A 72089-nucleotide genomic window follows, 5' to 3' on the forward strand; every position below is an offset into this window, starting at 1 on the left:
CATCAAAAGGATAAACTAGAGCTAGTTTTCCAGAGGTCTTGTTCCTAATAAATAAGTTTCTCAACGACCTTAAATCCTATTTGCAGATTGGACTGTGCATAAAGTGTAGAACTACAACATCAAGGATCATATTCAGAGCCCATACAGTCAAACACATACTGATTTGCTGAGTATGGTAACACAATAAGATAGTGAAATTAAGAGATTCTAAAATTATGACTTGCTAATAATTCTTTTTTTCTATTTTGGATAACAAATACAAGATACGCAAATGAGAGAATTTTGCATCCTTCATTTGTTTAATTTTTTTGGGAAATAATATCAAAAGATAGAGCTCAGCAAAAACTAGTTATTTGCAATGTTATAATGTCTCAGATCCAATCACAATATTAGACTTGCTTGTACGGGAAAATTAACTAGTGCAGGTTTTATACTAAACGAAGATCAGCTATAATATGTTTGAAGATCAACATTACCTGATGATGCATGCAGGTGATAGTGCAATTTTAAGAATTGGGATGCTTCTTTATCTTTCTTGTGGCATAAAACTCAAACTGATGTACTAGAATCTACCACGTGCCTGTTCCCATGCTTCTATGATTCGACTTCTCTCGGAATGAGTTCACTTGCAGTCATCAACATCTGGATCACAGAACGACCCATCCAAAAGTACCCAAACATAGATATCATCATTACTAATGTTTAGAACAAAAAGTGAGATTACTAGTTTAAGCATCATTCTCTTCTTTTGTTTTCTCCTCGAAAATGTTAACCAACTACAGTTTAGGCATCATTCTCACTAAAATCTTTGAAGCATAGTCCAGGAGTACTAGTCATTGGAGACCTCCACCAAACACATGCTACTTACAAGAAGGAATATATATGTGCCTGTAATTAATTTTATACTTTCTACTTTTAGTAATTACAAAAAATAAATTACACAACAAATGAGCTAAACATTACTTCAGAGAAAATTAAAAGGAGCCAACATAATTGATTTAATTAGGATAATCATATTACAAACTGTCAAGTAAACTGAACAAATCTCCATACCAGTGGTTCAAAATCATGGGGGATAAGAATGTTGTTGGGCCGCATGTCACGATGGACAATACAGCAAACTCTGCATTCTTCGTGCAGATATCTCAGTCCTTGAGCAGCTCCAACTGCAATCTTTTGATGTACAGACCACTGTAATGGATCTCGTTTGCATCCTGTGGCACAAATTATTCCAAGTGTTCAAGTTTATAGTTAGTCACAACAAAAGAAGCATATCAAGAAAGCCAGATAATCGTTTTTGCTTATGTTCCCAAATATTTTCAAATCAAAGTTGAAGATTTGAACTTTAAAAGGAAAATAGTTTGCAAGTATCCTCATCATGACATTATGCATCAATGTACTTCATACATCTTCTATCTAACCTTATATTTCAGTCCAAACAAAAGCATTTTTTTGTTCAGTTTGGAAACTTTTGTCATTTGTGATGGTCGAAGCATAATTTTGTGTACTATGTAACATTTATGAAAAAACAGAATCTCTGAATAGATTAATGTACTGGTGTTTTACAGTGTTAGAATTACCATAGAGATGACAATCGAGTGACCCATGGCATATATATTCATAAACTAGTAACCTTCGTCCATCCTCAATACAAAATCCAATTAGCATGACAACGTTTCGGTGCTGAGCACAGATGAGAACTTCTACTTCCAAACAGAATTCTTGATTCCCCTGAGTACTTGCTAATTTGTATTGCTTGACAGCAACTGTCTGGCCATTTGGAAGAACTCCTCTGTGAACAGACCCAAAACCTCCTTCAGCCAAGAAATTAGCTTTGAAAAATCCTCTGGTATCAAATAACATGCTTTGTGATTATCTAGACTGAGCACATTAGTTCAATTTATTTTTGTTTAAAAAACAGAAAGGCTGATTGAGATATTCAGGTTGGTTGCTTCTTACAGCAAACATGAGAAAAACTAAATAGCTTCCGAAAATATATTACCTTAACTTCGATCAATATTTAGTAGTTTCATTGAGTTATAGTAATTTAAAAGCTACCACAATGCTGATGCGGATGAATAAAGGTCAAGGACTTAAATTTGATAAATAAAGGATTAACTGCTTCTCAACTCTCGATGTTAACAGTCCAAACATCATCAAATATGTTTACAGTAATTATCCAATGAATTGATAAAACCAATAAATGGTACTAGAACTCTGTGAAAGAAGAACCACAAGCAGTGTGATGCAGTCACCAGGCTGAACAACATGAGTTAAAGCCCACACAAGAGCGTTTTTAGGTACTTCCTTGGCCGCCTTGACTGCTACAATAACCTTTTCCATAGCAGCATCCAAACCCTTCTCATGCTTTCCCAGCTTCAATTCCCTAGACATTCCTCCCAGAAAACAGAACACAAGTGCTTCCAGACTTTAACTTCAACGGGATTATTAACCTCAGAAAATGCACAAGAGGGTCCCTCATCCAGAAGTACTCAAACATAGCCAACCTATACCAGGACTTTACCATATCAATAGATCAGAGCTTGGGCCTTAAATGAATAGCCTCACAAGGAGAAAACATACCAATGATGCCTTACAAATGCTTGCCACCACAAGATCTCTAAGTATGTCATCCAAATAACCTCTGGTAGCAACAAATAACTCATCAACTGATTCTCTATACTCGAGTACAGTTTCTGAAGCCTCTGGATTCTCTTCACCTATATAATGTACGTATAACAGTAAGAAATTGTTAACAGAAATAATCCGAATTAAAATAGGGACTTAGATAGCAAATGCTGAAAAAGTCTGAAATTAAAATCAAAAAATTGGGAATTGCACGCAACAAGTGAAGAATGACCCTAATTAAAACCCCTAAAATTAAAAATCCATCAAGTTAAAAAAAAAAATCAAAAACCCTTTCTAAACAATTTTAAAGAGCTAAAACGTAAAACAAACAAGTTCATCTAACTACTACACAAAACACACACCGCCGGAGGACTGACTTCTAAATAAGTGTAAACTGATTTACAATCTTTCAAGCCATCATTCCGAGCTTCTTTCCGTCCTTGAGCTTCTTCTCTGTCGGAGGACTGACTTCTTTTTGGCCGACATCTTCTTTCCTGCTTTGGGAGCCAATACACAAATCTAGGGATTCGAGAGGGATTCGAGATGTGTATATACAGAAGTTAGTGTTTCTTTGGATCGATGAGCTGACATCATTTACAACCATTGGATTCAGTATCTTTTTGTTGGATTTTGATTTTGTTAATAAAAAACTTATTTATTAATTTCTTTTTAATATTTTTAGAAATTCTTACTTATATGTAATAATTTTTACATTTCGTATGTGATTTTATTAATGTTTAGTGTCCTTTCATTGATTTTCATTTATTTATATAATTATTAATTTTAAAAAAAATTGACACTTCATTCAGAATAATAGTGGAGGTGTTAGTCTATGTCGAGTGTTTTGACTATTATACAACCCCACAAAATAAATATATATAATTCTAAAAATGATGGGATACCCTAAAACGAATAGTTTTAAACATCAGTATGGTTGGATCGTCGAGATTTTATTTTAAAAGAATCGATACTTCATTCGGGACAGTAGCACATATAGGGCTTAGCCTATTCCGAGTGCTTTCACTGCTATGCAACCCCGCAAAAAAAATTATAAAATCCTAATACTGATGGTACACCCCTAAAATCGATAGTTCCTTACATCCGTACAGATGGATCGTCAAAATTTTATTTTAAAAGTATCGATACTTCATTCGGGACAGTAGCGCAAATAGGCCTTGGTCAATCATCACTACTTTGAGTGATATAAAATCTCGCAAAATAAATATAAAAAAACCTAATAATGATGGTACATGCCTAAAATCGATTGTTTTTAACATCCATACGGACGGATCATCGAAATTTTATTTCAAAAGTATTGATACTTCATTCGGGACAGTAGCGCAAATAGGCCTTGGTCTATTATCACTGCTTTGACTGATATAAAATCTCGCAAAATAAATATAAAAAAACCTAATAATAATGGTACACTCCTAAAATCGATTATTTTTAACATCCGTACGGACGGATCGTCGAAATTTTATTTCAAAAGTATCGATACTTCATTCGGGACAGTAGCGTAAATAAGCCTTAGTCTATTATCACTACTTTGACTGATATAAAATCTCACAAAATAAATATTAAAAAACCTAATAATGATGGTACACGCCTAAAATTGATTGTTTTTAACATCCATATGGACGGATCGTTGAAATTTCATTTCAAAAGTATCAATACTTCATTCGGGATAGTAGCGCAAATAGGCCTTGGTCTATTATCACTACTTTGACTGATATAAAATCTTGCAAAATAAATATTAAAAAACCTAATAATGATGGTACAAGCCTAAAATCGATTATTTTTAACATTCGTACGGATGGATCATCGAAATTTTATTTTAAATGTATCGAAACTTCATTCGGGACAGTAGCGCAAATAGTCCTTGGTCTATTATCACTCCTTTGACTGATATAAAATCTCGCAAAATAAATATAAAAAAGCTAATAATGATGGTACACGCCTAAAATCGATTTTTTTAACATCCGTATAGACAGATCGTTGAAATTTTATTTTAAAAGTATCGATACTTCACTCGGGACAATAGCGCAAATAGGCGTTTGGTCTATTATCATTGCTTTGACTGATATAAAATCTGGCAAAATAAATGTAAAAAACCTAATAATGATGGTACACCCCTAAAATCGATTATTTTTAACATCCGTACGGACGGAACGTCGAAATTTTATTTTAAAAGTATCGATACTTCACTCGGGACAGTAGCGCAAACAAGGCTTGGTTTATTTTGACTGCTTTGACTGATATAAAATCTTGTAAAATAAATATAAAAAATTTATAATAATGATGGTACACACCTAAAATCGATTGTTTTTAAAATCTTTATGGACGGATCGTTGAAATTTTATTTTAAAAAAAATTAAAGGAGTTAAAAGAGCCTTTACTTTAAGTAGAAATGAATTATTTCTATAAGGTTATATTTAAATAATATGGAATAAAACACATTGTGTTCCTTGGTGTAGTGTTTTGCACTACACTTTCTGAAGTGGGAGGTCTTGGGTTAAAATCCTGGGTAGGGGACCACTGCCACGTCAGCAGGGCCCAAATTGGGGAACACCTTCCATGTTAGCAGGGCCCCACTTCCACGCCAGCATGGGGGGGCAAGTATGACCCACCTGCCACGTCTGCAGGGACCCCCTGCCATGTCAGCAGTGTGGGGCCTACATGGGGCACCTGCCACGTCAGCGTAGGTCCACCTGCCACGTCAGCAGGGAGGGACGCACATGGGGTGACTCACCTGCCACATCAGTAGGGACCACATCCCACGTCAGCAGTGTGGGGACCCAGCTCTACCACATCAGCATTTATTTATTTATTTTTTAAGAAAAATTGAATATTTTTATTAATATATGTATTGGCAACACTTTACGAGATTTATGCTAACATAATTAAAACATGTTGCAGTATGGTACATTATTATATAGCTAGTGCAATATTATCTACGATAACATCACATAATTATGTGGTAGAAGGCTGTTTATGGCGTAGTGGTGATTAATGTTTTTTGTGTAATATAATCTCTTTAACCATACATATTATAGATTAAATTCGAGGCATGTATTTAGTCATCCTCTTCAACATTTAATCCCGGTTTACTTGATCCATGAGTAGACTATCAAGACAAATCATTATTTGAGCATGGCCATGCTTTTTATAATCTCACTCAATCAAGAGGCTAATAATATCTAACCTAATTATAGGAGGGTTAAATACTTTATCTATCATTCATATTTCTCATACGACTCATGATATACCCGATGTCCACTTTTAGCATTACCTGATCAAAAGTAACTTTTAATGTAGTCAAAGTATATTAATCCTCGTATAAAAATATAATGATTTTATGTCAAAGGATCGTTACATCATTATCACTGTGAGTCTTTCTTATGACTTTATTAAACATGAAGAATCTCACTGTGGGTCTGTCCAGTACCATGTACTCTCACATGTACCTATGTATTGATTTTAGTATGCCCATACTTATAACCAATAAGATGTGATTATATTGTCAAACAACATACTAGTCTATCTATGTATTATTATTATCCTATATAATAATACTCGACTAGGGATCTTTAAGAATATGATATATCATATAATCTCAAGTTCAATTTATGTACTTAAACTATATAATGTGAATCATGATTCTAAGGACATTTATTATGCTAACAAAAATTTGCAGTACTTAAGGTCATAATAAATACATTTATTGAATGATCAACTGACATAAAGATTTAAAAGAATAATATATTGCCTTTAGGGCACCTACACTAACACCTTTCTGCTTTTAATTATGTTTGTATTTTGTAGCGAGTCTGGATGTGAAATTTAATATTAAAAATATACGAAATTAATTGATTTCATTTCAGACTATACAAATATGAAATAATAGTATGTGGCCATTTACATGTAGATTGGTATCTTAATCCATTTGTGGTTCGAGATATGATGGATGTTTGCATCTCTTCGGCTCATCATCAAAAATCAATTTCTTATTGTCCATATTCAATTGTAATTTAGAATAATATTTTAGCTCCTAATACGCTTGACCCCCAGGCCATAGCCTACTATTAGAAACAAAGAGTTATGAGGTAAGTGCAGTGCTAGGGAATTACAAGAGAAACCATAATGAATACTTCAAAATAGTTAACAATAATCGTCTAAAAAGGAAAGTTGCAGTGCTAGGGAATTACAAGAGAACCCATAATGAATACTTCAAAATAGTTTACCAATAATCGTCTAAAAAGGAAAGATAACTAGACAAGTGTTTGCTACCAAATTAATGATGTTTGTTACCAAATTAATTCTCCGACATAAACTATTAGGATTAAAGACATAAACCAGACAATAGGATTCTTAAAATCTTTTTATTTTACTTGTTCTACTCTTGGGGCTGATATAGATGTTCTAAACTATTTTTTGGATTGCACCCATGATGGCATTTCGTCTAGTTATATTATTCAGGCTTAGGGCGCGAGAGGTTCCGAGTTCAATTCTCTAAATTCCCCTTTCTCCTGACTATTTCAATTTGTTTTACATTGCCCACCTTATCACAAAATATTATAAGTGTATAAGTAGTTCTCCACATTCATATGGGATGTAAAAGACTTAAAATTACTTCATAAAAAATTTACTAATTGATGCAGTTAAATTTTGTGTCTTGAAGCTCATAAATATATGATTTAATAACATTCAAATCTTAATTTATTGAGAATTAAAAGATATTCAAGTTGTAATTAAACAACTTTGCAAACTTAGAAGACTATTTAATTTATTTCTAAAGAGATTAAAATAATTTTGTATTAAGCCAATTAACAATTAGTCATTTACCATTCCATCAGGGAAACTTGTATAGTCGAGTTTCAAAAAAGCCATATTTGTATAGTCCAGTTTCAAAAAAGCCCGTATGTCCTTTTGGTGAACCATCAACAAATTATGAGTATGCATATATCTTAATAATCTAAAAATTATTGTTTCACTTTAAAAATATATTATTGATAAATATACATATACATATATTACTAAATAATTTAAAAATAATTAAGCATACTAACTCACTTACCAACCTAGTAAAGGTGGATTCATCAAGTGGCTTTGTAAAGATTTCTGCAAGCTCCTTTTCACTTGGAACAAAATTAAGTTCCACAATACCATTCATCAAATGTTCCCTATTGAAGTGGTACTTGATGTCTATATGCTTTGTTCTTGAATGCTGTGCTGGATTTTCAGTGATGGAAATTGCACTTGTGTTATCACAGAAAATAAAAATTCTGTCCACTTATAGACCATAGTCCAACAGTTAGTTTTTCATCCATTGAATCTGTGCACAACAACTACCATCAGCAATATACTCAGCTTCAGCTGTAGAAGTAGAAATGGAATTTTGTTTTTACTGAACCAGGATACTAGCTTGTTTCCTAGAAATTGATAGTTCCTGTTGTACTTTTTCTATCTATTTTATAATCTGCATAATCTGTATATGAATAACCAATTAGATCAAAACCAGAATCTCTAGGGTACCAAATGCCAAGTTTTGGTGTGCCCTTGAGATATCTGAAAATTCTTTTAATAGCTACTAAGTGAGATTCTCTAGGATCACCCTGAAATCTAGCACAAAGACAAGTAGAAAAAATTATATCTGGCCTACTAGCTGTTAAGTACAGAAATGAGCCAACCAGGCCTCTATAGTTTGAAATATCCACAGACTTTTTAGTAATGTATAATTCAAGTTTAGTTGCAGGGGCCATGGGAGTTTTTACAGATGTGCAATCCATTAGATCATGCTTCTTTAAATGATCATGAATATATTTGGTTTGACTAATGAATATTCCATCACTAACTTGCTTAACTTGTAAACCAAGAAAGTAAGTTAGTTCTCCTATCATGCTCATTTTATACATACTTAGCATGAATTTGGAAAACTTTTTGCAAAGTTTTTCATCTGTAGAGCCAAATCTAATATCATCTACATAAATTTGAACAAGTATGCTAGAGCCATTTACATTTCTAAAGAATAAAGTTTTGTCAACAGTACTTCTTGTGAAGTAATTTTCTAAGAGAAACTTGGACAAAGTACAATACCAGGCTCTAGGTGCTTGCTTCAATCCATAAAGTGCTTTCAAAAGATAGTAGACATATTCTGGAAAATTTGGATCTTCAAAACCAGGAGGCTGACTGACATAGACTTCCTCCTTCAAATCTCCATTCAGAAAGGTACTTTTGACATCCATTTGATAGACTTTAATATTGGGATGGGCTGCATAGGCTAAGAATATTCTGATAGCTTCAAGTCTTGCAATAGTAGCAAAAGTTTCATCAAAATCTATTCCTTCTTGTTGAAAGTAACCCTTAGCAACCAATCTAGCTTTGTTCCTGACAACTATGCCATTTTTATCCATCTTGTTTCTGAATATCCACTTGGTGTCAATTGGATTCTTTCCTTTAGCCTTGGATACCAGCTTCCATACATTGTTTCTTTCAAATTGGTTTAGCTCTTCTTGCATAGATAAAACCAAATCAGGATCCAATAGAGCTTCTTCCACCTTCTTTGGTTCTTCCTTAGAGAGAAAGCTGTTATACAGACATTCTTCTGGAGTTGCTTTCCTTGTTTAAACTCTAGAAAATGCATCACCAATAATGAGCTCAAAAGGGTAATCTCTAGTCCATTTTCTCTATTGTTGTAGATTAGCTCTAGATAAAGAGGCCTCATTGTTGTCTTGATGATTAGTAGAGTTTTGATGATCAGAAACTCCCCCTGAGTTTATGGATCTTTGATTTGAAGATGAGGTTCTTTCTAACTGTGATCTTATTTGACTTCCAACTCCTGTAGAAGGATCGACGGATGATGCACTAGGTCTTTCGACGAATGTTGAATTATGTGCTTCAATAGTTGTAGATTTTTCTGCATTATCCTTGGATATAGGTTCTTGATCACTATATTCATCACTATCTTCATAAATCATCTTCACATTATCAAATTTGAGGCTCTCATGGAAATCTCCATCTTGCAGTCCTTCAATCTTTTTATCATCAAACACAATATTACTGATTTCATAACAACGTTGGTTCTTAGATTGTAGACTCTATATGCTTTTCCAACATCATATCCAATAAAGATTCCTTCATCTGCTTTTTTATCAAACTTTCCATGTTGATCAGTTTGATTCTTTAAGATATAACATTTACAACCTTAGACATGTAGAAAGTTTAATCTTGGCTTCCAATTCTTGAACAACTGGTAGGGAGTCATGCATTTGACTTGATTGACCAAAGAAATATTCTGAGTGTAGCATGTAGTATTTACAGCTTCAGCGCAAAAATATGTTGGTAACTTTGATTCTTCCAGCATTGTTCTTGTAGCTTCAATGAGAGATCTATTCTTTCTTCCCACCACTCCATTTTGTTGTGGAGTTCTGGGTGCAGAAAACTCATGCATGATCCTATTTTCTTCACAAAATACTCTCGGCACATAATTTTTAAACTCAGTTCCATTGTCACGCCTGATTCTTTTAACCTTGAAGTCAGGATGATTGTTAACTTGCCTTATGTGATTGGTGATGATTTCACTAGCCTCATCTTTTGACTTTAGAAAATATGTCCAAGAGAACTTTGAAAAATTATCCATAATTACTAGGCAATACCTCTTCTTTGAGATAGATAACACATTTACTTGTCCAATCAAGTCCATGTGAAGTAACTATAAAGGTTCTTCAATTGATGATTTAAGTTTTTTTCTAAATGATGCTTTAATCTGCTTTCCCTTTTGGCAGGCATCACACAATCCATCCTTTAAAAACTCCACCTGAGGAATACCTCTAACCAAATCTTTCTTGACTAGCTCATTCATGGTCTTGAAGTATAGCTGGGACAGCTTCTTTTGCTATAACTAACTTTCATCTTGACTTGCCTTGCTAAATAGATAAGTAACCTATTCTGCATTGGATGAGTTGAAATCAGCTAAGTACACATTTCCTTTTTTCACTCCAGTGAGAACCGCGTTGTTGCTTCTCTTATTAGTCATAACACAGGCTTTAGAACTGAAAGTGACTGAGTTGCCCATTTCACAAAGCTGGCTGATACTCAATAAATTGTGCTTGAGTCCATCCACTAGGGCAACCTCTTCTATTGTGACATTATCCTTTGAAATCAAGCCATATCCCACAGTATAACCCTTGTTGTCATCCCTAAAGGTGATACTTGGGACACCTCTTTCCTTGAACTCAGTGAGCACGGTAGAATCTCGTCATGTGCCTTGAGTAACCACTATCTAGATACCAAAGATTCTTTCTGTTTCCGTGCACACATCAAAATCAAATCAAGTTGATTTTGGTACCCAAGTTTCCTTGGGTCATGCCTTGTTAGCCTTTATCTTTGGTTTCTTAGGTTTGACCTCATTTTACTTCGGAATTCCAGATTCATCCTTAGTCATTTGAGTTGGACCTTTGACACCATTCATTGAAGCAGAATTACCAGGCACATTTGATTAACAAGAAAAGGCATATGTGTACAACTTCTGTGGAAAATTTGGCATTGGTGACTTGATCCACCTAAATTTTGTGGTTTTAAGCTGATAAATAAATGACTAAATATCATTCAAATCTTAATTTATTGAAAAAAATAAAAGATATTCAAGTTCAAATTAAATAACTTTGCGAACCCACTAGACTATTTAATTTATTTCTAAAGAGTTTAAAATAATATTGTCTTGAAGGCCCGCCAATTATCAATTAGTCATTTACACCCCCTATTAGGGACACTTTAATTCTCTAGTTTCAAAAAAGCCCATATTATTTTTGGTGATCCACCAACAATGATTGAAATTAATTATGAGTATGCATATATCTTAATAATCTAAATAATTGTTTCACTTTAAATATATATTTTATCGATAAAAATATATATACATATATTACTACTTATTTAATAGTTGTCCTCATCCTTTTTTAAAAAAAAACTGCCCCTTACTACTAAAATAATTATTTTTTAGGTATAATATCTCTTAGTATCCAAAATTGCATATTATTATTATTATTTGGTTACATTGTACATAACATCAAAAAAATACTTACATTGTACATAGTGCATTTTATTCAAATAATTTATTTTTAAATATATAACAACCTCTGATGAATTAAAATGCATAATATTAAATAAAAAATGTGTCTTTCATATTATTATGATAACAAAAAAGTCCAACTACATCATATTTAAATATATGTAAAAATTATATTTTATTTTTCCAGCTGTATACAAATATCACAAATTTGTCTTTTCTCGATGTTATCCAGGTGTAAACATATGTTACACATTATAATCAATAGTACAGTTGACCTTATTTCTTGACATGCGTGTATTCTAGTATGAATAGATGTTCAATCTATGGTCTTGATACATAAATTACAAATCAAAGAGTGTCATTTTTTTATGTATTCTTGTATAGAATAATATCATAAACTAAATGAGTATTTATCAAATTTATCTTTAGTGGATGTTATCCAACTGTAAACATACGTTACACATTATTGACCTTATTTTTTCACATCCCTGTATTCTACTATAACTACGTGAACAATCTATGTTCTTGATAGACAAATTACAAATCAAAGAGTGTCATTCTTTTTATATATTCTTGTATAGAATGATAGGAAGAAGAGATATCATATAATGTTAGTGTAAAAATATTTAAATTCTTAAAGAACAATGTGTTATAGTTTATCAAATCAATATAATATGAGGATGTTCATGGTACATCATTATATTGATTTTTTTTAAGATGATGATGTATCATGAACAGTCCTTAGATTATATAGATTTCCTTCATTTTTTAATAGTTGTATTCATAGAAATAAAATAGCATATTAATTCAAGAAAATTAGTCATACAATTTTCTTTTATATTATTGGTTAGTTATATTTAATCAAGATTTGTGAATGCAATGAGTTGTTTAGATAATTTCGAGACTTTGAGCTAATCTGATCCTTAACCATATGGGAGATGGGATTGCAAAGTCTTTCTGCCATAGTTTTTATTTTTGTGTTTATCAATTTTAATCATTTATGTTTAGATTTATCGGTGAATATAATAATGGGGTACTGGTGATATATCCTTGTATCAAAATTCAAATATTTAAATGATGATTTATCATAATTTAGTTTCTAATATAAATATTATCAATGGTAAAAAAATGATTAACTAATTTCGTTAATGTGGCTATTAAGTACTTTTGTTACCATCGATTTTTCATTTAATGAAGAGGTCTTTGGAAAATCATTCAATCTCATTGTCGCTTATAAGTTATCTGGCATGGCATCTAACAGCTCTAAGTCCATTCTCATCCGTTGATGCGTGTGTAATCGATTTCATAAATTTTTATTTTACATGTAATCGTGGACTACCAGATAAAAAGTTTTACTTATGATACTAAAAAATATAACTTGACGACATTCAAATGTGGTATATGAATCTTACCAACTACAATTCTAATGTGGTCAGGATGTAATATCACCACAAGTGACTCGTAAATGCTAGTTTATAATGACTACATACCAAATGAGAATTTTTGAAATCGATTATCCACGCGTCAACATATTAGAATGAATTGGAGTGTCTGATACTAAATAACACTGGCAGCTGCAGGAGATTGAAGTTTCTACTTCATGATGGTGATATGCCTCTATGTAAACCCGATAAATATAATGACTTGTAAATAGAAATTCATTTCAATTAAATTCATTTGGTGGTCCTCTCTTAAATAAGAAATTATTTTATCTCGCTGCCTTGACGAAACTCTTACCTTGAAATTGTGGAATTGTGTTTCTGTTTTAGCCCCTTTTAGGCACCAACCACCCTTAACAAATATTATGGTCACCATCATTCAGGGCAGTATAGTACTAACACTTCCGGGTGCCTGTCAATTGGACATGCTTTTCTTTTATTTGACTACCATCAACTTCAAATAACCCATTTTGTAATCCTTTGGGGAAGTTCGGAAAATATCTTCCAGTTACCTTAATTTAATTTGTAATCTCCTTACTGAAAACTTTAAATTCTTTTAAGCTAGCCTCATTCCTAAAGTATTTTTGCAGCTTATTGTCTGCGTAATCATGGAGCCTTTTTAAAGCCACCTCAGCCTCACCTTGTAGATGTTTTCGTATATGCTTCTGGTGGCATATAATATCCTAAAACATAAGTTCATTTTAACACTCCCCTTGATAATTTATTTTTGGGTATACTATCTCTTAATATCCAAAATTGCATAATATTTAAAAATATGTGTTTCATATTGTTATTGAGTTACATTGCATGTAACATATTAAAAACAGTTAGTTACATTGTACATTGTGCATTGTATTCAAATAATTTATTTTTAAATATATAAATACCTCACATAAATTAAAATTACATAATATTTAATAAAAAAATGTATCTTTCATATTATTGTCATAACAAAAAAGTCCAACAACATTATATTTAAATATATGTAAAAAATTGCATTTTATTTTTCCACCTGTATATTTCTACTATGAATACGTGCACAATCTATGGTTCTGATACACAAATTACAAATCAATGAGTGTCATTCTTTTTATGCATTCTTGTATAGAATAAAATCACAACTTAAATGAGTATTTATAAAAAAAAAATCCTGGATGTTATCCAGCTGTAAACATAAGTTACACTTTGGAATCAATAGTACATGTTATAGACCTTATTCTTTAAATCCCTGTATTCTACTATAAATATGTGCACAATCTATGTTCCTCATAGTCAAATTGCAAATCAAAGAATATCATTCTTTTTATGTATTCTTGTACATAATGATAGGAAGAAGAGCTCTCATATAATGATAGTGTAAATATTTAAATTTGTAAACAAAAATGTGTTATAGTTTATCAAATCAATATAATTTGAGGATGTTCATGGTACATCATTATATTTAAATTAATTTTTTACAGATGATGATGTATCATGAAAAGTCCTTAGATTATATAGATTTTATTTTTTAAGAGATGTATTCATAGAAATAGAAATGCATATTAATTCAAGAAAATTAGTGATACAATTTCCTTTTATATTATTCAGGAATGCAAGGGGTTGTTTAGATAATTTGGAGACTTGAGCTAATGTGATCCTTAACCATATGGGAGGTGGGATTGCAAAGTCTTTCCCCATAATTTTTATTTTTCTGTTTATCAATTTTAATCATGTATGTTTACATTCAGGGGTGAATATAATAGTGGGGTACTGGTGATACATCACTATATCAAAATTAAAATATTTAAGTGATTATCTATCGTACTTTAGTTTCTGACATAAATATGTATCAATGGTAGAAAAATGATTATCTAATTTCATTAATGTGGCTATTAAGTACTTTCATTACAATCGATTTTTCATTTGACGTGGAGGTCTTTCAAAAATCATCCAATCTCCTTGTTGCCTATATGCTATCTCATATGTGACACCCGTAAGTCCATTCTGATCGGATGATGCGTGCGTAACCCGTTTCATTAATTTTCATTTAACATGTAATCATGGACTACCAGATAATGAATTTTATTTATGATACTAAAAAATATAGTTTGATGACATTCAAATGTGGTATAGGATTCTTACAAACTACTCTTTGAATGTGGTCACGATATACTATAATATGACCACAACTGACTCATAAATGCTAGTTTATTATGACTACATGTCAAATGAGAATTTTTAAAATCGATTATCCACGTGTCAACATATATTATAATGAATTAGGGTGTTTGATACTAAATAATACTGGGAATTACAGGGGATTGGAGTTTCTACTTCATGATGGTGATATGCCTATAAGTAAACCCGATAAATATAATGACTTGTCATTAGAAATTTATTTCAAATAAATTCACTTGATGGTCCTCTCTTTGAAAAATGAATAATGATACGATGAATACATGATGTAACTCGAAATTATAAGGAATGCTAGGATTGATTTGCAAGTATGCATAAACTATATGGGTTCAGTCTTGCTCTAACCTTCAGTGTAATCCAATGAAGCGACCAAGACCAATTTATACTTATGGACCGTGTACAATTTTCTCTAAACAAGTTGGTTAAAACATCAAAGAAGTACATATTTGTGACTGAATGCATAAATTGTATAACATTATATTTAGAGATTCTTCACATTGTCTAACAGCCTCGTGTACGTTGCTTTCTGTTTTTGCCTATGTTCCTTTTGTTGGGTTCCGAGGCATAAAATGCAGCGGATAAACGTAAATAAAAGAAAAACAAATTGAAACCCAAGAACAGGATCCATGTATAATTATGGGCAGATTATGGAGATAACGAATCAAAGCTTTCAAGAGCTTAACTTTCATGAACTCGACGGAGATCCTAGCTATCACGCTTTGTGTCTACCTCTCAGAAAAACACCTCTATGGTATCCACATGAGCACCTCCAAGAACGTCTCATGAACTTGACTACGCAATGGATGTACTAGCCTCATTTTTGACGATCCGAATTGCCTCTGCCTCTCTTTGCTCCTAGGGTTTTCTCCAAAACATTACTGGCCTCTTTAACCTATCATTATCTATTTATAATGACTGATTAAAAGGCCCATAACAGCAAATCCCAACCCTAGTAGGTATAGGATTAAATAATAAAAATGAATTTCTATTATTTAATTAATAACTAAGTCATACTTAATTATTATGGGAAAAAACATTCCGTTTAATTCAAATTTATATTATCTCAATTAAGTCTTACTTAATTATAATAAAATTCAAATAATCATCATTTAATTTAAATCCATAATTTAAATAAACTATTCCATTAAGTGCTCTATTTGTGTGACCGTATAGGCTATTATTTAATTGGAAATAATTTTATTCTCTAATAAAATTATAAACAATGAGCAGTATCTAGTAATACATCGTTGTTACCCAATTAAACAATAATTAAATCGTGATGAGATAAAACCTTTCGTGATTAATATTTTTCATGTAATATAATCCCTATAACCATACATATTATAGATTAAACTCGAGGCATACATTTGGTCATCCTCTTCAACATTTAATCCAGGTTTACTTGATCCATGAGTAGACTATCAAGACAAATCATTATTTGAGCATGGCCATGCTTCTTGTAATCTCACTCAATCAAGAGGCCAATAATATCTCTCCTAATTATAGGAGGGTTAAATCATTTATCTATCATTCATATTTCTCATACGACTCATGATATACCCAATGTCCACTTTTATCATCACCAGATCAAAAGTAACTTTTAATGTAGTCAAAGTATATTAATCCTCGTATAGAAATATAATGATTTCAAGTCAAAGGATCGTTACACCATTATCACTGTGAGTCTTTCTTATGACTTTATTAAACATGAAAAATCTCATTGTGGGTATGTCCAGTACCATGTACTCTCACATGTACGTATGTATTGACTTTAGTATCCCCATACTTATAACCAATGAGATGTGGTTATCTTGTCAAATAACATACTAGTCTATCTATGTATTATTATTTTCCTATATAATAATACTCGACTAGGGACCTTTAAGAATATGATATATTATATAATCTCAAGTTCAAGTCATGTACTTAAACTATACAATGTGAATCATGATTCTAAGGACATTTATTATGCTAACAAAATATCGCAGTAATTAAGGTCATAATAAATACATTTATTGAATGATCAACTGACATAAAGATTTAAAAGAATAATGTATTGCCTCTAGGGCACCTACACTAACAATCTCCCACTTGCACTAGAGCCAATCACGCATATATCTAATACTAATGGAACTAGTGTGACCATCATTCTTCTGCTGTGACAAGTCTTTGGTCAGTGGGTCTGTCATTTTATCATTTGTGTGCACTTTATATATGTGTATATCACCCCTTTCATTAATCTCTCGAATAAGGAGAAATCTCCTGAGTATATGTTTGGCCCAGGAGTGTGATCTATGTTCTTTAGCCTGTGCAATGGCTCCATTATTATCGCAGTATAGATCAATGGGATCTGCAATCGATGGAACCACTACCAAATCAGAACTAAACTTTCGAATCCAAATGGCCTCTTTAGCTGCTTCACAAGCTGCAATATACTCAGCCTCCATTGTAGAATCATCTACTGTTTCTTGCTTGGAACTCTTCCAGCTAACAGCACCCCCATTTAGACAAAACACAAAACTAGAATGTGATACAGTATCATCTCTGTCTGTTTGGAAAGTTGCATCGGTGTAACATTTTACAACGAGTTTTTCTTCTCCTCCATACACCAAGAATGAATCTTTAGTTATTTTCAGGTACTTAAGAATATTCTTGACTACCGTCAAGTGACCTTCACCCGGATTAGACTGGTATATGCTCGTCATGCTCAAAGCATACGAGACATCTGGGCGAGTATATACCATTTCATACATTTTAGATCCAATTGCTGAAGCATTTGGAACTTTATTCATGTGGTCCTTCTCATCCAATAGTATCGGACACTGGTCCTTAGAGATCGTTATCCCTTGAGACATAGGGACATATTCCCTTTTTGCATTTTGCATTCCAAAATGATGCAAAACCTTATCAATGTATGTGCTCTGACTTAGACCGATCATCCTTCTAGATCTTTCTCTATAGATCCTCATTCCTAGAATGTAGGATGCCTCTCCAAAGTCTTTCATGGAGAAATTTCTCCCTAACCAAGTCTTAACAGTCTTTAGAGAAGGTATATCATTCCTCATCAGTAGTATATCATCAACATACAGTACTATAAATGCCACATAGCTCCCACTAACCTGCTTGTAAACACACGGTTCATCTTCGTTTTGAACAAAGCCACACTCTGTGACTATTTCATCAAAATGGATATTCCATCTCTAAGAGGATTGCTTCAATCCATAAATGGATCGACGCAATTTACATACCTTTTCAGCATTCCTTGGATCAACAAAACCCTCAGGTTGTGTCATGTACACATCCTCTTCAAGGGTTCCATTAAGGAAGGTTGTTTTGACATCCATTTGCCAGATTTAAAAGTCATGGAATGCTGCAATGGCAAGTAAAATCCTTATAGACTTGACCATAGCCACTGGTGAGAAAGTTTCAACATAGTCAATACCATGAATTTGTTTGAAACCTTGTGCAACCAGCCTAGCTTTATAGGTATGAACATTTCCCCATGCCTTTTTCTTCCTAAAAACCCATTTACACCCTATGGGTTTTACCCCTTCAGGTGGATCAATCAAAGTCCATACTTGGTTTTCGTACATGGAATCTATCTCGGATTTCATGGCTTTAAGCCATCTCTTAGAGTCCGGACTGTTCATAGCATCTTTGTATGTGAGAGGCTCATCTTCATCTATGAGCATCAAATCACCACACTGAGTCAAGAGAAATCCATATCTCTCTGGCTCATGGAAAATTCTACCAGATCTACGAACAACCTGTGTTTGTTGAGCATTATCATTATTCTGCTCTTGTTCCACTTTAGGTTCAATGCTATTTTGTGGTTCTTGATCTTCATCGAGATCTATAGTTCTCCTACTGTTTCTTTTGGAAACAAAATAATACACCTTTGTTTCATTAGGGTATCCCACAAAAATGCACTCTTCAGATTTAGGTCCAAGCTTGTCAGATTCTTGATGTTTCACAAACGCCTTACATCCCCAAACTTTCATAAAGTTCATGCCTGACCATTTCTCCTTTCATATCTCATATGGAGTATTTTGAACCTTCTTAGTAGGAACACGGTTAAGTGTGAAAGCCGTTGTTTCTAGAGCGGAACCCCAGAAACTTATTTGAAGATCTGCATGACTCATTATCGATCACACTATGTCCAACAAGGTGCAATTTCTCCTCTCTGAAACTCCATTCCATTCAGGTGTTCCTGGCGGAGTGAGTTGTGATACAATACCACACTATTTCAAATACTCTCTAAATTCAGTGCTTAAGTATTCACCCCCACGATTGGATCGTAAGATCTTAATACTTGCACCTCCACCAATTTGCTTCTCTACTTCACCCTTGTATTCTTTAAATTTTTCAAAAGAATTAGATTTGTTCTTCATGAGATATACATATCCATATCTACTGAAATCATCAGTAAATGTTATGAAGTAGTAGTAGCCTCCTCTAGCCATCACACACATTGGGCCACATACATCACTATATATTAGCTCCAGACGTTTAGTGGCCCTTCAACCCATACCAGTGAAAGGAGCTTTAGTTCTCTTACCAAGCAAACAAGATTCGCATTCTTGGAATGATTCGAAATCAAACTTATCCAAGTATCCATCCTTATGTAATTTGGATATGTGTTTCTCAGTTATGTGGCCTAGACGATAATGCCAGATGTATGTTTGATTTGAGTCATTCATTTTAAGTCATTTGTTTTCTATATTACAGACATGATTATCTAAATCAAGAATATATAAACCATTAAATAAACGCGCAACACTATAGGTTAAATCATTCAAAGCAAAAGAGCAATTGTTGTTCTTTATTGTAAATGAAAAACCTTTCTTGTCCAAATAGGAAACATAAATAATATTTCTGCGACTTGCAGGCACGTAAAAACAGTCTTCGAGTTCTAAAACAACCCAGAGGGCATAGATAAATGATAATTCCCTACAGCTAAAGCATCAAATTTTCTCCATTGCCTACTCTTAGGTCCACTTCTCCCTTAGCCAAAGTTCTACTTCTCTGCAAGCCCTGCACATTTATACAAATGTGAGAAGCACATCCAATATCCAATACCCAAGATGTAGAAATAGACAAATTGACTTCTATAACATAAATACCTGATCCAGAAATCTGAACTGCCTTCATTTTCTTCAGATCCTCCAAGTAAATTGGACAGTTTCTCTTCCAGTGACCAGCTTTCTTACAGTAGTTACATTCACCCTTGGCCACACCAGCTTTAGGCTTTAAAGCCTATTTGGGACCTGACTTTGGCTTGGGTGTAGAATCGGATCCAATCTTCTTCTTACCCTTCCACTTGCCCTTCCCTTTGGCCTTACCTTTATTGCCCACCATTAGTATGAGAGTAGGTTCAGCTGTCTTCAAGTTGGTCTCATATGTTCTCAACATATGCAACAATTTACTAGGTGTTTTGTCAAATTCATTCATATTATAGTTCACAACAAACTGAGTGAATTTGTTGTTCGAAGAATTCATGAATAGGTCAATACCAGTTTCCGGACCAATCACGAAACCCAAAGTTTAAAGGTACTCAATGTAACCAATCATCTTCAGAACATGTGGGCCAACTGGTTCACTTGCCTCTTGTTTGCAATTAAAAAGTGACTTACTCGTGTTGAACCTTTCTTGACGAGTTTGGCTTGCAAACATGTTTTGCAAGTGCTTATTGATAGTATATGCATCTATATGCACATGCTGTCTTTGAAGCTCAGCACTCATAGTTGTCAACATAAGACATGCAACATCATTTGCAGCATTCTCATCCCTTGTGCGTGCTGCTCGTTCATCAGCAGTAGCACCCTCGGGAAGGGGGCCTGGAGGAGGAATATCAATGACATGAAGCTTGCGCTCCTGCCTGAGGATAATCCTAAAATTGCTCTACCAGTCTAGGAAGTTGTTTCCTCATGTCAGCTTGTCCTTCTCAAGGACTGAATGTACAGATAGTTTGTTTGTGTTGTTTGCCGTTACTCAGTATCTACAATGATAAAAGTGCAAAATAAACATTAGATTGTCTGAGTTAAATTTTTATGTTCATATGATTATGATATATTCATAATATATCTCCCACTATTTTTTATCAAATTAATAGCCCTAACTATTAATTCAGAAAGTATATCCCATAAATCTTTCTAGTGAGCCAAGATCCATATTTCGTCATGTCCTAAGTCAACCACTGGTAGTCCTTAAAACATGATTATTTAGGTAGACAACAGTTGTCAATTATAATATATATAATTCTTGGATAGTTTGATGAACAACAATTGATCTTATCTATCTAATAGATTTTTAACCAAACTCTATGCTTCTAAGTTCATAATAGGTGAATATAACCGTTTATATTCACCTTATTATGATGACTCAGTTAAGTTAGACCCAATGATACAACGTTCGAATATAACCATTTATATTCGTCGCATTTCACTACGATAGATAGGAGTCCCCTGCCACTAACAGCCCTTCCCCTTATCGATCTAGGATTCAATGAGTGTTCATTCATTGGAAAGGATCTGATTAAAACTTAATATTTTTACTTAGGGATTTTTAATTTAGAACGATCATGATACCATTATAAAGAGATTCCCAATTTATCCTTGAATATCATACTTCAAATCAATATTCATCAATGGTTTGATTTCCAGGTCGTTGGAGAAGACACACCGGTCTCACTTAATAACCAACTTCCTTACGAGTAATCGTTGGTGATAAAATCTCCCCATATCAGAAATAAAGAAAATTCATATTTTATTCCGTCCTTCATAAACACGAGAATCTCATGATCGTTTGTTAATTTTAAATCTTGAGTCGTTACAGATTTTATCTTGTTTAAAGGCATGACATGGGTGATGTATCTAATACATACATGTATCATTAATCTAATTAAAACATGCATTTTCTACTTTACAAATACTATTTATACATCATATGAAAAGTGCGTAAAGTAAACGTGCAATAGTTATGGCCCAATCATATGTGATCTTTTCAGGCTAATGAAAAGATCAAGGTCAATCTATGGTCTAAAAAATAACTATTACATATGTCTTCTTTATTGCTTCCATTGTCTCCTTAGCCTCCATAGGATGCCTCCTTGTTCCCTTGTCCTTCTTGGATGTTACATTAAGAATTATACTAATGAACTTACAAAAGAACTCGAGTTAGATTCGAGATAAAACAACTATAAATAGAAAATGACATGCAAGTCGTATTTATTACAAACCAAAAGAATAAACCATTACAATTAAGGTCTTAAGACCATAACTATGCACCATGCTCAAGTAACCATTAAAGAACATGATAGATCATATAAAGATGATGTACTATTTATTACTTTTTCATGATCCAATCAAGAATAATAAATAAATAAAGCATATGTCATAAGCACAAATTAAAATGAAACCCTAAACTGCGAGCCCCCCGATGGAGGAAATTTTTGCAAAAGCAAGTATCAGAAACTAGCGAAACATGTATCAGAATACAATTCCAGAAGCATGTATCAATATACACATGACCCATATCCCAGTTACCAAAAACATGTATCAATATACATATTATAAGAGATCGCATACATATGAGTATGGCATATCTTAAACATACTAGTATCATCATATAGATCATTAACAGATTCATCATATCATTCATATAACATAACTATTATCATGGCAGACTCATCACACATGCATACTTGTAAAAATATAGTAAACACGTAACCAAATCAGCCCCTTATACATGTAGCTCTGATACCATTGTTGGGTTTCGAGGCATAAAACACAGCGGATAAACGTAAATAAAACAAAAAAAATTCAAAACCAAAGAATAGGATCCATGTATAATTGTGGGCAGATTATGGAGATAACGAATCATACCTTTCAAGAGCTTAACTTTCACGAACTCAACGGAGATCCTAGCTATCACGCTTTGTGTCTACCTCTCGGAGAAACACCTCTATGGTATCCACACGAGCACCTCCAAGAATGTCTCACGAACTTGACTATGGAATGGATGTACTAGCCTCCTTCTTGACAATCCGAATTGCCTCTACCTCTCTTTGCTGCTAGTGTTTTCTCCAAAACGTTACTGGCCTCTTTAACCTATCAATATCTATTTATAATGACTGATTAAAAGGTCCATAACAGCAAAGCCCAAGCCTAGTAGGTATATGATTAAATAATAAAAATGAATTTCTATTATTTAATTAATGACTAAGTCATACTTAATTATTATGGGCAAAACCATGCCCTCGAATTCGAATTTATATTGTGCCCGTTTGGGAAATCTTAAAATAAGTAACTTATGACTTAAAGTGAATAAGTGAGTAATAAGTGATAAGTTAATAAATACTTATCAGTTATATAAGTGTTTGAATAATTTAACTTATAAGCCAGAATTATTTTTATATTAATGAATTAAAATAAAAAATTTATATATATAATTATCTTAATTCTTATATTTTAAGTTATATTAACATTTAAAAAAATATATTCTAAAATAAAATTGATAAAAAAATGAAAAATCAAAAATAAGTTGTGAAAAAGTACGTCGTTACCAACATCCAACTTATCAGCTTATAAGTTGTAAATTCAACTTATAAGCTGGGTTGACAAACACTCGTCAATAAGCTGTTAGGGGCTTATAAACCTATAAGCCCACTTAACGGAATTGCCAAACGGACCCATTATCTCAATTAAGTCTTACTTAATTATAATAAAATTCAAATAATCATCAATTAATTTAAATCCATAATATAAATTAACTATTCCATTAAGTGCTCTATTATTTAATTGGCAATAATTTTATTCTCTAATAAAATTATAAACAATGAGCGGTATTTAGTAATACATCAATATTACCCAATTAAACAATAATTAAATTGTGATTAGATAAAACCTTTCATGCACTACACCAAAAGTGGCCTTCTGCATCATTCCACAAACGTTGCAACATGCCAAATAAAAGTTGCAACAGACCAAAAAATTTCAATGGCAACACTTTTGTGATGTTAGTATTTTTGGCGTTGCCTTAGGGTTCAAAGGCAACATTTTATTATCAAGGGCAAAACTAAAAATTATGTTGCAAAAAGCAATGACATGACAAAAAAAGGGGGCCAAAGTGACACGTGGACTGCCACGTGGACTAACACGTGGCACTTTGACCCGTGGCTTTTTGACGCGTGGCAGTTGTGGGCCCACTGACAGGTGGGGCCCACTGACATGTGGGTCCATCTTGACATGTGGCACTTTTGCAATACTTTTTAGTACCTATTTTCAACATTTTTAATACCTATTGCATCACAATAACAATGGTCAAATTTAGAAATATACTTTCTACATACATTAAAGCCCAGTTCTATATTAGAACTGTTTTCCCAATCAAAATCATTAGAAAGACAATACAATATCACCAGTATGATGAAATAAATCATTTAGACAATTTCTAATTACCAAAAGATTACATTTATAAATGTGATATTACTGGACAATTCCAAAGTACCAGAATTAATACATAACTTTGCTTTACAAAATCAACAACTACTTCAGCAGATAAAATGGCATGTCATTGGCCTGGTGTCATGGCCATTATTTGACCACTGTAATGAGGTAGTTCTTATAAAATTTGCCATCATGGGTGGTTTCAGACCAGAATCCTTTAACGGGCTCTCATCATCATAATCTGCACACAAAAAAACTCTAGTTAGTCAAGGGTATATCTTGTATACATACAAATCCTGTGTGTAGAAAAGAAAGGCCACCCCTTTTGTGTGGCGAGCGTGGGACTTGGATATTGATCAACGCATTCGATTCCCAATATAGAAAATATCAAGAATCCTAAACACAAAATTGGACACGAGTGCAGGGACAAACCGGCAAGGGTGACAGAGTAAATTAACTTGATAAAATCTTTCATTATTAAACAGTGTCTTTTTTCAATTAAAAAAAAGGATTACCAATAAAACTGTTTTACTTAATCATATAACTACTTTAAACACAACATCAAAAAGATAAAAAAAATTAAGAAAAACATCAAAAGGATAAACTAGAGCTAGTTTTCCAGAGGTCTTGTTCCTAATAAATAAGTTTCTCAACGACCTTAAATCCTATTTGCAGATTGGACTGTGCATAAAGTGTAGAACTGCAACATCAAGGATCATATTCAGAGCCCATACAGTCAAACACATACTGATTTGCTGAGTATGGTAACACAATAAGATAGTGAAATTAAGAGATTCTAAAATTACGACTTGCTAATAATTCTTTTTTTCTTTTTTGGATAACAAATACAAGATATGCAAATGAGAGAATTTTGCATTCTTCATTTGTTTAAATTTTTTGGGAAATAATATCAAAAGATAGAGCTCAGCAAAAACTAGTTATTTGCGATGTTATAATGTCTCAACTCCAATCACAATATTAGACTTGCTTGTACGGGAAAATTAACTAGTGCAGGTTTTATACTAAACAGAGATCAGCTATAATATGTTTGAAGATCAACATTACCTGATAATGCAGGCAGGTGATAGTACAATTTTAAGAATTGGGATGCTTCTTTATCTTTCTTGTGGCATAAAACTCTAACTGATGTACTAGCATCTACCACGTGCCTGTTCCCATGCTTCTGTGATTCGACTTCTCTCGGAATGAGTTCACTTGCAGTCATCAACATCTGGATCACAGAACGACCCATCCAGAAGTACCTAAACATAGATATCATCATTACTATTGTTTAGAACAAAAAGTGAGATTACTAGTTTAAGCATCATTCTCTTCTTTTTTTTTCTCCTCGAAAATGTTAACCAACTACAGTTTAGGCATCATTCTCACTAAAATCTTTGAAGCATAGTCCAGGAGTACTAGTCATTGGAGACCTCCACCAAACACATGCTACTTACAAGAAGGAATATCTATGTGCCTGTAATTAATTTTATACTTTCTACTTTTAGTAATTACAAAAAATAAACTACACAACAAATGAGCTAAACATTACTTCAGAGAAAATTAAAAGGAGCCAACATAATTGATTTAATTTGGATAATCATATTACAAACTGTCAAGTAAACTGAACAAATCTCCATACCAGTGGTTCAAAATCATGGGGGATAAGAATGTTGTTAGGCCGCATGTCACGATGGACAATACAGCCAACTCTGCATTCTTCGTGCAGATATCTCAGTCCTTGAGCAGCTCCAACTCTAATCTTTTGATGTGCAGACCACTGTAATGGATCTCGTTTGCATCCTGTGGCACAAATTATTCCAAGTGTTCAAGTTTATAGTTAGTCACAACAAAAGAAGCACATCAAGAAACCCAGATAATCGTTTTTGCTTATATTCCCAAATATTTTCAAATAAAAGTTGAAGATGTGAACTTTAAAAGGAAAATAGTTTGCAAGTATCCTCATCATGACATTATGCATCCATATACTTCATACATCTTCTATCTAACATTATATTTCAGTCCAAACAAAAGCATTTTTTTGTTCAGTTTGGAAACTTTTGTCATTTGTGATGGTCGAAGCATAATTTTGTGTACTATGTAACATTTATGAAAAAATAGAATCTCTGAATAGATTAATGTACTAGTGTTTTACAGTGTTAGAATTACCATAGAGATGAGAATCGAGTGACCCATGGCATATATATTCATAAACTAGTAACCTTCGTCCATCCTCAATACAAAATCCAATTAGCATGACAACGTTTCGGTGCTGAGCACAGCTGAGAACTTCTACTTCCGAACAGAATTCTTGATCCCCTTGAGTACTTGCTAATTTGTATTGCTTGACAGCAAATGTCTGGCCATTTGGAAGAACTCCTCTGTGAACAGACCCAAAACCTCCTTCAGCCAAGAAATTAGCTTTGAAAAATCCTCTGGTATCAAATAACATGCTTTGTGATTATCTAGACTGAGCACATTAGTTCAATTTATTTTGTTTAAAAAACAAAAAGGCTGATTGAGATATTCAGGTTGGTTGCTTCTTACAACAAACATGAGAAAAACTAAATAGCTTCCGAAAAAATATTACCTAAACTTCGATCAATATTTAGTAGTTTCATGGAGTTGTAGTAATTTAGAAGCTACCACAATGCTGATGCAGATGAATAAAGGTCAAGGACTTAAATTTGATAAATAAAGGATTAACTGCTTTTCAACTCTCGATGTTAACAGTCCAAACATCATCAAATATGTTTACAGTAATTATCCAATGAATTGATAAAACCAATAAATGGTACTAGAACTCTGTGAAAGAAGAACCACAAGCAGTGTGATGCAGTCACCAGGCTGAACAACATGAGTTAAAGCCCACACAAGAGCGTTTTTAGGTACTTCCTTGGCCGCCTTGACCGCCACAATAACCTTTTCCATAGCAGCATCCAAACCCTTCTCATGCTTTCCCAGCTTCAATTCCCTAGACATTTCTCCCATAAAACAGAACACAAGTGCTTCCAAACTTTAACTTCAACGGGATTATTAACCTCAGAAAATGCACAAGAGGGCCCCTCATCCAGAAGTACTCAAACATAGCCAACCTAAACCAGGACTTTAGCATTTTAATATATCAGAGATTGGGCCTTAAATGAATAGCCTCACAAGGAGAAAACATACAAATGATGCCTTACAAATGCTTGCCACCACAAGATCTCTAAGTATTTCATCCAAATAACCTCTGGTAGCAACAAATAACTCATCAACTGATTCTCTATACTCGAGTACAGTTTCTGAAGCCTCTGGATTCTCTTCACCTATATAATGTACGTATAACAGTAAGAAATTGTTAACAGAAATAATCGTAATTAAAATAGGGACTTAGATAGCAAATGCTGAAAAAGTCTGAAATTAAAATAAAAAATTGGGAATTACACGCAACAAGTGAAGAATAACCCTAATTAAAACCCCTAAAATTAAAAATCCATCAAGTTAAAAAAAACAATAAAAAACCCTTTCTAAACAACTTTGAAGAGCTAAAACATAAAACAAACAAGTTCATCTAACTACTACATAAAACACACACCGCCGGAGGACTGACTTCTAAATCAGTGTAAACTGATTTACAATCTTTCAAGCCATCATTCCGAGCTTCTTTCCATCCTTGAGCTTCTTCTCCGTCGGAGGACTGACTTCTTTTTGGCCGACATCTTCTTTCCTGCTTTGGGAGCCAATACACAAATCTAGGGATTCGAGATGTGTATATACAGAAGTTAGTGTTTCTTTGGATAGATGAGCTGACATCATTTACAACCGTTGGATTCAGTATCTTTTTGTTGGATTTTGATTTTGTTAATAAAAAACTTATTTATTAATTTCTTTTTAATATTTTTAGAAATTCTTACTTATATGTAATTATTTTTACATTTCGTATGTGATTTTATTAATGTTTAGTGTCCTTTCATTGATTTTCATTTATTTATATAATTATTAATTTTAAAAAAAATTGACACTTCATTCGGAATAATAGTGGAGGTGTTAGTCTATGTCGAGTGTTTTGACTATTATACAACCCCACAAAATAAATATATATTATTCTAAAAATGATGGGATACCCTAAAACGGATAGTTTTAAACATCAGTACGGTTGGATCGTCGAGATTTTATTTTAAAAGAATCGATACTTCATTCGGGACAGTAGCACATATAGGGCTTAGCCTATTCCGAGTGCTTTCACTACTATGCAACCCCGCAAAAAAAATATATAAAATCCTAATAATGATGGTACACCCCTAAAATCGATAGTTTCTTACATCCGTACAGATTGATCGTCAAAATTTTATTTTAAAAGTATCGATACTTCATTCGGCACAGTAGCGCAAATAGGCCTTGGTCTATCATCACTACTTTGACTGATATAAAATCTCGCAAAATAAATATAAAAAAATCTAATAATGATGGTACATGCCTAAAATCGATTGTTTTTAACATCCATATGGACGGATCATCGAAATTTTATTTCAAAAGTATCGATAATTCATTTGGGACAGTAGCGCAAATAGGCCTTGGTCTATTATCACTGCTTTGACTGATATAAACTCTCGCAAAATAAATATAAAAAAACTTAATAATGATGGTACACGCCTAAAATCGATTGTTTTTAATATCCGTATGGACGGATCGTCGAAATTTCATTTTAAAAGTATCGGTACTTCATTCGGGATAGTAGCGCAAATAGGCCTTGGTCTATTATCACTACTTTGACTGATATAAAATCTCGTAAAATAAATATAAAAAAACCTAATAATGATGGTACACGCCTAAAATCGATTATTTTTAAAATCCGTATGGATGGATCATCAAAATTTTATTTTAAATGTATCGATACTTCATTCGGGACAGTAGCGTAAATAGTCCTTGGTCTATTATCACTCCTTTGACTGATATAAAATCTCGCAAAATAAATATAAAAAAGCTAATAATGATGGTACATGCCTAAAATCGATTTTTTTAACATCCGTATGGACGGATCGTTGAAATTTTATTTTAAAAGTATCGATACTTCACTCGGGACAGTAGCGCAAATAGGCATTTGGTCTATTATCATTGCTTTGACTGATATAAAATCTCATAAAATAAATGTAAAAAAACCTAATAATGATGGTACACCCCTAAAATCGATTGTTTTTAGCATCCGTACGGACGGAACGTCAAAATTTTATTTTAAAAGTATCGATACTTCACTCAGGACAGTAGCGCAAACAAGGCTTGGTTTATTTTGACTGCTTTGACTGATATAAAATCTTGTAAAATAAATATAATTTTTTTTAATAATGATGGTACACACCTAAAATCGATTGTTTTTAAAATCTTTATGGATGGATCGTTGAAAATTTATTTTTAAAAAAATTAAAGGAGTTAAAAGAGCCTTTACTTTAAGTATAAATGAATTATTTCTATAAGGTTATATTTAAATAATGTGGAATAAAACACATTGTGTTCCTTGGTGTAGTGTTTTGCACTACACTTTCTGAAGTGGGAGGTCTTGGGTTAAAATCCTGGGTAGGGGACCACTGCCACGTCAGCAGGGCCCACATTGGGGAACACCTTCCATGTTAGCAGGGTCCCACTTCCACGTCAGCATGGGGGGCCACGTGTGACCCACCTGCCACATCAGCTTGGACCCCCTGCCACGTCACCTGTGTGGGGCCTACATGGGGCACCTGCCACGTCAGCGTGGGGCCACCTGTCACGTCAGTAGGGAGGGACCCACATGGGGTGACTCACCTGCCACGTCAGTAGGGACCACATCCCACGTCAGCAGTATGGGGACCCAGCTCTACCACATCAGCATTTATTTAATTATTTTTTTAAAAAAATTGAATATTTTTATTAATATATGTATTGGCAACACTTTACGAGATTTATGCTAACATAATTAAAACATGTTGCAGTATGGTACATTATTATATAGCTACTGCAATATTATCTATGACAACATCACGTAATTATGTGGTAGAAGGCTGTTTATGGCGTAGTGGTGATTAATATTTTTCGTGTAATATAATCCCTTTAACCATACATATTATAGATTAAATTCGAGGCATGTATTTAGTCATCCTCTTCAACATTTAATCCCGGTTTACTTGATCCATGAGTAGACTATCAAGACAAATCATTATTTGAGCATGGCCATACTTTTTATAATCTCACTCAATCAAGAGGCTAATAATATCTAACCTAATTATAGGAGGGTTAAATACTTTATCTATCATTCATATTTCTCATATGACTCATGATATACCCGATGTCCACTTTTAGCATTACCCGATCAAAAGTAACTTTTAATGTAGTCAAAGTATATTAATCCTCGTATAGAAATATAATGATTTCATGTCAAAGGATCGGTACATCATTATCACTATGAGTCTTTCTTATGACTTTATTAAACATGAAGAATCTCACCGTGGGTCTGTCCAGTACCATGTACTCTCACATGTACCTATGTATTGACTTTAGTATGCCCATACTTATAACCAATGAGATGTGATTATATTGTCAAACAACATACTAGTCTATCTATGTATTATTATTGTCCTGTATAATAATACTCGACTAGGGACCTTTAAGAATATGATATATCATATAATCTCAAGTTCAAGTCATGTACTTAAACTATACAATGTGAAACATGATTTTAAGGATATTTATTATGCTAACAAAAATTTGTAGTACTTAAGGTCATAATAAATACATTTATTGAATGATCAACTGACATAAAGATTTAAAAGAATAATGTATTGCCTTTAGGGCACCTACACTAACACCTTTCTGCTTTTAATTATATTTGTATTTTTTAGCGAGTCTGGATGTGAAATTTAATAATAAAAATATACGAAATTAATTGATTTCATTTCAGACTATACAAATATGTAATAATAGTATGTGGCCATTTACATGTAGATTGGTATCTTAATCCATTTGTGGTTCGAGATGTGATGGACGTTTGCATCTCTTCGGTTCATCATCAAAAATCAATTTCTTATTGTCCATATTCAATTGTAATTTAGAATAATATTTTAGCTCCTAATACGCTTGACCCCCAGGCCATAGCCTACTATTAGAAATAAAGAGTTATGAGGTAAGTGCAGTGCTAGGGAATTACAAGAAAAACCATAATGAATACTTCAAAATAGTTTACCAATAATCGTCTAAAAAGGAAAGATAACTAGACAAGTGTTTGCTACCAAATTAATGATGTTTGCTACCAAATTAATTCTCCGACATAAACTATTAGGATTAAAGACATAAACCAGACAATAGGATTCTTAAAATCTTTTTATGTTACTTGTTCTACTTTTGGGGCTGATATAGATGTTCTAAACTATTTTTTGGTTTGCACCCATGATGGCATTTGGTCTAGTTATATTATTCAGGCTTAGGGTTTGAGAGGTTCCGAGTTCAATTCTCTAAATTCCCCTTTCTCCTGACTATTTCAATTTGTTTTACATTGCCCACCTTATCACAAAATATTATAAGTGTATAAGTAGTTCTCCACTTTCATATGAGATGTAGAAGACTTAAAATTACTTCATAAAATTTTTACTAATTGATGTAGTTAAATTTTGTGTCTTGAAGCTCATAAATATATGATTTAATAACATTCAAATCATAATTTATTGAGAATTAAAAGATATTCAAGTTGTAATTAAACAACTTTGCAAACTTAGAAGACTATTCAATTTATTTCTAAAGAGATTAAAATAATTTTGTATTGAGCCAATTAACAATTAGTCATTTACCATTCCATCAGGGAAACTTGTATAGTCGAGTTTCAAAAAAGCCATATTTGTATAGTCCAGTTTCAAAAAAGCCCATATGTCCTTTTGGTGAACCACCAACAAATTATGCATATATCTTAATAATCTATAAATTATTGTTTCATTTTAAAAATATATTATTGATAAATATACATATATATATTACTAAATTATCATAAATAATTTAAGAATATTTAAGCATACCTAACTCACTTACCAACCTAGTAAAGGTGGATTCATCAAGTGGCTTTGTAAAGATTTCTGCAAGCTCCTTTTCACTTGGAACAAAATTAAGTTCCACAATACCATTCATCAAATGTTCCCTATTGAAGTGGTACTTGATGTCTATATGCTTTGTTCTTGAATGTTGTACTGGATTTTCAGTGATGGAAATTGCACTTGTGTTACCACAGAAAATAGGAATTCTGTCCACTTTTAGACCATAGTCCAACAGTTAGTTTTTCATCCATTGAATCTGTGCACAACAACTACCATCAGCAATATACTCAGCTTCAGCTGTAGAAGTAGAAATGGAATTTTGTTTTTTACTGAACCAGGATACTAGCTTGTTTCCTAGAAATTGACAGGTTCTTGTTGTACTTTTTCTATCTATTTTACAATCTGCATAATCTGCATATGAATAACCAGTTAGATCAAAACCAGAATCTCTAGGGTACCAAATGCCAAGTTTTGGTGTGCCCTTGAGATATCTGAAAATTCTTTTAATAGCTACTAAGTGAGATTCTCTAGGATCACCATGAAATCTAGCACAAAGACAAGTAGAAAAAATTATATCTGGCCTACTAGTTGTTAAGTACAGAAATGAGCCAACCAAGCCTCTATAGCTTGAAATATCCACAGACTTTTTAGTAATGTATAATTCAAGTTTAGTTGCAGGGGCCATGGGAGTTTTTATAGATGTGCAATCCATTAGATCATGCTTCTTTAAATGATCATGAATATATTTGGTTTGACTAATAAATATTCCATCACTAACTTGCTCAACTTGTAAACCAAGAAAGTAAGTTAGTTCTCCTATCATGCTCATTTTATACTTACTTAGCATGAATTTGGCAAACTTTTTGCAAAGTTTTTCATCTGTAGAGCCAAATCTAATATCATCTACATAAATTTGAACAAGTATGCTAGAGCCATTTACATTTTTAAAGAATAAAGTTTTGTCAACAGTACCTCTTGTGAAGTGATTTTCTAAGAGAAACTTGGACAAAGTACAATACCAGGCTCTAGGTACTTGCTTCAATCCATAAAGTGCTTTCAAAAGATAGTAGACATATTCTGGAAAATTTGGATCTTCAAAACCAGGAGGCTGACTGATATAGACTTCCTCCTTGAAATCTCCATTAAGAAAGGTACTTTTGACATCCATTTGATAGACTTTAAAATTGGGATGGGCTACATAGGCTAAGAATATTCTGATGGCTTCAAGTCTTGCAATAGTAGCAAAAGTTTCATCAAAATCTATTCCTTCTTGTTGAAAGTAACCCTTAGCAACCAATCTAGCTTTGTTCCTGACAACTATGCCATTTTTATCCATCTTGTTTCTGAATATCCACTTGGTGTCAATTGGATTCTTTCCTTTAGCCTTGGGTACCAGCTTCCATACATTGTTTCTTTCAAATTGGTTTAGCTCTTCTTGCATAGATAAAACCAAATCAGGATCCAACAGAGCTTCTTCCACCTTCTTTGGTTCTTCCTTAGAGAGAAAGCTGTTATACAGGCATTCTTCTTGAGTTGCTTTCCTAGTTTAAAATCTAGAAAATGCATCACCAATAATGAGCTCAAAAGGGTGATCTCTAGTCCATTTTCTCTATTTTGGTAGATTAGCTCTAGGTAAAGAGGCCTCATTGTTGTCTTGATGATTAGTAGAGTTTTGATGATCAGAAACTCCCCCTGAGTTTATGGATCTTTGACTTGAAGATGAGGTTCTTTCTAACTGTGATCTTATTTGACTTCCAACTCCTGTAGAATGATCGATGGATGTTGATCTTTCCCTGTCGACGGATGATGCAGATTTTCTCTCGACAGATGATGCACTAGGTCTTTCGACGAATGTTAAATTATGTGCTTCAATAGTTGTAGATTTTTCTGCATTATCCTTGGATATTGGTTCTTAATCACTATATTCATCACTATCTTCATAAATCATCTTCACATTATCAAATTTGAGGCTCTCATGGAAATCTCCATCTTGCAGTCCTTCAATTTTTTTATCATCAAACACAATATTATTGATTCCATAACAACGTTGGTTCTCAGATTCTAGACTCTATGTGCTTTTCCAACATCATATCCAATAAAAATTCTTCATCTGCTTTTTCATCAAACTTTCCATGTTGATCAGTTTGATTCTTTAAGATATAACATTTACAACCTAAGACATGTAGAAAGTTTAATCTTGGCTTCCTATTCTTGAACAACTGGTAGGGAGTCATGCATTTGACTTGATTGACCAAAGAAATATTCTGAGTGTAGCATGTAGTATTTACAGCTTTAGCCCAAAAATATGTTGGTAACTTTGATTCTTCCAGCATTGTTCTTGTAGCTTCAATGAGAGATCTATTCTTTCTTCCCACCACTCCATTTTGTGGTGGAGTTCTGGCTGCAGAAAACTCATGCATGATCCTATTTTCTTCACAAAATACTCTCGACACAGAATTTTTGAACTCAGTTCCATTGTCACGCCTGATTCTTTTAACCTTGAAGTCAGGATGATTGTTAACTTGCCTTATGTGATTGGTGATGATTTCACTAGCCTCATCTTTTGACTTTAGAAAATATGTCCAAGAGAACTTTGAAAAATTATCCATAATTACTAGGCAATACCTCTTCTTTGAGATAGATAACACATTTACTGGTCCAACCAAGTCCATGTGAAGTAACTATAAAGGTTCTTCAATTGATGATTCAAGCTTTTTTCTAAATGATGCTTTAATCTGCTTTCCCTTTTGGCAGGCATCACATAATTCATCCTTTAAAAACTCCACATGAGGAATACCTCTAACCAAATCTTTCTTGACTAGTTCATTCATGGTCTTGAAGTATAGCTGGGACAGCTTCTTTTGCTATAACCAACTTTCATCTTGACTTGCCTTGCTAAATAGATAAGTAACCTATTCTGCATTTGATGAGTTGAAATCAACTTACACATTTCCTTTTTTCACTCCAGTGAGAACCACTTTGTTGCTTCTCTTATTGGTCATAACACAGGCTTTAGAATTGAAAGTGACTGAGTTGCCCATTTCACAAAGCTGCTGACACTCAACAAATTATGCTTGAGTCCATCCACTAGGGCAACCTCTTCAATTATGACATTATCCTTTGAAATCAAGCCATATCCCACAGTATAATCCTTGTTGTCATCCCCAAAGGTGATACTTGGGACACCTCTTTCCTTGAACTCAGTGAGCACGGTAGAATCTCCAGTTATGTGCCTTGAGTAACCACTATCTGGATACCAAAGATTCTTTCTGTTTCCGTGCACACATCAAAATCAAATCAAGTTGATTTTGGTACCCAAGTTTCCTTGGGTCGTGCCTTGTTAGCATTTATATTTGGTTTCTTAGGTTTGACCTCATTTTACTTGGGAATTCCAGATTCATCCTTAGTCATTTGAGTTGGACCTTTGAGACCATTCATTGAAGCAGAATTATCAGGCACATTTTGATTAACAAGAAAAGGTATATGTGTACAACTTCTGTGGAAAATTTGGCATTGGTGACTTGATCCACCTAAATTTTGTGGTTTTAAGCTCATAAATAAATGTCTAAATATCATTCAAATCTTAATTTATTGAATAAAATAAAAGATATTCAAGTTCAAATTAAATAACTTTGCGAACTCACTGGACTATTTAATTTATTTCTAAAGAGTTTAAAATAATATTGTCTTGAAGGCCCGCCAATTAACAATTAGTCATTTACACCGCCTATTAGGGACACTTTAATTCTCTAGTTTCAAAAAAGCCCATATTATTTTTGGTGATCCACCAACAATGATTGAAATTAATTATGAGTATGCATATATCTTAATAATCTAAATAATTGTTTCACTTTAAATATATATTTTATCGATAAAAATACATATACATATTTACTACTTATTTAATAGTTGTCCTCATCCTTTTTATAAAAAAACTGCCCCTTACTTCTAAAATAATTATTTTTTAGGTATAATATCTCTTAGTATCCAAAATTGCATATTATTGTTGTTTGGTTACATTGTACATAACATCAAAAAAATACTTACATTGTACATAGTGCATTTTATTCAAATAATTTATTTTTAAATATATAACAACCTCGATCAATTAAAATGCATAATATTAAATAAAAAATGTGTCTTTCATATTATTATGATAAGAAAAAAGTCCAACTACATCATATTTAAATATATGTAAAAATTGTATTTTATTTTTCCAGCTGTATACAAATATCACAAATTTGTCTTTTCTCAATGTTATCCGCTGTAAACATATGTTACACATTATAATTAGTACAGTTGACCTTATTTCTTGACATCCGTGTATTGTACTATGAATATGTGTTCAATCTATGGTCTTGATACATAAATTACAAATTACAGAGTGTCATTCTTTTTATATATTCTTGAATAGAATAATATCATAAACTAAATGAGTATTTATCAAATGGTCTTTAGTCGATGTTATCCAGCTGTAAACATACGTTACACTTTGGAATCAATAGTACGGATTATTGACCTTATTTTTTCACATCCCTGTATTCTACTATAAATACGTGAACAATCTATGTTCTTCATAGACAAATTACAAATCAAAGAGTGTCATTCTTTTTATTTATTCTTGTATAGAATGATAGGAAGAAGAGATATCATATAATGTTAGTGTAAAAATATTTAAATTCTTAAAGAACAATGTGTTACAGTTTATCAAATCAATATAATATGAGGATGTTAATGGTACATCATTATATTGATTTTTTTTAAGATGATGATGTATCATGAACAGTCCTTAGATTATATTGATTTCCTTCATTTTTTAATAGTTGTATTCATAGAAATAAAATAGCATATTAATTCAAGAAAATTAGTGATACAATTTTCTTTTATATTATTGGTTAGTTATATTTAATCAAGATTTGTGAATGCAATGAGTTGTTTAGATAATTTCGAGACTTTGAGCTAATCTGATCCTTAACCATATGGGAGATGGGATTGCAAAGTCTTTCTGCCATAATTTTTATTTTTCTATTTATCAATTTTAATCATGTATGTTTAGATTTATCGGTGAATATAATAATGGGGTACTGGTGATATATCCTTGTATCAAAATTCAAATATTTAAATGATGATTTATCATACTTTAGTTTCTAATATAAATATTATCAATGGTAAAAAAATGATTAGCTAATTTCGTTAATGTGGCTATTAAGTACTTTTGTTACCATCGATTTTTCATTTAATGAAGAGGTCTTTGGAAAATCATCCAATCTCATTATCGCTTATACGTTATTTGAAATCTAATAGCTGTAAGTCCATTCTCATCCGTTGATACGTGTGTAATCGATTTCATAAATTTTCATTTTACATTTAATCGTGGACTACCAGATAATATGTTTTACTTATGATACTAAAAAATATAGCTTGACGACATTCAAATGTGGTATATGAATCTTACCAAATACTATTCTAATGTGGTCAGGATGTAATATCACCACAAGTGACTCGTAAATTCTAGTTTATTATGACTACATGCCAAATGAGAATTTTTGAAATCGATTATCCACACGTTATTAGAATGAATTGGAGGGTCTGATACTAAATAACACTGGCAGCTGCAGGAGATTCAAGTTTCTACTTAATGATGGTGATATGCATGTATGTAAACCCGATAAATATAATGACTTGTAAATAGAAATTCATTTCAATTAAATTCATTTGGTGGTCCTCTCTTAAATAAGAAATTTTTTTATCTCGCTGCCTTGACGAAACTCTCACCTTGAAATTCTGGAATTGTGTTTCTGTTTTAGCCCCTTTTACGCACCAAGCACCCTTAACAAATATTATGGTCACCATCATTCTGGGGAGTATAGTACTAACACTTCCGGGCGCCTGTCAATTGGACATGCTTTTCTTTTATTTGACTACCATCAACTTCAAATAACCCATTTTGTAATCCTTTGGGGAAGTTCTGAAAATATCTTCCAGTTACCTTAATTTAATTTGTAATCTCCTTACTGAAAACTTTAAATTCTTTTAAGCTAGCCTTATTCCTAAAGTATTTTTGCACCTTATTGTCAGCGTAATCATGGAGCCTTTTTAAAGCCACCTCAGCCTCACCTTGTAGATGTTTTCGTATATGCTTGTGGTGGCATATAATATCCTAAAACATAAGTTCATTTTAACACTCCCCTTGGTAATTTATTTTTGGGTATACTATCTTTTAATATCCAAAATTGCATAATATTTAAAAATATGTGTTTCATATTGTTATTCAGTTACATTGCATGTAACATATTAAAAATAGTTAGTTACATTGTACATTGTGCATTGTATTCAAATAATTTATTTTTAAATATATAAATACCTCACATAAATTAAAATTGCATAATATTTAATAAAAAATGTATCTTTCATATTATTGTCATAACAAAAAAGTCCAACAACATTATATTTAAATATATGTAAAAAATTGCATTTTATTTTTCCACCTGTATATTTCTACTATGAATACGTGCACAATCTATGGTCCTGATACACAAATTACAAATCAAAGAGTGTCATTCTTTTTATGTATTCTTTTATAGAATAAAATCACAACTTAAATGAGTATTTATAAAAAAAAAATCATGGATGTTATCCAGCTGTAAACATAAGTTACACTTTGGAATCAATAGTACATGTTATAGACCTTATTTCTTTAAATCCCTGTATTCTACTATAAATATGTGCACAATCTATGTTCCTCATAGTCAAATTGCAAATCAAAGAATATCATTCTTTTTATGTATTATTGTACATAATGATAGGTAGAAGAGCTCTCATATAATGGTATTGTAAAAATATTTAAATTTATAAACAAAAATGTGTTATAGTTTATCAAATCAATATAATTTGAGGATGTTCATGGTACATCATTATATTTAAATTAATTTTTTTAAGATGATGATGTATCATGAAAAGTCCTTAGATTATATAGATTTTATTTTTTAACAGATGTATTCATAGAAATAGAAATGCATATTAATTCAAGAAAATTAGTGATACAATTTCCTTTTATATTATTCAGGATTTTATATTATTCAGGATTTGTGAATGCAAGGGGTTGTTTAGATAATTTGGAGACTTGAGCTAATGTGATCCTTAACCATATGGGAGGTGCCATTGCAAAGTCTTTCCCCCATAATTTTTATTTTTCTGTTTATCAATTTTAATCATGTATGTTTACATTCACGGGTGAATATAATAGTGGGGTACTGGTGATACATCAGTATATCAAAATTAAAATATTTAAGTGATTATTTATCATACTTTAGTTTCTAACATAAATATGTATCAATGGTAGAAAAATGATTATCTAATTTCATTAATGTGGCTATTAAGTACTTTCATTACAATCGATTTTTCATTTGATGTGGAGGTCTTTCGAGAATCATCCAATCTCCTTGTTGCCTATATGCTATCTCATATGTGACACCCGTAAGTCCATTCTGATCGAATGATGCGTGCGTAACCGATTTCATTAATTTTCATTTAACATGTAATCGTGGACTGTCAAATAATGAATTTTATTTATGATACTAAAAAATATAGTTTGATGACATTCAAATGTGGTATAGGATTCTTACAAACTACTCTTTGAATGTGGTCACGATATACTATAGTATGACCACAAATGACTCATAAATGCTAGTTTATTATGACTACATGTCAAATGAGAATTTTTAAAATCGATTATCCACGTGTCAACATATATTATAATGAATTAGGGTGTTTGATACTAAATAATACTGGGAATTACAGGGGATTGGAGTTTCTACTTCATGATGGTGATATGCCCCGATAAATATAATGACTTGTAATTAGAAATTCATTTCAAATAAATTCACTTGATGGTCCTCTCTTAGAAAAATGAATAATGATACGATGAATAAAGGAGGTAACTCGAAATTATAGGGAATGCTAGGATTGATGTACAAGTATGCATAAACTATATGGGTTCAGTCTTGCTCTAACCTTCAGTGTAATCCATTGAAGCGACCAAGACCAATTTATACTTATGGACCGTGTACAATTTTCTCTAAACTAGTTGGTTGAAACATCAAAGAAGCACATATTTGTGACTGAATGCATAAATTGTATAACATTATATTTAGAGATTCTTCACATTGTTTAACAGCCTCGTGTACGTTGCTTTCTGTTTTTGCCTATGTTCCTTTTGTTGGGTTTCGAGGCATAAAACGCAGCGGATAAATGTAAGTAAAACAAAAAAATTCGAAACCCAAGAATAGGATCCATGTATAATTGTGGGCAGATTATGGAGATAACGAATCATACCTTTCAAGAGCTTAACTTTCACGAACTCAACGGAGATCCTAGCTATCACGCTTTGTGTCTACCTCTCGGAGAAACACCTCTATGGTATCCACACGAGCACCTCCAAGAATGTCTCACGAACTTGACTATGGAATGGATGTACTAACCTCCTTCTTGACAATCCGAATTGCCTCTACCTCTCTTTGCTGCTAGTGTTTTCTCCAAAACGTTACTGGCCTCTTTAACCTATCATTATCTATTTATAATGTCTGATTAAAATGTCCATAACAGCAAAGCCCAAGCCTAGTAGGTATATGATTAAATAATAAAAATGAGTTTCTATTATTTAATTGATAACTAAGTCATACTTAATTATTATGGGCAAAACCATGCCCTCGAATTCGAATTTATATTGTGCCCGTTTGGGAAATCTTAAAATAAGTAACTTATGACTTAAAGTGAATAAGTGAGTAATAAGTGATAAGTTAATAAATACTTATAAGTTATATAAGTGTTTGAATAATTTAACTTATAAGCCAGAATTATTTTTATATTAATGAATTAAAATAAATAATTTATATATAATTATCTTAATTCTTATATTTTAAGTTATATTAACATTTAAAAAAATATATTCTAAAATAAAATTAATAAAAAAATGAAAAATCAATAATAAGTTATGAAAAAGTACGTCGTTACCAACATTCAACTTATCAGCTTATAAGTTGTAAATTCAACTTATAAGCTGGGTCGACAAACACTCGTCAATAAGCTGTTACGGGCTTATAAGCCAATAAGCACACTTGACGGAATTGCCAAACGGACCTATTATCTCAATTAAGTCTTACTTAATTATAATAAAATTCAAATAATCATCAATTAATTTAAATCCATAATATAAATTAACTATTCCATTAAGTGCTCTATTTGTGTGACCCTATAGGCTATTATTTAATTGACAATAATTTTATTCTCTAATAAAATTATAAATAATGAGCGGTATCTAGTAATACATCAATATTACCCAATTAAACAATAATTAAATCGTGATTAGATAAAACCTTTCATGCACTACACCAAAAGTGGCATTCTGCATCATTACACAAACGTTGCAACATGCCAAATAAATGTTGCAACAGACCAAAAAATTTCAACGGCAACACTTTTGTGATGTTAGTATTTTTGGCGTTGCCTTAGGGTTCAAAGGCAACATTTTATTATCAAGGGCAAAACCAAAAATTATGTTGCAAAAAGCAATGACATGGCAAAAAAAGGGGGCCAAAGTGACACATGGACTGCCACGTGGACCAACACGTGGCACATTGACGCGTGGCTTTTTGACGCGTGGCAGTTGTGGGCCCACTGACAGGTGGGGCCCACTGACATGTGGGTCCATCTTGACACGTGGCACTTTTGTAACACTTTCTAGTACCTATTTTCAACATTTTTAATACCTATTGCATCACAATAACAATGGTCAAATTTTGAAATATACTTTCTGCATACATTAAAGCCCAGTTCTATATTAGAACTGTTTTCCCAATCAAAGTCATTAGAAAGACAATACAATATCACCAGTATGATGAACTACATCATTTAGACAATTTCTAATTACCAAAAGATTAAATTTGCAAATGTGATATTATTGGACAATTCCAAAGAACCAGAATTAATACAGCTACTACACACGTTCAGACTTGGAAATTACTACATAACTTTGCTTTACAAAATCAACAACTACTTCAGCAGATAAAATGGCATGTCCTTGGCCTGGTGTCATGACCATTATTTGACCACTGTAATGAGGTAGTTCTTATAAAATCTACCATCATGGGTGGTTTCAGACCAGAATCCTTTAACAGGCTCTCATAATCATAATCTGCACACAAAAAACTCTAGTTAGTCAAGGGTATATCTTGTATACATCAAATCCTGTGTGCAGAAAAGAAAGGCCACCCCTTTTGTGTGGCGAGCGTGGGACTTGGATATTGATCAACGCATTCGATTCCCAATATAGAAAATATCAAGAATCCTAAACACAAAATTGGACACGAGTGCAGGGACAAACCTGCAAGGGTGACAGAGTAAATTAACTTGATAAAATCTTTCATTATTAAACAGTGTCTTTTTTCAATTAAAAAAAAGGATTACCAATAAAACTGTTTTACTTAATCATATAACTACTTTAAACACAACATCAAAAAGATAAAAAAAATTAAAAAAAAAATCAAAAGGATAAACTAGAGCTAATTTTCCAGAGGTCTTGTTCCTAATAAATAAGTTTCTCAACGACCTTAAATCCAATTTGCAGATTGGACTGTGCATAAAGTGTAGAACTGCAACATCAAGGATCAGATTCAGAGCCCATACAATCAAACACATACTGATTTGCTGAGTATGGTAACACATTAAGATAGTGAAATTAAGAGATCCTAAAATTACGACTTGCTAATAATTCTTTTTTTCTATTTTGGATAACAAATACAAGATACGCAAATGAGAGAATTTGCATTCTTCATTTGTTTAATTTTTTTGGGAAATAATATCAAAAGATAGAGCTCAGCAAAAACTAATTATTTGCGATGTTATAATGTCTCAACTCCAATCACAATATTAGACTTGCTTGTACGGGAAAATTAACTAGTGCAGGTTTTATACTAAACCGAGATCAGCTATAATATGTTTGAAGATCAACATTACCTGATGATGCAGGCAAGTGATAGTGCAATTTTAAGAATTGGGATGCTTCTTTATCTTTCTTGTGGCATAAAACTCTAACTGATGTACTAGCATCTACCACGTGCCTGTTCCCATGATTCTGTGATTCGACTTCTCTCGGAATGAGTTCACTTGCAGTCATCAACATCTGGTTCACCAAACGACCCATCCAGAAGTACCCAAACATAGATATCATCATTACTAATGTTTAGAACAAAAAGTGAGATTACTAGTTTAAGCATCATTCTTTTCTTTTGTTTTCTCCTCGAAAATGTTAACCAACTACAGTTTAGGCATCATTCTCACTAAAATCTTTGAAGCATAGTCTATGAGTACTAGTCATTGGAGACCTTCACCAAACATATGCTACTTACAAGGAGGAATATCTATGTGCCTGTAATTAATTTTATACTTTCTACTTTTAGTAATTACAAAAAATAAACTACACAACAAATGAGCTAAACATTACTTCAGAGAAAATTAAAAGGAGCCAACATAATTGATTTAATTAGGATAATCATATTACAAACTGTCAAGTAAACTGAACAAATCTCCATACCAGTGGTTCAAAATCATGGGGGATAAGAATGTTGTTGGGCCGCATGTCACGATGGACAATACAACCAACTCTGCATTCTTCATGCAGATATCTCAGTCCTTGAGCAGCTCCAACTGCAATCTTTTGATGTGTAGACCACTGTAATGGATCTCGTTTGCATCCTGTGGCACAAATTATTCCAAGTGTTCAAGTTTATAGTTAGTCACAACAAAAGAAGCACATCAAGAAAGCCAGATAATCGTTTTTGCTAATGTTCCCAAATATTTTCAAATAAAAGTTGAAGATGTGAACTTTAAAAGGAAAATAGTTTGCAAGTATCCTCATCATGACATTATGCATCCATATACTTCATACATCTTCTATCTGACCTTATATTTCAGTCCAAACAAAAGCACTTTTTTGTTCAGTTTCGAAACTTTTGTCATTTGTGATGGTCGAAGCATAATTTTGTGTACTATGTAACATTTATGAAAAAATAGAATCTCTGAATAGATTAATGTACTGGTGTTTTACAGTGTTAGAATTACCACAGATGTGAGAATCGAGTGACCCATGGCATATATATTCATAAACTAGTAACCTTCGTCCATCCTCAATACAAAATCCAATTAGCATGACAACGTTACGGTGCTGAGCACAGCTGAGAATTTCTACTTCCGAAGAGAATTCTTGATCCCCCTGAGTACTTGGTAATTTGTATTGCTTGACAGCAACTGTCTGGCCATTTGGAAGAACTCCTCTGTGAACAGACCCAAAACCTCCTTCAGCCAAGAAATTAGCTATGAAAAATCCTCTGGTATCAAATAACATGCTTTGTGATTATCTAGACTGAGCACATTAGTTCAATTTATTTTGTTTAAAAAACAGAAAGGCTGATTGAGATATTCAGGTTGGTTGCTTCTTACAGCAAACATGAGAAAAACTAAATAGCTTCCGAAAATATATTACCTAAACTTCGATCAATATTTAGTAGTTTCATTGAGTTGTAGTAATTTAGAAGCTACCACAATGCTGATGCAGATGAATAAAGGTCAAGGACTTAAATTTGATAAATAAAGGATTAACTGCTTCTCAACTCTCGGTGTTAACAGTCCAAACATCATCAAATATGTTTACAGTAGTTATCCAATGAATTGATAAAACCAATAAATGGTATTAGAACTCTGTGAAAGAAGAACCACAAGCAGTGTGATGCAGTCACCAGGCTGAACAACATGAGTTAAAGCCCACACAAGAGCGTTTTTAGGTACTTCCTTGGCCGCCTTGACCGCCACAATAACCTTTTCCATAGCAGCATCCAAACCCTTCTCATGCTTTCCCAGCTTCAATTCCCTAGACATTCCTCCCATAAAACAGAACACAAGTGCTTCCAAACTTTAACTTCAACGGGATTATTAACCTCAGAAAATGCACAAGAGGGCCCCTCATCCAGAAGTACTCAAACATAGCCAACCTATACCAGGACTTTACCATATCAATATATCAGAGCTTGGGCCTTAAATGAATAGCCTCACAAGGAGAAAACATACCAATGATGCCTTACAAATGCTTGCCACCAGAAGATCTCTAAGTATGTCATCCAAATAACCTCTGGTAAGAACAAATAACTCATCAACTGATTCTCTATACTCGAGTACAGTTTCTGAAGCCTCTGGATTCTCTTCACCTATATAATGTACGTATAACAGTAAGAAATTGTTAACAGAAATAATCGTAATTAATATAGGGACTTAGATAGCAAATGCTGAAAAAAGTCTGAAATTAAAATCAAAAAATTGGGAATTGCACGCAACAAGTGAAGAATAACCCTAATTAAAACCCCTAAAATTAAAAATCCATCAAGTTAAAAAAAACAATCAAAAACCCTTTCTAAACAACTTTGAAGAGCTAAAACGTAAAACAAACAAGTTCATCTAACCACTACACAAAACACACACCGCCGGAGGACTGACTTCTAAATCAGTGTAAACTGATTTACAATCTTTCAAGCCATCATTCCGAGCTTCTTTCCGTCCTTGAGCTTCTTCTACGTCGGAGGACTGACTTCTTTTTGGCCGACATCTTCTTTCCTGCTTTGGGGGCCAATACACAAATCTAGGGATTCGAGAGGGATTCGAGATGTGTATATACAGAAGTTAGTGTTTCTTTGGATCGATGAGCTGACATCATTTACAACCGTTGGATTCAGTATCTTTTTGTTGGATTTTGATTTTGTTAATAAAAAACTTATTTATTAATTTCTTTTTAATATTTTTAGAAATTCCTACTTATATGTAATTATTTTTACATTTCGTATGTGATTTTATTAATGTTTTGTGTCCTTTCATTGATTTTCATTTATTTATATAATTATTAATTTTTAAAAAAATTGACACTTCATTCGGAATAATAGTGGAGGTGTAAGTCTATGTCGAGTGTTTTGACTATTATACAACCCCACAAAATAAATATATATAATTCTAAAAATGATGGGATACCCTAAAACGGATAGTTTTAAACATCAATACTCGACTAAGGAGTATTTTATTTCAAAAGTATCGATACTTCATTCGGGACAGTAGCGCAAATAAGCCTTGGTCTGTCCAGTACCATGTACTCTCACATGTACCTATGTATTGACTTTAGTATGTCCATACTTATAACCAATGAGATGTGATTATATTGTCAAACAACATACTAGTCTATCTATGTATTATTATTGTCCTATATAATAATACTCGACTAAGGACCTTTAAAAATATGATATATCATATAATCTCAAGTTCAAGTCATGTACTTAAACTATACAATGTGAATCATGATTCTAAGGACATTTATTATGCTAACAAAAATTCGCAGTACTTAAGGTCATAATAAATACATTTATTGAATGATCAACTGACATAAAGATTTAAAAAAATAATGTATTGCCTTTAGGGCTCCTACACTAACACCTTTCTGCTTTTAATTATGTTTGTATTTTTTAGCGAGTCTGGATGTGAAATTTAATAATAAAAACATACGAAATTAATTGATTTCATTTCAGACTATACAAATATATAATAATAGTATGTGGCCATTTACATGTAGATTGGTATCTTAATCCATTTGTGGTTCGAGATGTGATGGACGTTTGCATCTCTTCGCCTCATCATCAAAAATCATTCTCTTATTGTCCATATTCAATTATAATTTACAATAATATTTTAGCTCCTAATACGCTTGACACCCAGGCCATAGCCTACTATTAGAAACAAAGAGTTATGAGGTAAGTGCAGTGCTAGGGAATTACAAGAGAAACCATAATGAATACTTCAAAATAGTTTACCAATAATCGTCTAAAAAGGAAAGATAACTAGACAAGTGTTTGCTACCAAATTAATGATGTTTGCTACCAAATTAATTCTCCGACATAAACTATTACGATTAAAGATATAAACCAGACAATAGGATTCTTAAAATCTTTTTATGTTACTTGTTCTACTTTTGGGGTTGATATAGATGTTGTAAACTGTTTTTTGGTTTGCACCCATGATGGCATTTGGTCTAGTTATATTATTCAGGGGCGCTTAGGGCGCTAGAGGTTCCAAGTTCAATTCTCTAAATTCCCCTTTCTCCTGACTATTTCAATTTGTTTTACATTGCCCACCTTATCACAAAATATTATAAGTGTATAAGTAGTTCTCCACTTTCATATGAGATGTAGAAGATTTAAAATTACTTCATAAAAATTTTACTAATTGATGCAGTTAAATTTTGTGTCTTGAAGCTCATAAATATATGATTTAATAACATTCAAATCTTAATTTATTGAGAATTAAAAGATATTCAAGTTGTAATTAAACAACTTTGCAAACTTAGAAGACTATTCAATTTATTTCTAATGAGATTAAAATAATTTTGTATTGAGCCAATTAACAATTAGTCATTTACCATTCCATCAGGGAAACATGTATAGTCCAGTTTCAAAAAAGCCATATGTGTATAGTCCAGTTTCAAAAAAGCCCATATGTCCTTTTGGTGAACCACCAACAAATTATGAGTATGCATATATCTTAATAATCTAAAAATTATTGTTTCACTTTAAAAATATATTACTGATAAATATACATATACATATATTACTACTTATACAATATTTGTCCTTATCCTTTTTGAAAAAAAAATGTGCCCCTTACTTCTAAAATAATTTATTTTTGGATATATTATCTATTACTATCCAAATTTGCATAATATTTAAAAATGTGTGTTTTATTTTATTGTTAAGTTACATTGTACATAACATCAAAAAAATAAGTTTATTGCCCATTGTGCATTGTATTCAAATAATTTATTTTTAAATATATAAATACCTCTTATCAATTAAAATTACATATTATATAATAAAAAAATATGTGTTTCATATTATTGTCATAACAAAATTGTCCAACTACATTATATGTAAATATATGTAAAAAATTGTACTTTATTTTTTACAGCTGTATGCACATATCACAAAATTAAATGAGTATATCTGAAACTTGTATTTCCTCAATGTTATCCAGCTGTAAACATAAGTTATACTTTGAAATCAATGGTAATGTTATTGATTTATTTTTTCATATCCCTGTATTCTAGTATAAATACGTGCACAATCTATGTTCTTGATACACAAATTACAAATCAACAAATTACAAATCAAAGACTGTCCTTTTATTTATGTATTCTTGTATAGAATGATAGTAAGAAGTCCTCTCATATAATGATAGTTTAAAAAGATTTAAATTTGTAAACAAAAATGTGTTATAGTTTATCAAATCCATATAATTTGAGAATGTTCATGGTACATCATTATATTGAAATTAATTTTTTTTAAGATGATGATGTTTCCTGAACAATCCTTAGATTATATAGATTTTGTTTTTTAATAGTTGTATTCATAAAAATAGAAATACATATTAATTGAAGAAAATTAGTGATATATTTTTCTTTTATATCATTGGTTAGTTATATTATTAGGATTTGTGAATACAATGAGTTGTTTCAATAATTTGGAAACTTGAGCTACTGTGATCCTTAACCATATGGGAGATTGGATTGCAAAGTCTTTATACCATAATTTTTATTTGTCTGTTTATCAATTTTAATCATGTATGTTTATATTCATCGATGAATATATAATAGTTGGTACAGGTGATACATCACTATATCAACCTTAAAATATTTAAGTGATGATTTATCATACTTTAGTTTCTAATATAAATATGTATCAATGGTAGAAAAATTATTAGCTAATTTTGTTATTGTGGCTATTAAGTACTTTTTTACAATTGATTTTTCATTTGATGAAGAGAGCTTTGGAAAATCATCCAATCTCCTTTTAGCCTATATGCTATCTTGTATCTCACACATGTAATTCCATTCTAATCCGCTCATGTGTGTGTAACCTGTTTTATAAATTTTTATTTGACATGTAATCGTGGACTACCAAATAATGAGTTTATTATGACTTAAGTTGTGTTCCAAAACTTTTTTGGAGAGAAAAGAAAAGAAATGTAAAGAATACATTTCTTCAACTTGTTCCCGAACAACTTTTATGAAAGAAACGAAAAGAAAACTGCAGATTTTGGAAGAAGTTTTCTTTATTTTTGTGTCCAAAATCTTCTTCCCACTTTTGGAAAGATTAGGAGAGAAAGGAAAATTAGTTATTTTCTATTCTTTTCTTTTCTACCCTAGTTTATTATGACTACGAGAATTTTTGAAATTAATTATCCAGGCATCAACATATAAGAATAAATTAGGGTGTGTAATACTAAATAACACTGGGAGGTCCATGGGATTGAAGTTTCTACTTCATGATGGTGATATGCCTCTAAGTAAACACAATAAATATAATGACTTGTAATTTAGAAATTCATTTCAGGTAAATTCATTTGATGGTCCTCTCTTAGCAAAATGAATAATGATACAATGAATAAAAGAGGTAACTTGAAATTATAGGGAATGTTGGGATTTCTTTGCAAGTGTTGTGATGGAACCAATGGAGAAGCAGTCTGTATAAACTACAGGGGTTCACTCTTGCTCTAGCCTTCAATGTAATCCTTAGGGATCAAGACCAATTTGTACTTATGGTCCGTGTACAATATTCTCTAATAAAATTGGTTAAAACACCAAAGAAGCACATATATGTGACTGAATGCATAAATTGTATAACATTATGTTTATAGTTTCTTAACTTTGATTAACACCATCCCGTATATTCCTTTCTGCTTTGAATTATGTATGCATTTTCTAGAGATTCTGGATATGAAATTTAATAATAAAAAAGAATATAAAATTGATGGATTCCATTTAAGACTATATAAATATGTAGTAATAGTATGTCGCCATTTACATGTATAATAATTTGAATTATGAGCCGGGAATTGGACATCTGTAGTCTGAGGATGTTTTTGTTTATATTAAATGAACGTGTTCGAAGTGGATTGGTAGCTTAATCCATTTGTGGTTCGAGATGTGATGGACGTTTGCAGCTCTTCGGCTCCTCATTAAAAATCAATTTCTTAATATCTATATTCAATTGTAATTTACAATAATATTATAGATTCTAATACGCTAGACCCTCAGGCCAGAGCCAACACTTAGAAAAAAAGAGGTATGAGGTAAGTGAAGTGAATTATAAGAGAAACCATAATCAATACTTCAAAATAGGAGAGACAGCTAGACAAGTGTTTGCTACCAAAATAATGTTGTTTGTTACAAAATTAATGTTCTCTACAGAAGCTCTTTGGATTAAAGACAAAAACCAGGCAATGGAATTCTTCAAATCTTTTTGTGTTACTTGTTCCGCTTTTGGGGGTGATAGAGATGTTCTAAACTATTTTTTGGTTTGTACCCATGATGGCATTTGGTCTAGATGTATGATTCTCGCTTATGGCGTGAGAGGTTCCGAGTTCAATTTTCAGAATTCCCCATTTTCCCAACTATAACATACAACTATAAGTCTATAAGTAGTTCTCCACTTTCATATGAGATGTAGAAGACTTAAAATACTTCATAGAAATTCTACTACATTCACATTCCAATCAAACAAACGCTAAAACATAGGAATTGTCTAACATAAGGAAAATAAAATCTATGTGATATGAAATTTAAGATAAAATAAAAATCAGTTCACTTGCAACCAAAACAGTAGAAACTACTTACTAAATCTCTTATATTAAGCTGACATAAAAAATAAGAATTTTTTTTATCTCGTTACCTTGATGAAACTCTTACCTCAAAATTCTTGAATGGTGTCTCTGTTCGAGCAGCCTTTACACACCAAGCACCCTTAGCGTACATGTTATGATCACCATCATTCAGAGAAGTACAGTATTGACACCATGCGTCTGTCAATTGGACATGCTTTTCTTTCACTGGAGTAGCATCAACTTCAGATAGCCCATTTTCTAATCCTTTGAGAAATTTCAAAAAATATCTTCTAGTTACCTTAATTAAATTTGTAAGCTCCTTATGAAAACTTTATTAAATTCTTCTAAACTATCCTTATCCCTAAACTATTTTTGCAGCTTATACCCTGCGTAATCATGGAGACTTTCTAAAGCGACCTCAGCCTCACCTTGTAGTTACTCAAATAGTTCTATTTTCTTATATGCTTATGGTGGCATAGAATATCCATAAACATAAGTCCATTTTAACAGTAGCCTTCATTCAACAATCTGCTCCCAAGAGCTTAGGTGTTCTCCTCGCTGACATTGCTTTTTCTCGAGGTTCTTAAGTTTCTTATTTTTTATCTCGCTTAGATCTGCTAATGCTTTCTCTTTTGACTCTTAATTTGTACCCACCTTTCATAATAAGGAACATATCTCTAGATGTATTCCTGATCCGATGCTCTAAGCCAAACAACTTCACATTCTCCTCTCCTCAAAGTCTCCTAATAACTGTTACGCTGTAATCGCATTAGGATCATGTGCTTTCCATGGTCCTAGGCATATCCAACCAAACCGGTGCTTGCAAGAAGGCTTACAAGTACTCAATAACATGCTACAACTGTACATACAAACATTAAAAGATTGTGTTCTCTCATTTAGATGACTGATGCATCCAATATGTTTTGAAGACTACAGGTGTATCATTATTGATTTCTCTATTCTCACGACAATCATAAGAAAATTTCAATGATTGAACAACAATGCCATGATAAAATCTTATATAAGATATCACTATTTTCCTGTATATATGACCATTAAAAGACTTGGCCATACATTAATACCCCCATATATTTATTTGATTATCTAATTAGTAAAATATATATTATATTAATTATGTGTTAAGTTGTATAAAAAAGTTACTAGAAGAAATAATGCAAGACTTCATGAGGCTAATCCTTAAAGTAAACAATGAAAAATTGGCAATGATAACTAAAATATAGCTCGTAAAGAAGTTTGACAAGTAAATAGTTAAAAATATCATTAATTGATTAAGACTTCAAAATATTATATAGCATCCAGTTATTCGAGGCATATGTCGAAAATTATTAAAATTCATAGGTCAATATAATACTTAGGTACCGGTGATACATCACTATATCAAAATTCAAATATTTTAGTGATGATTTATCATACTTTAGTTTTTAATATAAATATGTATCAATGGTAGAAAAATAATTAGCTAATTTAATTGATGTGAATTAGTGAAAATATTTCCTTTGCTTGTTTATATAATTAAGCTGTCTAGAATAGTACTATCTGGTAATACTCATCACCTAAAGAATGTCTTTCTCAAGTTATCCTTTCTATTCTATTTCTTAGCAGGTTTTCTTGTGGCATCCAGACTTCTCTCCAGTGTCCCGCATATGAGGCTGGAAACAGAACACTACGTGAACTATGTAAGATAAGAATTTAGGTTTGTAGCTATGACAAGCGGTCTCTGTTATACCTGTTCAATTCCAAATATGTGTAACACGTCTAGGAGACCGACTGAACGTAAACATGGATGTACATTTCTCAATCCCCACTCACATGTGCGAATCTTAACAGTATAATTTTTAAAATTTTAAATTTGTTTAATCAATTATTCATATATTCATTCCGTTGACATGACTCATTCCTCGAGTAGTATATCAATGTGACTACAACACATAATCTGTTTTCTGACAAATAGTATTAATCTTCTACATACACATACTGTGTCTTTTGACAATCCTTATCATTGAATGACAACAGGTGCATATAACCTTTTGGTTGTAATGATCTACCTATAGGGTAAAAGTGCCTTTTGTTTCACCACTACTGATGCTTGTGCTTATGTACTAATTTGAAACTGGTGCAAATCGCTCTCTTTTGTTCTTTTGCGGTGTTTCTAAAACCTTTGTTGTAAATAAGAATGTAGGATTATGTTTATCTAATAGTTATTTGTTACATCTTTTAGACTAAAAATTAAAAAGGGCAGAGGTATAAAGCTATAAACATGAAGAAGTAGAAGGAGTACTTGAATTGTAATTCAGCCGAGTGTATTTAAAGTTTTAATTTTATGGAATGGATGGAATGGATTGGTAGCTCATGCCATAGTTCTGTTAGAGATTGCTCTTTTGGATGAAAGCAGTGCAACTCATGTTATAGCCTTAATTTCTTAAACTACAGTACTAGACTGATCTGTGTGAATATCGCCTGCTTCCTTTTCAAGTATATTTCACGCAGATGCGGGACGGTATATTTAATTTAATCTTTTTTCCTTTCCTGGATCAACAACTCCGAGTTATCTGACAGCTCCGAATTCAGAACGGACAACTCAGAATTCTACGACAACACTATCAGGTAATCATTTATTTTTAAGCATCAATAGAATTTGGGAAATTTCTTGTGTCACTTTAACTCTTATTTTGGATGTTATATATACAGTATTGTGCCTGCCTGCCTGGACAATTTAATTTGTGCTAGATCTCATTATAAATACATGATGGTCAGTACATAAGTTTCATGAATGGACTATTTTATTAAGCCCCTAACAGTAGAGCTGGTCATGTATCTTTTTACTCGTTAAAAGTCAGAATAGGAAGCATCAAATGGTTCAGCCATTCAAGTAGCATTATAATTCGGCAGTTAAATTGTCTTTACAGATCGATCTTGATTACAAATTTGTTTCAATTTTGGTTTGCTATGCAGCACCACAACCATCTAGTACACTGACATAATATCTGTAGTCAAGTTAATGGCTCCATAATCATTATAGGTTGTATTAGTTGAGTAAATTTCTTTTTATCTTGTTTTGCTGATGCACTTGATTTCTCAGACTCCCTGCAATACTTATTTTGTTTAAATATTAGTTTACAGGGGCTGTTAGGTTGTTGAAGTATTGGGGTATAGGGGTAGAAGTAGTGTTCTTTTGCTGGCAAGTAGATGAATTTTGTGATGGTGTGAAGGGGATTTTGGTTGCTGTTGGGCCATATGGGTCACGGATGTCTTTGGGCTCTCTTTTTTGGAGATGGTGGGCTGGTATTTCTTTTTAGATTGCTAGCTAGTGGGCTTTTGGTTAAGGTTTTTAGCTTTGCCTTTCTTATTTTAAGTTAGGTTTGATTTTTGATGTAATTTATTTTTGTTTTTTGTTTTTCTCTTTGTTTTTCTTAGAGCCTGTTCTAAGAGAAATTTTGAGAAGTGACTCGTGTAAATTATTTCTCTTTCATATTTAATGAGGCTTAGACCTCATTTACCCAAAAAAATACCAAAGTGTTAAAAAAGAATGTTACAATATGATACAAAAATATTATCAAAAGATTAAATTGTGTGTTACAATAGCTAATATGGTGTTGGAAAAGAGTCTATTCCAACACATATTTAGATGTTACTAAAGGGTTAGGTATGTTGCAACGAAACTGTGGTTACATTTTCAACTTATTACCATAGAAATAGAAAATGTAACTATAAGTACTCTATTGTAATGCATTGAGAGGTGTTACAAAAATTTCAAAAAATGTAACCATACACCCCTATTGTAGTAGGCTCGAATCCAATACCCCCTTATTTTTAAAAAGTATAACCATAGCCAATAATTTGGCTTTAGGTAACAATTTTTCGTCATTTTAACACTTTTTTTGGTGTTGCTACATGTCAAATATGGTGTAGTGATCTATTCCACAACTTCAAAGTAGATTGTGGGTGATTCTAACATGGTATAGTTAAGCATGAATCCCTTCACAAAATCCATTATTTTGTGATAATCCTCAGATGCTGGAATCTCTTTGTTCACTAGTGCCACACAGTTGTTCTTCTCATATATGAATCCAGACTGAGACATGATTTTTACTACTGGTGTCATTGTTAAAGTAAGAAAAATTGCAAAGATAAAAGGGGTTTTGCTTTGAGAGAAAAGAAAACAGTTAATTGCAGTAGAGAGAGATAAAAGCAAAAATAAACTGAAGTTAGGCTTTTATGTACTCTTAAATAAAATGGTTTAAAAATTAAAGATAAAAATTAAATACCCAATGAGAATTGCCCAAAATAGCCGTTTAAAAATAAAGTAAACTGTCAAAATTCTGTCAATTATCCGTCGTGATATACTTACATGTTAGATCACACAACACTATAGGAGGGGGTTGAATATAGTGTAGAATACAATCAAATCGATTTAGAATACAAGTAATAGAAAATAGATGTATTCGATATAATAAACTCTGTTACAATGGAACTGTCCTCTCTCAGTGATGAACAAATATCACGAGGGCTGCTAGGTTATAATGTATAATCTTCTCGATAATGATAACACATATAGTGTAAACCTATGTTTGTGTTTAAATAGTACATAGTTACAAGATAACTTCTAATTGATATGGAATCTAATTTTGTCTCCTAAAATATATCAATCAGATATCTTATATAATTCTTCTAGTCCTTTAACTCTTTCCTTGCATTTCTTCTTCTATATTAGTCTCGATCTTCTACTGTTAATCAGCTTCCTTCCTTAACTGTAAGTCCTCTCGTACTTAAGTTCTAATATGACCTTAAGTCCTGATATGACATTAAGTACTGACTTCCGGTAAATACTGATTCCAATAAGTACTGATATTTCCTATTTTTTAAGATCTAAAAACTAAACATGAAACATATTAGACATGACATCTCAAATATATCCAACAATCTCCCCCAACTTGTAAATTATGCAAGAATGTACAAGTTAATAGATTTGATGATGTCAAAAATAATTAAGTTCAAATGCAATAAGAGTTTAATAAGACTAACCAATTATAACTTACAGAACATCCATCTTTACCAACATTACTGGATCAATCTGAATCCATAATGATTCTTAACAAAATCATTTACCAGCTTATCTTCAGCAATTCTCAAAACTTCAACTAACTGTGCTTTGACCTGCATCAGTTCTTCTTCTTTACTATCACTAATTTGATAAATGGGTGTTCTGAGAGCTTGAATGAATGTTCTTTCAAGTCCATCACCAAGTCTGATAACTTTAGAATGTGAAGAGTTTTCATTATAACATAAACATTTTCCTTTCAGAATTACTTCCACCTTAATAGAATTCTTCAGCATAGGAATTTCTCTTCCATCATCTTCAGTAATTATTGGACTGTAATGAGAAGTCTTTGTACCAGTGATTCTGAGTAGATCTTTTATAGCCTTTAAAATGTATTCTGACCATCTTCTTGTAACATCAGATTTTACTTCCAGAAGATAGTGAATATATTGAAGCTCTAACAGACTTCTTTAGTACATCAGTATCAACTAGTCTATAAGTCCTTCCATCATTGAGGAATAAGATCAATTTCTCTTTTACATTCTCTTTATCATGAGCATCTATCACAACTTGAGCAGACAACACCTTGTCAAGGTGATTTTGTTTGATTTGTTCATATGGTTTGTCTTTCAACATGAAAGGATCTCTTAGAGTAACTTCTACTCCTGTTTGAATCTTCTCTTCGTCAAAACCTAATCTAGCTCTATCTCTAGGTTGCTTGGCTCTTAACCCAAATGTAGCGAGTTGATTAATCATGAGATTGAATTTTGGTTCAACTGGAGTAGCTTTCTTCCATAACAGCTTTTTCTTATCAGCAATTGTCATTTTATTCAAATCAACTTGATCAGAATTTGTTATTTCTTCTGTAGCTTGCTGTCCTTCATTCTGAACAACTTGAGCAATGCCAGAGGTTATTTTAGATTCTTCATATATCTTTCTTCTTTTCAGAATTTGAACAGTTTCATCTTCAATAAGATTATCATCAGTTACTTGAACCATTTTGCATACTTGTTTCATCAAACGTTGAGAAATTTTCATCCCCAGTGACTTAATTCGTTCAGCAACTTTTCCTTTACCTTTGTCTTTGGGATTACTCTCAGTCTGTGATCTAGTATTGAACTTTGAACTTTCAGAATTTGACTTTTCCTTGATCACAGTGACTTTTTCCTTAGGCCTTGGAGGTTTCTTTGTATCAGAAGCTTTAGACTTAAGATTTGTCTTCTCAGTTTCAAATCTAGCTTCTTCCTCCTTGAGAGCTTCTAAATCAATTCCTGGATTGTGTTCTAGAAATAATCTTCTTGCTATCTCCTCATCAAGTGTCTGGATTTTAGGATCTTTATAATAAAGAGTAGGTTGTTTTCCTTTTAGCTTTATAGTTTGCATAAACTTCTGAGAGTCTTTTGATCCTGACTGAATCAGAATATCATAACTTGACATCAGACTTTGTTTATTAGCACTTGACTTCAGACTTTGAACATTCACACCATCAGAACTTGACTTGTTCTGCATAGAAGATTTTCCTTGAACTTTTCTTTGACCTCTGCTCTTTTCAGAGTTTCCCCGGTCATCACCTTTATCCTCCTTCTTTAGTACTTGAGTAGGTGAGCATTTGGACTTAAATATCTTCTCCCCCTTTTTGGCATCATCAGGAAGTAAGAGAGAGAGAGAGAGAAGAAGTTCAACTGAAGATTGGATTTCATCCAATTGAGCTTTCTGAGAAGCTTGATTAACCAGAACCTCAGCAAGTTGGGCCTATTGCTCCTCTTGAACCTTCTCAATGGCTTAAATTTTCTCAAGAGTAGGTCTGGCATACCTATTCTTGTCAGCTTGAGTTGTAGATCGAGCTTATCAGCTTGTTCCCTAAGTGTATCAACTATAACATGAGTAATAGAATATAGACCATGAAGACATCTTGTACCCATAGTTGTAACCTTGAGTTGAGTCTTGAAATCAGAATTTGATAATAACTCATCAGCTTTTGATACATGCTCTATCAGAATTTTGGTGCAAGGAATAAAATATGAGTCATTCCACTTCTCGGTCCACTCAACTCCCCTGTGAGTTTCTTCCAAAGGTACAGGTGCATCCTGTATAACAAATTTCATCACCAAAGCTTCCTTTCCCAGAATAGGAACTGGAGTTTCAACAGAAATACTGTCTCCAGAACTTGAGGAAGTTTCATCATTTTCTTACAGTACAAGTGTGTGTGATACAACTGGAGATTCAAGAATAGCATCATCCAAATTCTGATCATCAGAATTTATCTCCAGAGCTGGTCTCTTTGATGAAGATGGTATCTCAGCATCTAAGGTTGGAGATTTGACTGTAGATGGCTGAGCTTCAGTAGTTGGAGCTTCCAGATAAAGAACTTGAGGTATATTCAAATTGTGAATATCTATCTCAGAGTTGTAAGTCTATTCTTTAGCATCATCTTTAGCTTTTATTGGAGAGTCAAAAGGGGTAACCACTGTATCAGTAGCAGTATCTGTGGCTTGAGCTGAAGAAATAAGAGCTTCAATAATGATTGGTTCTTCTGAGATCAGAGATTCCTGATCCCCTTCCTCTGCTTCTTCATTATCTTCTGATGAAGATTTAGCCAAATACCTCTAGGCCTTCATTTTCTTCAATCTCCTTGCCAAAGAAGGAGTTGATGTTGTAATATCAGAATTTACAGATTTCCTTTTCAAAGTATCTGAACTTTGAGCTGCTGTTTCTTTCTGAGAAGTAACATTCTCAACTTCATTTATCACAGGTTCTGATGCAGGAACCTGTGCTTCAATTGTTTCCTCCTCACTATCAGATTCATCTCTGAAGATCATCTTCCTTCTCTGTTGTGGAGGTTGAGGAACATAATTTGTCCTCTTAAAAGATTTGGAAGATGAAGGTCTGATGGTAGATTTTGGTTATGGTGCAAAATTTTGAGGTGTTTGTGTGGAGGTGGTAGGTGTTGATGGTTGTGGTTCAGATGGTTGAACATCAGGATATAATGCAGTATAAGTAACTGGATCATAGGTTATTAAGGCCTGTTTGACAGATAAAGGAACTCGGAGGGGTCTTAACACAACCTTCTTATTATCAGTAGATAATAAGTCATTAAAAGCTCTTTTTGCTAGTCGAAAAGATGGAATTAATTCACTAGCAGATTGGAGTTTATCATCACAACAAAAACTATAAATAAGCTAACAGAATCTAGCAAAATAGACAGTATTCCTATCTTCTGTCATCATATCCCCAATAAAACCTAAAACATCACTTGCATAATCAAAATCAGTTTGATTAATGAGGGCATACCCGATTTGTTGACTGAGTATGGGGATTGCATCAAAATTAGAGCATCTGTTGGCGAAGGTCTTTATAATGCAGTCAAAGAAGAAACTTCATTCCTTTCCTATGTTGGATCTCTTCAATTGACCCAGCTCTTCCAATGTCTTTTCATATCCCAGACTGGCCATCATATTCTAAAGAACTGGCTCCTCAACAGTTGAATAAACACAGTTCTCAGGTAGCTATAGTACTTGTCGAACCGTGGCTAATGTCACGACATGCTCATCCTCCCCTATTGAAAAGATAATACTTGGGGACCCTTGAGAACCACCATAATCATATACTCCACTTCTCCAAAACTCTAGTACTAGGAATCTAGAGACTGCGTCAGGTTGGGTCAGAGCGTACCCAATATCAGAATTAGCAAGAAAGTCCTGAATGAAGTGAAGTTCTGATGGAGCTTCAGCCTTGCTAAGAATCGATGAGTAGTTGTTGGGAACAAACTTAGCTCCATTGAAAATCACGTATTTTGATGCCATCTCTATAAGAAATTAAGTGAGAAAGAAAGTGTTTGCATAGTGTTTGATAAAAGTACTGTAAGAAAATGCTTCAGAGAATATTAGAGAGAGAGAATAAGAGAGATGAAAAATAAAAAAGTAAATAAATGATTAGAAAATCTTTTAACTCCCATATATATACTCTCTCCACTCAACAATTATATTTTTGTAGCATGGGATACACTTTACACATGGCAACATGTGAATAGTCGGTAAACGGTTAGAACAGTAGTTAATGGGCACGTAAAATAAACAATAATTACCGTGCACATGCAGTTTTTCAGGACCAACACGTTAACCACTAACCCATAATGATTATGACTGTTTTTATTTTACCCAAATATATTCTGATTTAAATATGACTGTTTCAGATTTTACCACAAATAAGTCAAGTAAAGAATAATGCCACATAAGCATCAAAGATTCCATCAGGATTTAATATCAGAACTTAACTTATATCATATTTTACCAGTCATCAGAATTTGGCTTCTGTACTCAAAAAGTGAATGTTTGTTTCTGTAATTCTTCGTACAAAGAATGACTTGTTTTCTTCAGATTTTAGTCATCAGACATTCCATCAAAACTTGTCCTCAAAATTTATGCAAATGACACTTAACTATTTGTCAAAAATAACTTAATCACCATAGTAATTTTCATCATTCATATGGAGTGAAAGTGTGTGCATTTAGCAAAATATCAGATAAAGATTAAAGTCTGATAAACTTCAGTACATCTTAGAAATAAGGCATAACTCAGAAACGTGCTTAAAATCTGTCATCAATCATGAAGTCTACTATAGAACAAATTTATGCATACGTCCACCTCAACTGTTTGTGCTCATTTTATGCATTTGAAATTCCTTTTTATAGTGGCTTCTCAGTGTAAGTGAGTCACGACTGCTTATCAGAAATTATGCTGTTGTTAGAGTATTTTTCCAGTAATCAGAGAATGTGAAAAGTCACCAAGAAAATTTATTTACTTTTCTAATGCATATTACTTAATACCAACAATACACTTGGGTCTTCCCTTCCACATATTTGCTCTAGATCTCAAAGGAGTACCTGACTTTATTATTATTTTTTTTTTTTGATAAGTGAGGCTTATCAGCATGTAATTCATCCTTAAGATTTACTGACATCAGAATCTAACAGATAAGAAACAAGATTCTAGTTTGTGACTAAGTAATAGGATAAACAAAGTAAACTTGACTAAGCTCAATATCAGAATTTGCTTGTGTTAACGAGTTTCCACATGAACAACTAATTCAAACATGGGATATCTAGTATGTTAAATACTACTAGGTCAGCATCTAGCATAATTATTCTCATTGGATTGAATAGTCACAGAACATTGAAAACACTTATCAGAGTATAAAGATCCACATCAGATAACAATCAACATTTAATGAATTTCCAAATTTTAAGCACATATTACATAGAGATAATACAATCTGTAAATACTGATCATAAAGTCTGATGCATGAGAACAAAAACTAAGCAGATTTAGAGAAAGAACCTGAAACCATTCCAAGTTCATTTACCAGTCTTATAAAAGTAGCTTCACATAGTGGTTTTGTGAAGATATCTGCTAGCTGTTGATCTGTTGGAATAAAATACAATTCCACTGTACCTTCATCCACATGTTCCCTTATAAAATGGTACCTAATGCTGATGTGCTTTGTCATTGAGTGTTGAACTGGATTACATGTCATAGCAATAGCACTTTGATTATCACAGTAAATATGGATTTTAGAAAATTCTAACCCATAATCCAGTAATTGATTCTTTATCCAGAGAATCTGTGCACAACAACTTCCTGCAGCAATATATTCTGCTTGTGCATTTGATGTGGAAATTGACTTCTGTTTCTTGCTAAACCAAGAAACCAATCTGCCTCCAAGAAATTGGCAGCTTCCACTAGTGCTTTTCCTGTTTATTTTTGCATCCTGCAAAATATGCATCTGAGTAACCAATTAGCTTAAAATCTGATTCTCTAGGATACCACAATCCCAGATCAGCTGTACTCTTAAGGTACTTAAAAATTCTTTTAACAGCTATTAATTGAGGTTCTCTTGGATCAGCCTGAAATCTTGCACAAAGATAGGTAGCATACATGATATCATCAACATATATCTGTACCAAAAGTAAGTCCTTTCCATGGTTGAGGTAGAATAATGTCTTGTCAATTGTGCCTCTGTTAAATCCACTTTCTAGAAGGAATTGAGCTAAAGTCTCATACCATGCTCTTGGAGCTTGCTTAAGGCCATAAAGTGCTTTGTCAAGCCTGTAGACATGATTGGGAAATTTAGGATCTACAAAGCCTGTAGGTTGTTCAACATATACCTCTTCTTCCAGTTCTCCATTAAGAAAAGTACTTTTCACATCCATTTGAAAGACTTTAAACTTTTTGTGAGCAACACAAGCCAAAAAGATCCTTCTGGCTTCTAATCTAGCAACTGGTGCAAATGTTTCATCATAATCAGTACCATCCTGTTGAGAGTAGCCTTTACCAACTAGCCTTGCTTTATTCCTTGTAATTATGCCATCACTATTAGTTTTGTTTCTGAACACCCATTTTGTTCCCACAATAGATCTATTCTTTGGTCTTGGCACTAGGGTCCAGACTTTATTTCTTTCAAATTCATTTAATTCTTCCTGCATTGTTTGCACCAATCAGCATCTTGAAGAGCTTCTTCCACATTCTTTGGTTCAGTCTGAGATAGAAAGGAATGATAGAGATATTCATTTGAAGTTCCAATTCTAGTTCTAACACCTGCTTCAGGATCTCCAATGATTATATCAGGTGTGTGTGTCATTTAGTCCACTTCCTTGCAGATGGAAGTTGATCTCTAGAACTGGATCCTCCCCCATGATCCATGCTTTCTCCATCAACATTTTCTGATTCTCCCCCTGTAGTTATGCTCTCTAAGACTTCAGAATTTGAGTTTGATTTTTCAGGAGTTGAAGAATCAGAGCTTCCAGAATTATCAGAATTTAGCTCATCAGAACTAGATGAATCAGCACTTGAAGAGCCAGTGACAGGTTCTGATGCTTCTTTAGAGTCTTGAGATGTAGTAGGATCTTCAGTTTTCTCCCCCTGGTCATGTGCATTTTCCTTTGTAATTGTTACCACAAATTCAATGACATCAGTACTTACAGGTTCAGATTTTGTCATCAGAATTTACAGAATCAGAATTTAAGTCTTCATTCTCAAATCTCAGCTGATCATGATCATTGAAATCTTCAAGTCCAGTAATATTCTTATCATCAAAAAAGCCATTGATAGATTCCATGATAACCCTTGTTCTTAAATTATAGACTCTGAAGGCTTTTGTGGAAAGTGGATATCCAACAAAAATTCCTTCTTCAGCTTTTAGATCGAATTTTGATAGCTGCTCAGGATGAGTCTTAAGAACAAAACACTTGCAACCAAATACATGATAGTATTTCAGATTTGGCTTCTTTTTCTTCACCATCTCATATGGTATTTTTCCATTCTTGTTTATGAGTGTAGCATTCTGTGTAAAACAAGTAGTCTGCACAGCTTCAACCCAAAAATAGGTTGGCATCTTTGCTTCATCAAGCATAGTCCGTGCAGCTTCAATGAGAGTCCTGTTCTTTGTTTCTACAACTCCATTTTGCTGAGGAGTTCTAGGTGCAGAAAATTCTTGTTTGATTCCATGCTCTTTGCAGAACTCTTCCATAATCGAATTCTTAAACTCAGTGCCATTATCACTCCTTATTATTTTAACAGAATCTTTGACCAACTTTTCCAGCTATTTGACATGATCAGTTAGAGTAAATGCAGTTTCATTCTTCTTGTGCAAGAAGTACACCCAAATGTACCTTGTGAACTCATCCACTATAATCATAACATATTTTTCTTTGTAACAGATATGGCATTGACTTGACCAAATAGATCAACATACAGTAAGTGATAAGGCTCAAGAATTGATGACTCAGTTTTGCTCTTGAAAGAAGATTTTCTTTGTTTTGCCTTTTGACATGAATCACAAAGGTCATCAGGAGCAAATATTGATTTTGGCAGTCCTCTCACAAGATCTTTCTTTACAAGCTCATTTATGTTGTTGAAGTTTAAATGAGAGAGTCTTTTATGCCAATTTCAGCTTTCTTCAATTTATGCTCTACTCAACAGACAGATTGCAGAACCATCAGTACTTGTTGAAAGTCTGGCTTCATAAATGTTACCATGCCTCTAACCTTTCAGAACCACTTTGCCTGTAGAATTGCTTACAACTTCACAGTGTTCTTCAAAGAAATTCACATGATAACCTCTGTCACAGATTTGACTTATACTCAACAGATTGTTTTTAAGTCATGAGACCAGAGCTACTGTTTCAATGATGACATTCCCAAGATTAATATTGCCATATCCCAGAGTTTTTCCCATATTGCCATCTCCATAAGAAACTTCTGGGCCAGCTTTCTCCACAAAGTCTGAGAGCAGGACTTTATTTCCAGTCATATGTCATGAACATCCACTATCCAGTACTAGGATGTTTCTCCTGTTGCCCTGCAATCACAAAGACCACTAATGGTTAGTTTTAAGGACCCAGAATTACTTGGATCCTTTGGCCTTATTAAGTTTGTTAGCATTTGCAGTGGATTTAATATCAGAGTTTATGCTAACATGCTGTTTATCAGAACTAATATCAGACTTTACTTCAGGTTTTATACTAGAAGGAATTAAAGCAACTTTCTTCAAAGAAGGTTTTCTTTGATAATAATCATAGTATAAACTATGATATTCCTTACAAGTATAAATGGAATGCCATAAACTACCACAATGAAAATAAGGATTTTGTGGCTTAAACCTAACAAACTGACTCTTAACTCCTGACTTAGGAGATAAAGAGTTTATATTCTTATTCTTCCTGCAAAAAGAAGCAAGATGGTTAGAGTTTCCACAGTTATAATATTTCTGTCTAGGAGCATTAAGAATAGGCATATAATTATTGCTTTTATTCACACCTTCCTTTCCATTCCTATTTTTCCTAGATGCCTTAACCTTGTTGACATTCCTTATTTCTTTCAGCTTATGCTTAAGCTGCTTCTTTGTCATTAAGCCTATGTTGACTTCAGCTGGTTTATCCTGTTCTAATTTGTCAGAAGTTGACTTCTCCTTAACTTCTGTCACAAACTCTTTCATCTTTTTAGAATCAGACTTTACAGTTTTAACTACAAATTTAACAGGATTTACCTTTGGCTTAACAGTTTGTTTAACAATAATTGGCTCAATTTGTTCAGTTCCCTTTTCACTTTTGTCATCTCCATAACCTAAGCCCTATTTCCAGTTTCCACTACTTAATAAATTATGAGTTGTTCTGCCAGAGTTAGTCCAAGTCCTGATAATCTTTTTTTTTTCTAACTCAGTTTTTAGAGATTTATTCAATTTCAGCAATTCATCTCTAACATAAAAAGCATCATCTCTCTCTTTTTGAGTTTGATGGAACATAACTAACTCCTTTTTCTATTTCAGAAGTTAATCTTTCACATGTTAAAGTTTGATCTCAGTAGCTAATAAACATGGTTTTAAGATATAATCTCAACTCAGTAATATCATCAGTATGAAAGGCATAAGTTGTTTGAGGTACCTTTAACTCAGCAGTTTTAGGGCTGCTATAGTATTTACCATCAAGGCATAGTTCACCTCATCTTCAGAATCTGAAGTATCTTTCCAGCTTTTCTTCTTTGTGACAAGTGCCTTACCTTTGTCACTCTTTCCTTTCTTGCAGTCAGGAGATATGTGGCCTACTTCAACACAATTATAGCATTTGAAATTTTAATAATCTCTTATGTCAGACTTTCCTCCTTTGCCTTCAGATTTTCTAAATCCCTTCTTATCGGAACTTCCACCTTTCTTGAAAAACTTCTTTTCACTTCTGAATTTCCTGTAGGCTATTTTTGTGATACCCTTCACCATAAGAGCACACAATTTCATCATCTCTTCATCAGCATCTACTTCAGGTAAAATTTCAGTTTCTGAATCATCTTCATCAGAACTTGATGATTCTGAATCAGACTTTGTGATGAGAGCTTTTCCTTTGCCTTTCTTTGAGACAACCACTTTAAGGAATTCCTCTTCAACCTTAAAAGCAATTGTTCTTGACTTTCTCCCTTGTCTCTTGCTTCTTTGATCCATCTCAAGTTCTTAAGTCTTTAGTATACCATAAATTTCATCAAGAGTGGTTTCATCAAGAGCATAGTTGTCTCTTATAATAGTAGCCTTCAAATCCCAACTTTCAGGAAGAGCTAAAAGGAATTTTAGATTTGAAACTTCAAGATCATATTCCTTGTCCACCAGTGACAGATCATTCAAGAGTTTGATAAACCTGTCATATTAGTCAGTTATTGACTCATCACTTTTTGAGTCAAAGTGCTCATACTCTTGAGTGAGTATAGTCCTCCTATTCTTCTTGATTGCATCAGTTCCCTGGCATCTTGTCTCCAAAACATCCCATATCTCCTTTGCAGTCTTGCAGTGAATTACCCTATTTGACATGACATTATCAATGGCACTATGCAGCAAATACCTTACCTTTGCATTCTTGGAAATAGATGAGATATCTTCATCTGTATACTCCCTTTTCTCCTTTGGTACGTTCTTTGCTGGCTGATCTGCAACTACAACAGAGAGCTTGGTTGTCTTATGTGGTACTTCATAAATTCTGTCAAGGTATTCTGGATCTGTAGCTTCCAGAAACATAGCCATCTTCACTTTCCATATGGGATACTCAGAAGGTCTCAACATGGGAACCCTAATAGTCTCACATCGACTGTGGGTTTGAGTCTTTGGAGTTTCTTCATCTTTGGCGGGCTTGGTTGGATTTTCTGCTTCTTCGGACATGATTGTTTTGGATCTTTACTGTATGCGTGTTAACAGATAGGCTCTGATACCACTTGTTAGGTCACACAATACTGTAGAATGGGGTTGAATACAGTGTAGAATACAATCATATCGATTTAGAATACAATTAACAGAAAACAGATGTATTCGATATAATAAACTCTGTTACAATGGAACTGTCCTCTCTCAGTGATGAACAAATATCACGAGAGTTGCTAGGTTACAATGTACAATCTTCTCGATAATGATAACACATATAGTGTAAACCTATGTTTGTGTTTATATAGTACACAGTTACAAGATAACTTCTAATTGATATGGAATATAATTATGTCTCCTAAAATATATCAATCAGATATCTTATATAATTCTTCTAGTCCTCTAACTCTTTCCTTGCATATCTTCTTCTGTATTAGTCTCGATCTTCTATAGTTAATCAGCTTCCTTCCTTAACTGTAAGTTTTCTAGTACTTAAGTTCTGATATGACCTTAAGTCCTGATATGACATTAAGTCGTGACTTCCAGTAAGTACTGATTCCAGTAAGTACTGATATTTCCTGTTTGTTAAGATCTGAAAACTAAACATGAAACATATTAGACATGACATCTCAAATATATCCAACATTATAGACTATAAGTATATACGATGGATAATGTTCAGTACTTTTAACGGCTAAGTTGTAGACAGTATGACGGATGAGAATAAAGCAATTATCCATCGGGTTAAAAATAATCCAGAAAAGTAATTGATTTTTACCAGGCTATAATATTTCGATGGATGATCAAACTCGATGGATAATGAACATCCGTCGAGATGTAAATTTTGACTTAGCTAAAATTTCATCTAAAACAGAAAAATCAATTAAGTTTCTGGCTGTATTATAACTTGCAAAATTATCAGAAATAATTTAAGAATAATTAAGCATACCTAACTCACTTACCAACCTAGTAAAGGTGGATTCACCAAGTGGCTTTGTAAAGATTTCTGCAAGCTGCTTTTCACTTGGAACAAAATTAAGTTCCACAATACCATTCATCAAATGTTCACTATTGAAGTGGTACTTGATGTCTATATGCTTTGTTCTTGAATGCTGTACTGGATTTTCAGTGATGGAAATTGCACGTGTGTTATCACAGAAAATAGGAATTATGTCCACTTGTAGACCATTGTCCAACAATTAGTTATTCATCCATAGAATCTGTGCACATCAACTACCATCAACAATATACTCAGCTTCAGCTGTAGAAGTAGAAATGAAATTTTATTTTTTACTGAACCAGGATACTAGCTTGTTTCCTAGAAATTGACAGGTTCCTGATGTACTTTTTCTATTTATTTTACAATCTGCATAATCTGCATATGAATAACCAGTTAGATCAAAACCAGAATCTCTAGGGTACCAAATGCCAAGTTTTGTTGTGTCCTTGAGATATCTGAAAATTCTTTTAATAGCTACTAAGTGAGATTCTCTAGGATCAGCCTGAAATCTTGCACAAAGACAAGTAGAAAGAATTATATCTGGCCTACTAGCTGTTAAGTACAGAAATGAGCCAACCAGGCCTCTATAGCTTGAAATATCCACAGACTTTTTAGTAGTGTTTAATTCAAGTTTAGTTGCAGGGGCCATGGGAGTTTTTACCGATGTGCAATCCATTAGATCATGCTTCTTTAAAAGATCATGAATATATTTGGTTTAACTAATGAATATTCCATCACTAACTTGCTTAACTTGTAAACCAAGGAAGTAAGTTAGTTCTCTCATCACGCTCATTTTGTACTTACTTTGCATGAATTTGGCAAACTTTTTGCAAAGTTTTTCATCTGTAGAGCCAAATATAATATCATCTACATAAATTTGAACAAGTATGCTTGAGCCATTTACATTTCTAAAGAATAAAGTTTTGTCAACAGTACCTCTTGTGAAGTGATTTTCTAAGAGAAACTTGGACAAAGTATCATACCAGGCTCTAGGTACTTGCTTCAATCCATAAAGTGCTTTCAAAAGATAGTAGACATATTCTGGAAAATTTGGATCTTCAAAACCAGGAGGCTGACTGACATAGACTTCCTCCTCCAAATCTCTATTCAGAAAGGTACTTTTGACATCCATTTGATAGACTTTAAAATTGGCATGGGCTGCATAGGCTAAGAAAATTCTGATGGCTTCAAGTCTTGTAATAGTAGCAAAAGTTTCATCAAAATCTATACCTTCTTGTTGAAAGTAACCCTTAGAAACCAATCTAGCTTTGTGCCTGACAACTATGCCATTTTAATCCATCTTGTTTCTAAATATCCACTTGGTGTCAATTGGATTCTTTCCTTTAGGCTTGGGTACCAGCTTCTATACATTATTTCTTTCAAATTGGTTTAGCTCTTCTTGCATAGATAAAACCAAATCAAGATCCAACAGAGCTTCTTCCACCTTCTTTGGTTCTTCCTTAGAGAGAAAGCTGTTATACAAATATTCTTCTTGAGTTGCTTTCCTTGTTTAAACTCTAGAAGATGCATCACCAATAATGAGCTCAAAAGGGTGATCTCTAGTCCATTTTCTCTATTGTGGTAGATTAGCTCTAGATAAAGAGGCCTCATTGTTGTCTTGTTGATCAGTAGAGTTTTGATGATCAGAAACTCCCCCTGAGTTTATGGATCTTTGACTTGAAGATGGGGTTCTTTTTAACTGTGATCTTATTTGACTTCCAACTCATGTAGAAGGATCGATGGATGTTAATCTTTCCCTGTCGACGGATTATGCAGATTGTCTCTCGACGGATGTTGAATTATTTTCTTCAATAGTTGTAGATTTATCTGCATTACCCTTGGATATTGGTTCTTGATCACTATATTCATCACTATCTTCATAAATCATCTTAACATTTTCAAATTTGAGGCTCTCATGGAAATCTCCATCTTGCAGTCCTTCAATCTTTCTATCATCAAACACAATATGTACTGATTACATAACAACGTTGGTTCTCAGATTGTAGACTCTATATGCTTTTCCAATATCATATCCAATAAAAATTCCTTCATCTGCTTTTTCATCAAACTTTCCATGTTGATTAGTTTGATTCTTTAAGATATAGCATTTACAACCCAAGACATGTAGAAAGTTTAATCTTGGCTTCCTATTCTTGAACAACTGGTAGGGAGTCATGCATTTGGCTTGATTGACCAAAGAAATATTTTGAGTGTAGCATGCAGTATTTACAGCTTTAGCCCAAAAATATGTTGGTAACTTTAATTCTTCCAACATTATTCTTGTAACTTCAATGAGAGATCTATTCTTTCTTCCCACCACTCCATTTTGTTGTGGAGTTCTAGCTGCAGAAAACTCATGCATGATCCTATTTTCTTCACAAAATACTCTCGACACAGAATTCTTGAACTCATTTCCATTGTCACGCCTGATTCTTTTAACCTTGAAATCAAGATGATTGTTAACTTGCTTTATGTGATTGGTGCTGATTTCACTAGCCTCATCTTTTGACTTTAGAAAATATGTCCAAGAGAACTTTGAAAAATCATCCATAATTACTAGGCAATACCTCTTCTTTGAGATAGATAACACATTTACTGGTCCAACCAAGTCCATGTGAAGTAACTGTAAAGGTTCTTCAATTGATGATTCAAGCTTTTTTTCTAAATGATGCTTTAATCTGCTTTCCCTTTTGGCAGGCATCACACAATCCATCCTTTGAAACCTCCACCTGAGGAATACCTCTAACCAAATCTTTCTTGACTTGCCTTGCTAAATAGATAAGTAACAGATTTTGCATTTGATGAGTTGAAATCAGCTAAGTACATATTTCCTTTTTTCACTCCAGTGAGAACCACTTTGTTGTTTCTCTTATTGGTCATAACACAGGCTTTAGAACTGAAAGTGAGTGAGTAGCCCATTTCACAAAGCTGGCTGATACTCAACAAATTGTGCTTGAGTCCATCCACTAGGGCAACCTCTTCAATTATGATATTATCCTTTGAAATCAAGCCATATCCCACAGTATAACCCTTGTTGTCATCCCCAAAGGTGATACATGGGACACCTCTTTCCTTGAACTCAGTGAGCACGGTAGATTCTCCAGTCATGTGCCTTGAGTAACCACTATCTAGATACCAAAGATTCTTTCTGTTTCCCTGCACACATCAAAATCAAATTGATTTTGGTACCCAAGTTTCCTTGCGTCGTGCCTTGTTAGCCTTTTTCTTTGGTTTCTTAGATATTCAAGTTCAAATTAAATAACTTTGCAAACCCACTGGACTATTTAATTTATTTCTAAAGAGTTTAAAATAATATTGTCTTGAAGGCCCGCCAATTAACAATTAGTCATTTACACCGCCTATTAGGACACTTTAATTCTCTAGTTTCAAAAAAGCCCATATTATTTTTGGTGATCCACCAACAATGATTGAAATTAATTATGAGTATGCATATATCTTAATAATCTAAATAATTGTTTCACTTTAAATATATATTTTATCGATAAAAATACATATACATATTTACTACTTATTTAATAGTTGTCCTCATCCTTTTTATAAAAAAACTGCCCCTTACTTCTAAAATAATTATTTTTTAGGTATAATATCTCTTAGTATCCAAAATTGCATATTATTGTTGTTTGGTTACATTGTACATAACATCAAAAAAATACTTACATTGTACATTGTGCATTTTATTCAAATAATTTATTTTTAAATATATAACGACCTCTGATCAATTAAAATGCATAATATTAAATAAAAAATGTGTCTTTCATATTATTATGATAACAAAAAAATCCAACTACATCATATTTAAATATATGTAAAAATTGT

General features: G+C 32.8%; 1 protein-coding gene and 2 long non-coding RNA genes across 6 annotated transcripts; all 3 read right to left on the reverse strand.

The window, feature by feature from the left end:
- Positions 1 to 2081: 2081 nt before the first annotated feature.
- On the reverse strand, positions 2082 to 3218 carry LOC141693373 (uncharacterized). The gene is made up of 3 exons (XR_012563091.1): positions 3006 to 3218; positions 2584 to 2720; positions 2082 to 2507 (listed from the first exon to the last, which is right to left on the reverse strand). It is a non-coding gene; the product is annotated as an uncharacterized LOC141693373 (long non-coding RNA).
- A 21625-nt stretch (positions 3219 to 24843) lies between these two features.
- LOC141693438 (inactive protein kinase SELMODRAFT_444075-like) lies at positions 24844 to 28565 on the reverse strand. Of its 3 annotated transcripts, none has more exons than XM_074498542.1 (6): positions 28333 to 28565; positions 27941 to 28063; positions 26925 to 27850; positions 26398 to 26558; positions 25821 to 26017; positions 24844 to 24996 (listed from the first exon to the last, which is right to left on the reverse strand). In XM_074498542.1, the coding sequence occupies exons 3-5, from the start codon at positions 27205 to 27207 to the stop codon at positions 25967 to 25969; spliced, it is 495 nt and encodes a 164-aa protein (XP_074354643.1). In that variant the 5' UTR covers positions 27208 to 27850; positions 27941 to 28063; positions 28333 to 28565; the 3' UTR covers positions 24844 to 24996; positions 25821 to 25966. The 3 variants fall into 3 exon arrangements, with proteins under 3 accessions (XP_074354643.1, XP_074354642.1, XP_074354644.1); XM_074498541.1 differs by having other exon boundaries at positions 26925 to 27861; XM_074498543.1 differs by lacking the exons at positions 27941 to 28063; positions 28333 to 28565 and having other exon boundaries at positions 26925 to 27928.
- A 16884-nt stretch (positions 28566 to 45449) lies between these two features.
- On the reverse strand, positions 45450 to 46459 carry LOC141689036 (uncharacterized). Of its 2 annotated transcripts, none has more exons than XR_012562233.1 (3): positions 46313 to 46459; positions 45905 to 46041; positions 45450 to 45828 (listed from the first exon to the last, which is right to left on the reverse strand). It is a non-coding gene; the product is annotated as an uncharacterized LOC141689036 (long non-coding RNA). The 2 variants fall into 2 exon arrangements; XR_012562234.1 differs by having other exon boundaries at positions 46294 to 46459.
- Between the last annotated feature and the right edge of the window lie 25630 nt (positions 46460 to 72089).

This window comes from Apium graveolens, chromosome 10, assembly GCF_009905375.1.
Source record: "Apium graveolens cultivar Ventura chromosome 10, ASM990537v1, whole genome shotgun sequence".
Classification (NCBI taxonomy): Eukaryota; Viridiplantae; Streptophyta; class Magnoliopsida; order Apiales; family Apiaceae; genus Apium; species Apium graveolens.

What these genes read in the sequence shown, in the direction of transcription:
- LOC141693438 (XM_074498542.1), bottom strand. Translation starts at nt 27,207, where the DNA reads ATGTTATTTGATACCAGAGGATTTTTCAAAGCTAATTTCTTGGCTGAA. An exon ending in ACTCGATTCTCATCTCTATG is followed by an intron (nt 26,559 to 26,924) that starts GTAATTCTAACA and finishes TTTGTGCCACAG; the next exon opens with GATGCAAACGAGATCCATTA. An exon ending in CCCATGATTTTGAACCACTG is followed by an intron (nt 26,018 to 26,397) that starts GTATGGAGATTT and finishes ATCTATGTTTAG; the next exon opens with GTACTTCTGGATGGGTCGTT.